This window comes from Humulus lupulus, chromosome 8 (genome assembly GCF_963169125.1).
Source record: "Humulus lupulus chromosome 8, drHumLupu1.1, whole genome shotgun sequence".
Taxonomy (NCBI): Eukaryota; Viridiplantae; Streptophyta; class Magnoliopsida; order Rosales; family Cannabaceae; genus Humulus; species Humulus lupulus.
Window position 1 is genome coordinate 162932092 of NC_084800.1, and position 72089 is coordinate 163004180.

Here is a 72089-nt window from a genome sequence, read left to right on the forward strand (position 1 = left end):
ATGAATTTGATGTCAATAACATTTTCAGTTCCAAAAGCCAACCCAATAGGGAACCATCATTCAATGTATAAGAAGGTATAGATTCCATATCTGTGAAGCTATGTCCCCAGCCATATACATCATTGAGTCCCTAAAACAATAGTTCTTACTCTAATCATTCTGACAAATCGTAACACATGAATCAAAGGATGAAATGACATATATAGGAGTTCGTAGTAACTTTAGGATTAAGATCAATTTGTATATGATCATTAGTTTTTGTGTTTTGTAATACTACGAAACGATATTCAAATAAGTATTATTAAATCACATATGGTCCAGCTCTACATACTCTCAGCATGAAAAGTACCTCCACTAAAATGTCCTACTACACTAGTAACTCGGATCTAGGTCACATATATTCATAATACTAGTGGACCGTTCTAGCAGTAATAAATCTAAAGATTCCATAACTTTATTTTACTACGAACTATTTAAGTCCATTATCTCAATCTCGATCCTCTCATACCAATATGAGCTTGAGACTACATAGATGAACTTGTGAAGTTTCTGATATTTACTTAATATTGTTAACAATAATATAGTACATAATATACATATATATAATAATTCAATTCATTCCTTTATTTCACTAAAACTATTGTCAACTACAATTGCTTTAAGGGCTCAATTCCCAACATAAGCCTTATTAGCAAATTTGGGACGTTACAGACGAATTCAAATATATTTCATTCCTTGGATTGTTAAGTAATAATGAACTACTTAAATATTATCACTACTATGTTTGGCTTTTAATCATATAATAATTAAAATTTATTATTATTTTAGCTGACATTGGATGTTGGTTCTCAGGATGATACGGGGGATGGCCATAATTTTTTACCCTTTGAAAAATCATGAATCTCCACCAATAATAAAGGACGCTATGTAAAAGTAAGTTTTTCAATTTTAATGTATGCAATGTTAATTTTTTAGAGTTGAGTGTATAATATGTAGTTAATTAATTTTAATTTTTGTAAAGCATACGCACAATGCTCAGAAAATGAATACATTGGAACATTTACAAAATTGTTGAGTCGTTCTTGTCCAAAACAACCCAAAAGTAATGAATGCGGTTTTTATGTACTAAGATACATTTATGATCTTGTAAATGTACCGAATCTGGCATAAGTTATCAAGAAGAAAGTATGTTATATTTTATACTTTTTGTAAATGTGGAATTTTTTCCTTGTGAATTCTATTCACGAGTGAAGCTCTATACTACGAGACATCCTGAAAGGGCATCACATGATGGTGAGGGAGTTGGGGTAAGAGAGTCACCCTCACTAGGCGAGGGACTTCGGCCACTTGCCAATCCAAACTTCACCCTCGCTATGCGAGGGTCCCCAGCTGGTCATCCGCGTGCGCCCCATTCCAGCAGGCATCAAGCCTCGTCTACACTCGGGAGAAGAAGGTCAGCCTCGCTACACGAGGCACCCTCGTTATGCGAGGGTGAGGCTTCGTGGTGGCATCCATGCCCCTAGCCTCGCGACGCTGCACCCGGGGGAAGGAAAGGCAGCCTCGCTATGCGAGGGTGCTGCCTTGTTACGACGCCCGTGTCCTGAGCCATGCCTACGCCTGAGGGAAGAGGGCCAGCCTCGCTACGCGAGGTACCCTCGCTATGCGAGGGTGTGGCCTTGCCACGACGTCCATACTGCGGGTCTCGTGTCCATGTGACCCGCATAAGCCGGCCCTGACCCCTGGCGCCTTGACTTCTCAGGACATGCATAGGTTGAAGCCTCCTTGGCATAGGCACGAGATCACTTGGGGGAACCTTGCTTATATGCCAAACGAACATGGAGCATTGAACGGGAATTGATGAGGACAACCGAGTACGGAACACGTGCACTGACACGGGGTGTACGGTTGTGGAGAGAACAGAGGCACGACCCTATGATCTGCATCTGAGGAGTAGTGGCGGTACGGACCTGTATGAAGAGTAGTGGTACCACTTGGGCACCCCCGACCATACGCCAGAGCCGACAGTACTTTGTCCTGGGCCACGACTCTGACACCATCAGGGTAGACACCACTACGCCCTGGGCCACTACACTATCAGAATACCTGTGTACGTCCCAGTGGTCTGGGACTTGTTTGTATCCTGGGCCAATAGAGCCCCCCCTATAAATAGGCTCCAACCCCTCAGGCTAAGGGGTTGGAAAACTGAATGTAAAAACGAGACTTAAGAAATATATGCTTCTGGTTCTCATGCTCGCCTGAGTTTTTCTCCTGTTGTTTAGAGTTCTTTCTATCTAATTCATAGCGTCCTAGAGTATAGAGATTGAAGTTTTCTAACCATCAATCGTTGACGAGTTCTTACCGTCAACAGTTTGGCGCCGTTTGTGGGAACGTAAGCACCAAGCTACTGTTCTTCCATTACTTCCGGCAAGGAGAAATGTCAAGACGTTCGAAGCGACTCAGGGAGCCTCGAGAGGTGGAGGTCCACCTTACCGGAGCCCAACTGAAGGCCTCCATGATGGATCCACCTCCACCCCGAGACGCAGAGCTCCCAAGGGACCCTGAGGTTCACAATAATGACAGGGAGGCCTCGTCACCGGCCTCCCCGCCTGGTGAGAATCCTCCAAGGAAAACTACTGTACCACTCGGGAAGGCCAACGAGTTCCCTCCTCCTAAACCGCTACAGATACCGAACTCCGGCCGGCAAGACCCGGGCCCCTCGACGGGTAGACATGATAAGCAACCCCGGGTCCATTCCGTGAGCTCGAGTTCTAAATCTCGTTTCTATGAAGAGGAGATTCATGAACTGCACCGTAAAAACCAAAGACTGGAGACTACCTTGGAGAACATGCGGGAGGTGCTAAATGGCCTGGTGCAAGGAAAGTCGAATGTGACCCTGCCCAAGAGGGAAGAGAAGGGTCGGGAAACCACTGTCCCAGTAGGCGACGGGAGGACTAGGCACTCCACCAGTAGAGAAAGGCCGAAGTCGGAGGATGAGCCAGTGATATCTAAGACGCAAAGAGATGCTCCAGAGACCCGGGGAGAAGTGGGAACTATTTTCAGAGGTCCGGGGTTTGGAGGGGACTCCCGCAGAGGACGAGATCGGTATGCTAGAGAAGCCAGGCGAAGTCCACCACCCTGTTTCATGAGTTTGGAACAACGACCCCCGAAAAGCTTCAAGGGAGAAAACGATTCGATCACCTTCACTGAGGAGGATGCACGGGGGTACACTTTCCCCACAATGATCCGCTGGTGTTGACAGTTCAATTGGCGAACATGCGTGTGCATCGAGTCCTAGTGGACAACGGGAGCTCAGTGGACATCCTATATCGCCCTGCTTTGGAAAAGATGGGACTGGGCATTCGTCATCTGAAGCCCTGCCAGTCGTCCCTATACGGATTCACAGGGGACTCAGTACAACCCCTTGGAATGATCGAACTGACACTTACCATGGGGGAGCAACCCCGACAAACTACAGTCATGTCTAACTTTGTTGTAGTAGATTGTGCATCAGCTTTCAACGCGGTATTGGGGAGACCCTCCCTGAAAGAGTTGAAAGCCATAACTTCAATATATCACTTGGTTGTAAAGTTCCCGACTCCAGGAGGGGTCGCAAGTATGAAGGGAGAACAGAAGGAGGCGAGGGAGTGTTACAACACCTCACTCCGCACGCCTGTAAAGCCGCGTGAGCCAATGGCCATGGTGGTACATGAGGCGCTATGTATGCCCACAGGGGGTCCACAGGAGCTGGACCCTCAGGTCGTGGATGAGTCAAGAGCAGCACCAGTGGAAGAAGTAGAGGAGGTTACAGTGACGGAAGAACCCTTAAGGAAATTGAAGATAGGGAGGAGCCTACAAGGTAACGTGAAGGAGGAATTGATGAAATTTTTGAAAGATAATCTAGACGTGTTTGCATGGAGTCATGAGGACATGGTGGGCATAGACCCCAGTGTGATGTGCCACCACCTGAACATCTCCCCAGAAGCAAGGCCCGTCAGGCAAAAGAGGCGGGCGCTAGACCCAACGAGATACGCAGCATTAAAGGAAGAGGTCGACAAGTTGAAGGCCAACGGGTTCATCCGTGAGTCTTTCTACCCTGTGTGGGGTATCAAACCCAGTACTCGTGCCGAAGCCAAATGGGAAGTGGAGAACTTGCGTCGATTTCACGAACTTGAATAAAGCTTGTCCTAAGGACAGCTTCCCACTTCCCAGGATAGATCAGCTAGTAGACGCGACAGCAGGACACGAGTTACTAAGTTTCATGGACGCCTACTCAGGATACAACCAAATCCCAATGAACCCGGTAGATGAAGAGCACACATCATTCATTACAGACAAAGGGCTCTACTGTTACAAGGTGATGCCCTTCGGGCTCAAAAACGCAGGGGCCACCTATCAGAGGCTGGTGAATAAAATGTTCGCCAATCAGATAGGAAGGAATATGGAGGTGTATGTGGATGACATGTTAGTGAAGACCAAAGAAGCAACGGAGCTCAACAAAGACCTTGGTGAGATGTTTGACACGCTAAGGAAATACCGGATGAAGTTGAACCCAGTCAAGTGCACCTTTGGGGTATCCTCAGGAAAATTCTTGGGCTTCATGGTCAATTCCAGGGGCATCGAAGCCAATCCTGACAAGATAAAGGCACTAATAGAGATGAGCTCGCCGAAGAATAAAAAGGAGGTGCAGTGCCTAACGGGAAGGGTAGCAGCCCTTAACAGGTTTATCTCCAGGTCCACTGACAAGTGCCTCCCATTCTTTGACATCCTCAAAGGGAGAAAAAAGTTCGCTTGGGATGAAAGATGCGAGGAAGCATTCGTCAAGCTGAAAGAGCATCTGGGGAAGCCACCCCTGTTGGCAAAGCCAGAGAAGGGCGAGAAGCTGTACCTGTACTTAGCAGTGTCTGAGCATGCCATCAGCGCAGCTTTGGTTAAGGGAGAGAAGAAGCAACAACAACCTGTATATTATATCAGCAAGCGTTTGGTGGACGCAGAGAGCCGGTATCCAGAGATCGAAAAATTGGCCTATGCGCTAGTGGTGGCTTCGAGAAAGTTGAGGCCTTACTTCCATGCACATACAATTGAAGTCCTAACAGAGAAACAATGTGGTTTATTTAACATAACCGCAGAGAAAAGGGTGCCTTTTCTGCACGGCTTTTTAACACTTTTCTCTGCGATAGAATACACTATGATTCTCAGTACTCCAAAAAACGGTTGTGTATTAAGAAAAAAACCACAGAGAAAAGCTTTTTTTGTAGTAGTAAGCAATAAATTTTTCTTTTTCTCACGCATGGTGATGTGGGGCGTTCCGTGGTCTAAGTAAGTTTGTCGTGGAGCTCTGATGAACGGAAAATGCTCTAGTAATGCCTAGGAACATTTTTATGAGTTTATCCTGTTTAATTATAATTTCAGTGGGACTTTAACATTTTATTTTAAATTGCATGAAAGACAATATGTTTTTATTTTAACAAATGGGCTCATATTGCAAGATTTTATAAGGCCCGTTGAGCTTTTAAAGAATTGTGATATTTTATAAATAAATATTACTTAGTTATCGTTTGCAAAAGATAGTAGAATATGGAGTTTTAAAAATGGTGTCAGAGATGGTCGTTCATGTTTCAAAGAACCCCTTCGCATAAATGCTAAAGACTGGGAAAACCATATCTCATCATGCCGTAAGTATATTCTCTATTTGATTTATTTTACTTTATTTTTTTAAGTTTTTAGTACTATGATTGAATAATAGAAAATATGCCTCCTATTATTAGAACAACTAGAAAACAACTTCGTAAGAAGATCCAAGAGATTCCAAGGATTCATGTTGACGAGGATGTTCACTGTAGGATTAGTAGGCTCCGAAAGACAAAGGTTGTATGCGAACACATGTAGGGCCTAATCAACCAAAAAGGAGCACTAGTATGGCCCATTGAACAGTATTGGATGCTAAGGGAGTCACTAGCTACATTTCAGAGGGTCTTCTCCAATTGACCGAAGTATGGCATGATATGAGCTGGGATATTTAGGATTCGACACCTTCTGGTACACTATATTTGAGTTCGTGGATGACTATAAGTTCTGCAAGATGGAAACAGTCCTTGCTTGTGATGAGGATGGGAATATGGAGGAGCACGAAGAGATGGTGATCCAACAAAAGGGAGAAGCAACGCATCGCGAGGCGCTATTCACTATACCAGAAGGGAACGACAGACTAAGGCCAAGGGCTATCGCCCCAGATTACTTCCATATCTCTAAGGACATCTTCGATTATGACTACGGGGACGAGTCCACTGTACATAATGGCTCTGGATGAACTAATAAAATTTAAGTTACAGTTACAAGAGTTACATGATTTTGGGTTCATTAGGCATAGATTCTCACCGTGGGGTTCACCGGTGTTATTTGTGAAGAAGAAAGATAGGTCATTAAGGATGTATATTGATTACAGAGAGTTGGATAAGTTGACCATTAAGAATAAGTATCCACTACCAAGGATTGATGATTTGTTTGACTAGCTACACGGTAGGACGGTGTTCTCAAATATTGATCTTCGATCTGGTTATCACCAGGTGAGGATCAAGGATGAGGACATCCCGAAGGCAGCCTTTCACACGAGGTATGTGCATTATGAGGTTTTGGTTATGTCTTTTGGACTAACAAATGCCCCATCAATATATATGGATTTAATTAACATGGTGTTCAACGACTATCTGGAAAAATTTGTGATTGTCTTCATCGATGACATTCTAATTTACTCATAGTCAGAGACAGAACATGAGCATAATCTTCATTTGGTATTGCAAAGATTGAGGGAATACATGTTATATGCTAAGTTCAAGAAGTGTGAGTTCTTGTTGCCTCAGATGACATTTCTTGGTCACATTATTAGTAAGGAGAGAATTACAATGGATCAAGGATGAGGACATCCCGAAGGCAGCCTTTCACACGAGGTATGTGCATTATGAGGTTTTGGTTATGTCTTTTGGACTAACAAATGCCCCATCAATATATATGGATTTAATTAACATGGTGTTCAACGACTATCTGGAAAAATTTGTGATTGTCTTCATCGATGACATTCTAATTTACTCATAGTCAGAGACAGAACATGAGCATAATCTTCATTTGGTATTGCAAAGATTGAGGGAATACATGTTATATGCTAAGTTCAAGAAGTGTGAGTTCTTGTTGCCTCAGATGACATTTCTTGGTCACATTATTAGTAAGGAGAGAATTACAATGGATTCAGCCATGATAGAAGCAGTAAGAGATTAGCCAAGGCCAAAGAATGTGTCAGTGTAACTGGTTAGCCAAAACTGTCACACTGTTATTTTAAATAGTGCTTAACCCGCTAAATGGGTATGTTTACCGAGTTTTTCGGAAACGAATACGAACGGAATAATAAAAAGACAAGAGCTATAGAAATGCAGAAATGTAAATAAACAAACAGTGTTTTTACGTGGTTCAGGCATTAACGAGCCCTAGTCCACGAGTCGATGTTATTATACTTGTAGAGAATAACAGTCAAACAGCTGGTGTATAAGGAACTCACAACCTCACAGTGTTTCTCTCGGGTTCTCTTGGAGAAGATGAAGCTAGAGAGATTTTAGTAGAGTTCTTGCTATGTGATTTGTTGGCCGTCCCCCCTATTGTAAAATGAGGGGGTCTTTATAGCTAGGGTTTTGGATTAGGGTTTTTCTCTACTCACATGAGTCTTAATTACACCAGCCATAAATAGGGGATACAATTACCGTCGTCACCTGGCTACCAGGCTCTATGTGGGTATATTTACGTGAAAGTATGGGGAATGCACAAAGGCAGCCGTCTTTTCCAAGTTGTCAGCGGAACAGTAGGCGAAATAGTACTTTTAGGCGTGCTGGGATGTGTGCGGCTTTGACCTGTCGGGCGTGTCAGGCGGGATTCTGTGTCAGGCGGATATCATTCCAACTATGCCTCCTCCATGACTCGACCGCCTGGTCTTGTTCCGTGCGAGGCACGGAACTGTTTCCGCGAAGACCACTTGAAGAGCTTCTCCTGGAAGGAGCCTCCCCGAAGGATATCCCTTCGGGAGTCCGGGAGAGTTGACGAGCTTCCGTGTCGCGTTTTCTTGAAAGAGTAATCTGGACACTAAACGGGAGAGGCGAAGCCTTTTTGTCCATCCGCGAGCTCTGGTCACCTACCGTGAAAGACATTGATAATTCTGCTTCCCCGAGGATATCCATCTAAACGCTATCCGGAAATCTGGATAACAGGGTATTTAGGCCATAAACGTGCATCAAATGTAATCAATGGACTAGGGTTAAAATCTTGGTCAAAAGGAATGGATATTTTATTAAAAGTGTTAAACTGTACATGGGATCCCATAACAATGTTTACAAAGTTGTTTACTGTCCAAAATGGTCATTACAACTTTAAAGTTACAATCTGCAGACGTAAGCAGCAAAATAGGGTCTAACCCTAGTTCCTCTGAGAAACCTTGGCCATGGTGGTCAAGCGGCCACATATGTACATGTCGCCACCTAGGCTCACCACTCATAGTTGGGTAAGTTTTTCTTTTCCTTTACATGCACCACATAGCACCTGTGAGCCAAGGCTTAGCAAGAAAACTTATTACTGCATGCATACAAGTACAAGTAAATGATTATAGAATCATTCTGGGGCCCGCAACCTAATTAGATGACCATGGAGTCAACCTGGGGTCCTTTGCCCTGAATAGATGACCATGGAGTCATTCTGGGGTCCTTTGCCCTGAATAGATGACCGTGGAGTCAACCTGGTGTCCTTTGCTCTAGCCATGTGACCATAAAGTCACCCTGGGGCTTTTGCCCTAGCCCTAACTAACTAGCCATAAAACTAGTCAAGCGTTTTAGTTTTCTTCGACCATGGAGTCGGACGAGTATGTAACGCTCTCTTGATTAGATTTAATCATATCGACCAGCACTCAACGCGCTATTATCGCTCTTGACTCATAAGTCAATGCTTTACGACCAGGGCTTAACGCTATTGCCATGTTTGATTGATAAGTCAATGCTTTTCTCAAGTAAGTAATGCAAACAAGCATCCATTATACAACAAATATCCATATATAAAGCACTCAACGTGCTTCATCAATAATCATGCATGTAACATAATGGGTGCAGTTTTATTACCTCAAATCTGAGTGCAATGAAAAATAAGAACGACCCTCGAGCACGATCTTGATCTTGAGCCCGTAGCGATAACCTAGTCACAACCAATTATAAAATCCCGTCAATAATGAGTAACTAAAGACTTCCGGACCAAGTCCTTGCCTCCAGGACATCAAATCCTACTAAAGCGAGTAGTAGGATTGATCTTGAGCCCTTAGGTTTCACTTCCCACACTCAAAACCCTCCCTAAAGCCAAATTCCCCTTAAGCGTCGTGACCCCACACCCCTGAGTCGCGACTCGCCTCAAGACAGACACCCCTACCTCTTTATGCCTGTGCCTCACATCGCAGCGTGCCAATCAGGCGTCGCGGCCCTAAATGCCTATCAGCCAGGTCCTCCTCTTCGTCAAGCTTGGGTCGCAGCGCCCAAGAACAAGGCCACAACCAGGCCTGGAACCAAGCCAAAAACCTTTGTTTTTCCCATTTCAAAACACTCCATAACCTATCCAAACATATCCAAATCCCAAAAACAATGTTCTCAATCATCTAAATGGCCCAAAACCATCAAAACCCAAGCCTTAAATAACTCAAAAACTCATCAAAACATAGAATCCAAATTCAAAATTTAAGAAACTTTAGGAAACAGAAACTCGGAAATTCAAAGCTTAAATTACCTTGACTATGTCGTTTCTCACTAAATCCTCTGGCTTATAAGCTTCCAATCTTTCCTAGAACTGTTATGACTCTATCCTTGCTTGAATCTATTTCCTAAAACTCGAGTTTCCTTCGAAAAGGTGAAGAACGGTAAAAAGGGATAACGGGAGAGAGAGAAACACTGTTTTGAACGTATATCTATTTCTGTTAGGTTACTTCCAGCTTAAGTAATCTTAAGTAAGACCCAAGGCTTGGGGTCCCAAAAACATCCCCGGGGGCAAAATAGTGAAAATTCCCAGAATTTTCTCCTGATATCACAAACTCCCAACATATCATCAAATAATCATTCCCATATAACCCAGTAATGTGCTAAATACCTAAAATACCCCTTGACTCACCCCGAGTCAAGTATCGATCCCGCTGTGGCATTCCCACTAGCCTGCTCCCTAGGATCGCCTCGTGCCGAGTAACCCAAATATATCCACATAATAATGTGGTCTCACAAATATATCACATATATGCCAAATATACCCATAATGGGCCAAATTACAAAAATCTCCCTTCTAATAAGAAACAGGCCCACATGCTTAATTAATACACATAAACATGCATATCAAGTCATATAATAATATAACTCACATAATTACACACATAAACATGTAATTTCCACAATTTGCCATCCTAGACCCCTAATCAATGCCCTAAGCCTTATTAGGTAATTTGGGACGTTACAACTATCCCCTCCTTACAGGAATTTCATCCTCATAATTTTACCTGAACAGCTCAGGATACTGACTCTGAACATCTGACTCTAGGTTCCAGGTCGCCTCCCCGTCCTTGTTGTTCCACCATAATACCTTAACTAAAGGTATAGTTTTATTTCTCAAGACCTTGTCTTTTCTGTCTAGTATTTGAACTGGCTGCTCATCATAGGAAAGATCTGCCTCTCCAAATCCTCATAACTCAACACATGAGTCACGTCTGACACATATTTCCGATGAGCCGAAATATGAATACATTGTGTACGACCGACAGTGCTGGTGGTAATGCCAACCATAGGTTTGATCCTGTAGAATCAGACTCATTTTCTCATTGAGCGAAAGGTATGAAATAAATCAGATTGATTTTTCAATAAAAAAAGGTACTATTTGAAATCTTCAGTTTTTCCTCTTTCTCTATCCCTATCTCGTAGGTACATCGTTTGAATCAATAGAGAACATTTTCATCTGTATTTGTATAAATCAATATTATTCCATTCCAATTCCTTCCCAATACCTCCCAAGGAAAATATCGAATCGGATCCCAAATTGACGGGTTAGTGTAAGCTTATCCATGCAGGCCACCTGACCAATCCTCTCTAGGATCTCAAATGGACCTACAAATCTTGGGCTCAACTTGCCCTCTTCCTAAATCTCCTTACCACTTTCCATGGTGAGACTCTAAGGAAGACATAGTCTTAAACTTGGAACTCCACGTTCCTACCTAGTCTCAATAGCCTCATTGGTCCTCTGAACTGCCTCAGGACCTAAGTATCTCCTTTCTCTTGTCTCATCCCAATGAATAGGAGACATGCATTTCCTACCATACAACATCTCATAAGGAGCCACCCTAATGGTCAACTGATAGTTGTTATTGTAGGAAAACTCTATCAAAGGTAGATACTTACTACAAGACCCACCAAAGTCCAGCACACATGCTCGCAACATGTCCTCTAATATTTGGGTCGTTCTCTCAGATTTTCCATCTATTTGAGGATGATAAGTAGTACTGAACTTCAATTGTGTACCCATGGCCCTCTACAAACTTCCCCAAAACTTGGAAGTAAATGTAGGGTCCCGATCTAACACGATCGACCTCAGTGCCCCATGAAGGCGCACAATCTCTCTCACATAGAGATCTGCGTACTGGTCAACTGTATAAGTTATCCTCACCGGTAAGAAGAGAGCTAGTTTGGTGTATCGATACAATAACCCACACCGAATCATGTTGACCCACTCTCCTGGGTAACCTCACCACCAAATCCATCGTGATGTCCTCCCATTTCCACTTTGGGATGTCCAGAGGCGCATATCTTACACTGTATAATCCCTAAAATCTCCAACAAGGATGTCCTCTTCTGTGATAAATTTAAATTTGATTTTAAATACGCAAGTGCACGTAATCACATAAGTAATATAATGATAAGTAGATCGTCTCCACATGGATTGCAAATTAGAAAAATAAGCAAAACAATTACTAAACAACTTAAAAGTACTAAAAATCAAATGGGTTGTTTTTAGGCGAAACAAAATATTAAAAGAGATGGAAATACTAAAATTAAAACTAAACTAAACAAGAAAATTGAAAGAAATATATGGATTGCAAAATGGACTTGAATTATTGATTCCCCCTATATCAATCATCCTGAACAGATTGTGACAGCAATATTCTAACAAAACTCCCAGGTTAACAAGAATTCATTAAACATTCATAAAACTTTCCCAAATTTTATGACATTAATTATTTTACCTGATTAAACATATTCTTATGCAAAATCAGATTTAAGAATGCAAATTCAAAGTTTAATTCTTAAAAGTTACACAAGGCAAATAACACATCCTTATGTTACTTACTAACATAATCTAACCTAGATTATGACTTGTGTCATCCAAGTTCTTCCAATTACATTTAACCTTTCTAGCATTAAACATAATTAAATATCTTACCATTGCTGGCCAAACAACAATAAGAAATTAATATAAGCATATTTTAATGAACAAGAGAGATTTTACTAAAATAAAGTGCAAGAAATTACTAGACTATAACATAGGGTTCATCAACAATTCAAGCCACCTAAAAATTAGTTCATGGCTGAGTTAATAAAAATTAATCCACAATCAAAACAGCCCATAATATTCAGATTTAGAAATCAACTCAGAAAATATAAAAATGAAGTTTAGAAATAGAAGAAGGAACAAATCCAATTGATGTTTGAGCTTCTCTTTTTTTGTCCTCCTTCCTTCTAGCTAATTTATGGTTTTTCTTTCTTCTTCTTGCTATTTTTTTTTCTTTCCAAAAATGGTTGCTTCCTTCAAATTTTGGCTGATGCTCTATATGTGTATTCTAGGTTTTCCAAATTGGTCTACAAAGTACCATATTACCCCTCTTCTTGGTAAAAAAAATGTGGGTCTCCTCTTTTCAGCATTTACTCTCAATTTTTTACTCATACTTTATGTACTTGCCACCTCAGCCACTATTCCAGCTCATCCCTTTGACTTTCCATGTGTTCTAGGTGCCCAAAAACTGTCTGATCAAAATGCTTCGGCAAAATCTGCTTTGCTGCTGCAAAACATACTAATTCAGCCATCAAAAATTCAATTTAGATAGTTTCACATGTTAGTTCATTCTTTGTGCAAATATTTATCCATGAAACTACTACCTTCAACCCATTAGCTATTAAAACTACAAAAAAATTATTAAACTTAATTAAGATCATAAAAACACCAAAGTTAGCTACAAAAGCTAAAAATAAACTAACATCACCCACGATTTTTCCACAATTATAAGTTCAAAAGCACATGAAATAACTCTTTATTCAAGAGTTATCACACCCCCAAACTTACGACATTACTCATCCTCGAGTGATGACTCTAAAAACAAAACACAAATAACAAAAAGACACAAAGGGCACAAACTAAACAACAAAAGACAAGGAAACAACAAAAACAAAACACAACCACAATGGACAAACTTTGCTATGCTAATGGTAAAAAGGGGAAGGCTCTCAGGAAATTTTATTTTGAATAAGAGAAGCTGAATTTCAATCTTTCACAAGTTTTAGACCAAAATTTTCAAGCATTAATGTTGTTGCCAAAATATAAATCAAGTGTTTCACCCTTTAGTGCATGCATATCTTTTCCTAAACATTTTCAATCACCAAAAATAAAGCTAGACCTTGGTCCTAAAGCTTAAATAATGTCTCCATAAGTTACTTAGTAATTTCTTCTCCACTAATGTAGACAAACACCACACCAAAGATCAATAGGACTTTATCAAGCTTGTAATGATAGGCTAGGGTGAATGTTGGATAAGAGAGATAAATTTTGGCTCAAATCACCCTAAGCACCTCAACCTTTCTAGGACCTAATTACATAAATGCACACATTAATTTCCCCAAAGAAAACCCCACAACACAATATAAATCTTGCCACTAGCCTTTATTACTAACATACAAAGACAAAAACTAAAACAGATTTTTCTTTTATTTGAAGAGTTACACCCCCAAACTTATTTACAAACATAATTATTTTTTTCTTTTTGTTTTCTGATTTTTTTTTTTTTTTTGAACTTTGCTTTGATGCAAGGGAGTGCACTCTTTAATTTTTACTTTTGAATTTTTTTTTGGATTTTCAATTTTTTTTTTAGAATGAAAATAAACAACTAGATGGAAAGAGAACAAGAAAAATGAGAATACACTCTCCCCCCAAACTTAAAATCAACATTGTCCCCAATGATGAAAATAAGGAAAAGAAGAAAATCAAAAACACTCACCCAATGCCTCTCGCACTCTTTACGACTCTCAACCCCCCAAAACACAACAACAAATAAATCCTATAAAGATCAATGTGCGAAAGGGTATGGTGAAAAGAGGTGATTATATATATATATATATATAAAGCCAGGCTAATAAGTGGCTAAACAAGAAAATGACACTTAAGCTCAACGGGGTGACTAGGGATAAAATGCATAAAAGGTAGGCTTCAAAGGCTCAAATGGTCCAAGGATGGCCTAAATCATGTCATCGTTGTGGTGTTGTCTAGGACTTCGCTTCAAGGAAAATCACTAAGTAATTCTAGAAACTTAAGCTCTCACAAGAAACTAGCTCTTTCTAGGATCTCAAAAATGTTTAATCAAGTTATGCACATACTAAAAAGAGAAACAATCTCATCATTCAATTGCTAGCAACATTCACACCCAAAGAATTTAGTTTAAAATTTAAGTAAGAAAGACATTCAGCTTCAACTTAGATTTATTATAATTTTGTAAAAAAAAATTAGAACGCCATCGAGCCCCCTAGTTAAACACTAACCAAGACAATGAATATCCTCAAAAGAACGACAATGCAACAAGACAAAGACAAACTAAAAACAAAAGAAAGATAGCTATACTAATAAAGTACCTTCCTAGCAACAAAACACAAGGCAAATGCCTCAAATTTCGGTGCTCACTACACAAAAATCACAAAAGAAACATAAATAAATAAGTACAACACAGAGCACATAGTACACAAAACACAAAATTCATTATCAACACTTGAGACCAAAGTATAACACAAGACAAAATTGCCAATAAGTAAGAACTACACCTAAAACAAAGAATACAAAGAAACAGACATAAACAAAATCAAATTGGGGAGTAGAGTTCAGAAATGCTCATTCAACGAATATGTAGGTTCTGCTCAAGGGATGCGTAGCTGGGTCACTCGGTGCTTGGGTGAGGCCCAGCTAGTTGCAGATGGAGATTTCTCTATGATGCGCATGGAGCTCCTGGGATTCTCGCTTTCTGAGCTGGATTCTCTCAGGGATTTCTGGGCATGACAGGATCGGTTTTCTTGCAGAAGGGCAAAGCTCACAGAAGACAAGGTGTGGATGTTGCGGGTTCGGTTGGCCTTTTGGATTTTTGTATGGTGGGTATTGTCTTAGTTGCTGGCTTGGTGATGGTAGGATTAGGGTCATTTACAGTGACTGAGGAAGGCAAAGGTAGTGGGGCAGAGGTAGGGACCTTGGTATTCTTTTTGGTTGGTGGTCGCATAGATGGTGGTTTGGATTTCCTTCTTTGAGCTCTTGTTTTGGTGGCCATAGTGGTAAAAAGGGGAGTAGATATATCACAAGTCAGCAATCACAACAACAGGGTAACAGAGCAGTATAACAAGCACCTGAACAATACTGCCAACAATTTTTCCAATAGCCTTCCCCAAAATCAAATGTTCACTAGCAAAGATCCCAATTCTCAAAAATATTCAAACTCAATAGATAGGGGCAAAGAAGATAATACCCAAAGTGGAACTAATAGACTGAGAGAGTGCTGGCTTTACTGACACACGACCCAATTCTAAAAAATATTCATACTCAATAGATAAGGGCAAAGAAGATAATACCCAAAGTGGAACTACTTGACTGAGAGAGTGCTGGCTTTACTGACACACGGCACTGACTGAGGTGCTCAGGGACTCAATCGGATTAGTTCTAGGCTCTTGCTTGGAGACGCTTGGCCACCGAGTGGGTTTAGGTGAGGGACTTGAGGGTGTGATGCTTGGGCTCGGATACTTGGGGTGGCGTCTGAGTGCTTCGGATCGTGCGAGATGAGCTTGTGGGTTGCGCCTAGGATGGGTGTTGAGCTCTCGGCTGACAGAAACATACACCTGGGGAGGCTGGGCGCAGTCGAAATCGCACCTCTGTGGGGTGGTGCACGAGTGATAGTCGCGCCTGGGAGTGGTGCGGGGTCGCGCCTGGGTACAGGGCGAATGGCACCTGGGTTCTCGGAGGACGGGGGTTGATGGTGATGGGCAGCAGGGGACTATAGATGGATTTGGATATGGTGGCTTCTGAGGGTCAGGGGTGAAGGGAGGAGATGATGGCGGCTATGGAGGAGGGCTTATGCGATGCAGGCTACTAAATGGGAATAGGGGACTCGGTTCATGGGTATTTTTTTTCTTATATATAGGGATTATTCTATGGATATATATACATGTAATATCTGTATTTAGTAATATATAAGTATTTATATTATATATATTTATATATATTACTATATATTTTTCATTTTATTTTTTGTATATATATGTAGTATTATATATATGTGTATTTTTTTTCTGAACGAACCTTACCCCTGACTTGTGCCTGCCCAAATTGCCACCATTTTGCCTAAGATTTGCTTCAACAACCAAAATTTGACGTAACTCCTCCGTTTTTTCGGAAAATTTTGCTCCCTATTTGCTGAAGCAAAAATTTCGCAAAACCATCAGACCCCAAAATTACTTCCAAAACACCAATTTCTTGCTTTCTTAACACCTGAAACACAAAACACACACATAAAACCACTCCAAAAACATCACAATCAAATGAAATTAAAATTACAAAAATTAAAAATAAAAATAATTAAAAACACTCATATATATATTTTCATTTTTTTTATTGAAATTTTTTTCATTTTTTTTCAATGCATTTTTATTCATTCTTTCTTTGAGTTGCTTTACAAATGAATCCTCCAAAAACCATAGCAACCCAAACTTCATGTTTTTTTTCTCTAAGGATCTTTCAAGGAAACTGAGGTTTGGTATTGCCCAACCTCGCTTCCCCTTAACTTTGCTCCTTTCCTTGTTACCTTAAATGCTCTTCCCAAATGCTCATCATATAATTCCACTACACCATTGGGAAACACCTTGCTCACTAAGAACCCACCATCACACCTAGATTTCACTAGAGAGTTCAAGAAAAACACTCTATTCCCAACTTCCAACATTTGTTATTGAGGCTTTCTACTATATTTCTTTTTCTTCGATAGCTTTGGAGGATGTGATGGTTCTTCTTCCTTACGTATCCATGGCTCCTCACCTTTCTCAATTTCTTCAAAAGGGACATTTTTCTTGACTCCATTGCTATACTTTCAATGCATCTTTTCAATCAACTTGAAGTTATAAGCACTTATGGCAAAACAAGCTTCAACTTCATTAGGAGAGCGTATAGGATTAAAAACCTTGAATGTGACTTGTATGTCTTGAGCTCGAATGATGAGCTCTCCTTTATTAACATCTATCAACGTCCTCCCGGTGGCAAGAAATGGTCTCCCCAAAATGATCGATACATCCCTATCTTCCTCATAGTCAAGAATAATGAAATCCCCCGGAAAAATGAACTTGTCAACTTGTACTAGGACGTCTTCAATCTTTCCCTCCGGATGCACCATAGAACGGTCAGCTAATTGCAAGGTGAGTGTAGTTGGCCTTGCTTCTCCAATTCCCAACTTCTTAAAAATGGACATGGGCATCAAATTAATACTAGCTCCCAAATCACAAAGAGCTTTACCAACTTTTCGTCCCCCAATATAAATTGGAATTGTGAAACTGCCTGGATCCTTCAACTTAGGAGGAATTTTATTCTTCAATATAGTACTACAACCTTCATTCAAAGCAACCATTTCAAATTCACCAAGCCTCCTCTTCTTTGTCAAAATATCCTTCAAGAACTTCACATAATTAGGAATTTGTTCCAAAGCTTCGACCAGAGGTATGTTGATGTGGAGTTGCTTCAAAACATCCAAAAATCTTTGGAATTGACCATCTTGTTGCTGCTTTTGAAAACATTGAGGAAATGGTGGAGGTGGCTTGCTCATAGGCTTCTCTGTTGCATTTTGCTAAGGAATTGCTGCAACAATTGCTTCAGGATCAGCATTTGACATTTTCAAACTCACAACTTTATCTTCCTTTTCCACACTACTTTGGATTCAAGTGGGCTTGCTGTTTCTCTTAGGATTATCCTCATTTAACTCTATATTTTTACCATTCCTTAAAGTGATCGCCTTGCGTTGCTCTTTACCGTCTCTCCTTGGATTTTCAGTATCACTAGGCAAGGTGCCTTGTGGTTTATTCCTTAGCTCATTAGCTAGTTTCCCCATTTGAATTTCTATGTTCCTCAAGGATGTCGCTTGGCTCTGAATCATAGCATCATTCTTAGCCATATATTCTTTCATTAAACTCTCCAAAGAGCTTGATTGAGACACTTGAGGAGGAGGTGGTTGACTTCTTGGTTGTAGTTGATAAAACCTCGGTGGATATGTAGGCTTGTTTTTCATTGGTGCTCCGCTTGAACTAGCTCCTTGAGCCTCCCATGAGAAGTTTGGATGCTGCCTCCACCCCAGATTATAAGAGTTCGAATATGGGTTATTACGGTTGGCATTTTGATTCCCCACATAACAAACCGAAGTGGGATTTGAAGGACAACTCTCAAATGGGTGCCCATCTCCACAATAAACACAAGATACATCAGCAACTTGTCCCATAGCAGATGGTTGTACCATTCCCCCCAAACTCATGTTCTTGAGAAGGTTAGTCATTGAAGAAACTTGAGCGGTCAAAGCTGTCAATGCATCCACTTCAAGTATACCAGCCACTTTTCGACTTGTTGAGGCTCTAGCATTGGACCATTGATAATTGTTGCTAGCTATCCTCTCCAAAATCTCATAGGCTTCATTGTAGGACTTAGAGAGAATAGCCTCATTAGCTGAAGCATCTAACACCATGCGAGTGGAAGAATTGAGCCCATTATTGAATGTTTCCATTCGGATACAATGTGGAATCCCATGGTGTGGGCATTTCCTCAATAACTCCTTGAATCTCTCCCAAGCTTCACAAAATGATTCATCTTCCAGCTGCTAAAATGACATGATTTCACTGCAAAACTTGGCATTTTTGGTGGGAGGAAAGTACTTCATCAAGAATTTTTCAGCCAACTCATTCCATGTAGTCACCAAGTCGGGAGGATGGGTGTTTAGCCAAGCTCTAGCTCGATCCCTCAAAGAGAAAGGGAACAATTTCAACCTTAGGGCTTCGTCACTCACTCCTTGTAGCTTGAAAGAATCGCTCACCTCCAAAAATGAATGAAGAAGAAGATGAGGATCCTCAGCAGGTAGCCCACTAAATTGACCCACTGTTTGCAACATTTGGAACATCACTGGCTTTAACTCAAATTGGGGTGCTTGAATTTCAGGCCTAACAATGCCCGGATTGAGCTCATTAAACATGGGGGCAGGATACTCCCTTATGTCTCTCTCTCTATCATCAGCCATAACAATCGCGTTAGTGACATTATTAGCACCCTCAACTCCTTCAACCTCTTAAGCCATATTAAGGAGATTTTGAGCCCATTGTTCCCTTAGCCTTCTTCTAATTGTTCTCTCAATCTTTGGGTCAATAGGAGCTAGTTCAATGTCTTCTTGCTCATTCATATAATAAATCACCTGAGAAAACACAAGAGCAAGCAAACAAAGTCAGCTCAACAAAGGAAAATAAATTGCAAGTAATTGATATTACAAAAATTTCTAATTCCAATCCCCGGCAATGGCGCCAAGAACTTGTTGTGATAAATTTAAATTTGATTTTAAATACGCAAGTGCACGTAATCACACAAGTAATATAATGATAAGTAGATCATCTCCACAAGGATTGCAAATTAGAAAAATAAGCAAAACAATTACTAAACAACTTAAAAGTACTAAAAATCAAATGGGTTGTTTTTAGGCTAAACAAACTATTAAAAGAGATGGAAATACTGAAATTAAAATTGAACTAAACAAGAAAATTGAATGAAATATATGGATTGCAAAATGGACTTGAATTATTGATTCCCCCTATATTAATCATCCTGAACAGATTGCGGCAGCAATATTCTAGCAAAACTCCCAGGTTAACAAGAATTCATTAAACATTCATAAAACTTTCCCAAATTTTATGACATTAATTATTTTACCTAATTAAACATATTCCTATGCAAAATCAGATTTATGAATGCAAATTCAAAGTTTAATTCTCATAAGTTACACAAGGAAAATAACACATCCCTATGTTACTTACTAACATAATCTAACCTAGATTATGACTTGTGTCATCCAAGTTTTTCCCATTACATTTAACCTTTCCAACATTACAAATAATTAAATATCTTGCCATTGCTGGGCAAACAACAACAAGAAATTAATATAAGCACACTTGAATGAACAATAGAGATTTTACTAAAATAAAGTGCAAGAAATTACTAAACTATAACATAGGGTTCATCAACAATTCAAGCCACCTAAAAATTAGTTCATGGCTAAGTTAATAAAAATTAATCCACAATCAAAACAGCCCATAATATTCAGATTTAGAAATCAACTCAGAAAATATAAAAATGAAGTTTAGAAATAGAAGAAGGAACAAATCCAATTGATGCTTGAGCTTCTCCTTTTTCGTCCTCCTTCCTTCTAGCTAATTTCTGGTTTTTCTTTCTTCTTCTTGCTAGTTTTTTTTTTTTTTCAAAAATGCCTGCTTCCTTCAAATTTCAGCTGATGCTCTATATGTGTATTCTAGGTTTTCCAAATTGGTCCACAAAGTACCATATTACCCCTCTTCTTGGTAAAAAAATGTGGGTCTCCTCTTTTTGGCATTTACTCTCAATTTTTGACTCATACTTTATGTACTTGCCACCTCAGCCACTATTCCAGCTCACCCCTTTGACTTTCCACGTGTTCTAGGTGCCCAAAAACTGCCTGATCAAAATGCTTCAGCAAAATCTGCTTTGCTGCTGCAAAACCTACTAATTCAGCCATCAAATATTTAATTTAGATAGTTTCATATGTTAGTTCATTCTTTGTGCAAATATTTATCCATAAAACTACTACCTTCCACCCATTAGCTATTAAAAACTACAAAAATAATTAAACTTAATTAAGATCATAAAAACACCAAAGTTAGCTACAAAAGCTAAAAATAAATTAACATCACCCATGATTTTTCCACCATTATAAGTTCAAAAGCACATGAAATAACTCTTTATTCAAGAGTTATCATCCTCTCTAATCTTTTTCAGTTGTGGATCACCCAACTATTTTCCTTTATTCTTTCTAACAGTGTAGATTGTTGCGTAATATTGGTCAACTGGACTACCAGCAACTCTGTACCACCTCTGGTGATATCCTCATCTAACTCTCCGAATATCAGTCTCGCACTACATATTTGTCTCAGACCCTTTCTGCTTAAGGCATATGCCACTACGTTGGCCTTCCCTGGGTGATACAGGATTTCACAATTAAAATCTTTTACCAACTCCAGCCAACACCTTTGTCTCATGTTCAGGTCTTTCTGTGTGAAAAAGTACTTCAGGCTTTTGTGGTCAGTGTATATCTCACACTTCTCCCCGTAAAGGTAATACCTCCATACCTTTAATGCAAAGACCACTGCTATCAAATTTAAATCATGAGTGGGGTATCTTTGCTCATACTCTTTCAACTAGTGTGAGGCATAAGCAATCACCTTCCCCGATTGCATAAGAACACAACGCAAACCCTGATGTGAGGCATCGCAGTATATCACAAACTTCTCCTGATTTGTCGGAAGACTCAGAACTGGAGCTATAATCAACCTCTGCTCCAATTCCTGGAAGTTGTTCTTATACTTATCTGACCACACAAACTTCTGATTCTTGTGTGTCAGTTCAGTCAATGAAGTGGTAATCTTTGAGAACCCTTCCACAAAATGCCTATAATAACTTGCTAATCCAAGGATGCTCCTAATCTCTGAGGTATTCCTTGGCCTTGGCCAATCTCTGTCCGCTTCAATCTTGGTTGGGTCCACCTTGATCCCCTCCTTACTGACAATATGACAAAGGAAAGTTACCTGAGATAACCAGAACTCACATTTCTTGAACTTTTCAAACAACCTATGCTCCCTCAATCTCTGTAGAACGAACCTCAGATGTTGCTCATGTTATGACTCTGACTGAGAATAAACTAGAATATCATCGATGAAGACAATCACAAACCGGTCCAAGTAATCCTTGAACACTATGTTCATCAAATCCATAAAAGCAGCTGGGGCATTAGTCAACCCAAAGGACATGACTGAGAACTCATAATGCTCATATCTTGTATGAAAGGAAGTCTTCGGTATATCTCCCTCCATGACCCTCAGCTGATGATAACTAAATCGAATGTCAATCTTTGAGAATACCATTTTACCCTGCAACTGATCAAACAGATCATCTATCCTTAGCAGAGGATACTTGTTCTTGATTGTTAACTTATTCAATTCCTGTAATCAATACACATTCTCAAAGAACCATCCTTTTTCTTTACAAACAGGACTGGTGCACCCTATGGTGAGAAACTAGGTCTATTAAAACCCAAGTCTAACAACTCCTGCAGCTGTATCTTTAGTTCTTTTAATTCAGCTGGGGCCATTCTGTAAGGTTCCCTAGACACTGGCTCCGTTCCTGGTGCCAGTTCAATCACAAATCCAATCTCTCTATGTGGTGGAAACCTTGGTAAATCCTCTAGAAACACATCCAGAAACTCACATCCTAATCTTGTCTCCTCTAGTCCCACTGGCACGACCTAAGTGGTATCTACCACACTGGCTAAGAATCCTATGCAATCACCTTGCAATAGATCTCTAACCCTCAACACATAAATCATTGGTACACGGGGTCCATGCACACTGCCAAAAAATACAAAAGGAACCTCATCTTCAGGCTCAAAGGTTACCATTTTCCTTCTGCAATCTATGGTTTCCCCATACTTCACTAACCAGTCCATACGCAGAATCATGTCAAAGTCGGTCATAACCAACTCTATCAAATCAACTGATAACTCCATGCCCTCCACTGTCACTGGAAATGATCTGACCCATCTTTTGGATACTCCTAACTCTCTAGTGGGTAATAAGGTCCTGAACCCCACAGCATAATAATCACACGGTCTACATAATCTATCAATAACTCTACTAGCAACAAAAGAATGTGTAGCACCAAAATCAATCAAAATAGTATAAGGGGTTCCAGCACTAAAAAACTGACCTATGACTACTAAGGGACAACCCTAAGCTTCTACCTGTGTCAATGTGAACACTCGAGCTAGGGTCGAGCTGTTCTCCTTCCTTGGCTCCTACTTTCTTGCCCTCGGGCAATATTTCTTCAAGTGTCCCACTATCCCACATAAAAAGTAGGCCATTGCCCGACACTTTTCCATATGGCGCCTCTTGCACCTAGCGCACTCAGGAAAAGTCCTCCAGCTTTCATTGCCGCCCTGGCAGCCTGTTGAAATACCACAAGGCCTGGAGCTGGAAAGGCATCAGGAGCCTTCCTTTTCTGATCACTAGGGCCTCCGCCCCTACCTAAACTCACAAATGGAGGTCCCACCCTCCTAGTGTCTCTCCTGGCCAAGTTATCATGCCAAATTTTGTTCTCTACGCTCTCAACTGTAAGCGCCTTCTCAACAACCTGTGCATAAGTAGTCACCCCCGGCACAATGGTAATGCAAACATCCTGGGATATCCTAGGTTCTAGCCCCTGGAGAAACCTCTCATTTATGGTCCCACCAGTGGGAACCAATTCCCCAACAAACATTGCCAGTCTATTAAATTTCAAAGCATATTCAGTTATTGTCATACTCCCTAGGAGCAGTTTACTGAACTCTTCAGCTTTTGCAGCCCTGGTGGCATCATTGTAGTAATTTTCATTAAACAAAGTCTGAAACTCTTCCCAACTCAGAGCATTAACATTTCTTGTCTGGGATATCACTTCCCACCAAATTCGAGCATCCTCCCGAAACATATATGTGGCACAAGCCACCCTCTCATTACCAGAAACCCTCATAAAGTCTAGGATGGTGGTAACTGTGCTCATCCACTGTTCGACCTTGGTCAGATCTGTACAACCCTCAAAGAATGGAGGGTGTTATTTCCTGAACCTTTCATAAAGTGGTTCTCATTTAATCCCAGCCTCTGGCGGCTGCTCAACTGTTGGCACTGTCATAGGTGGTGCCTCTGGTAAAATGTTCCCTGCAGGAACTTATTGTTTTCTCAGGAGGCGGATTTCTTCTTCCTACCTCAATACCCTGGCTTGCAAATCAGCAAGCACTTGCTGCCAGTTCTCAGGAGTTGGCTGAGGGGTCTGACCCTAGTCATTATCCTAACCCTGCTTGTCATTCTGGCCCTGATCTTCCTGGCCAGCTGATGATTCAATATGCCTTGGAAGCATACTTCCAACGTTATACCTTGTTGTAATAATCAATGCGGCCAGTTAGGTAGTGATAACTATACCTCTTGCCGCCTCACGGTCCAAGATCAAGCACATACTCATGCACATTCAATAGTCATGCTAATAAGCATGTCAGTTTATATTCATAACAATTAACAATGCTAATAAGCCTTTTCTTGCACACATGTATCTATGACAGCGCTAATAAGCAGTTCTTTGGCATTCCAAAGAAATATTAGTGCTAATAAGCATGTTCTTGTTCATCATGTAATAGTCAAGGGCCAAGCCCTATCAGTATATATATATATATCAAGCTACCTAATAAGGCATGCAGGTAAAACATTTATATCATATTTAAGCAGTTAAACACATAATCATATAAATAGTTACTAAACCTTGAGTCGAGCTTGTCTTTAGTGGCAAGTGTACATGCCCAGCCTGTCTACAGGAACCCTTAACCTTGGCTAGCCAAGACCATCACATTATGTATTTTAAATAGTGCTTAACTCGCTAAGCGGATTTTTAGGCCATAAACGTGCATCTAAATGTAATTAATGGGCTAGGGTTAAAATCTTGGTCAAAAGAAATGGATATTTTATTAAAAATGTTAAACTATACATCAGATCCCATAATAATGTTTACAAAGTTGTTTACAGTCCAAAATGGTCATTACAACTCAAAATGTACAATTTGTCGACCTAAGAGACAAAATAGGGTTTAACCCTAGTTCCTCTAAGAAACCTTGGTTGTGGTGGTCAAGTGGCTGCATATGTACACGTCGCCACATAGGCTCTCCACTCATGGCTGGGTAAGCTTTTCCTTTCCTTTACCTGCACCACATAGCACCCGTGATCTAAGGCTCAGCAAGAAAACTTATTACTGCATGCATCCAAGTACAAGTAAATGATTATAGAATCATTATGGACCATGCAGCCCTAATCAGATGACCATGGAGTCAACCTGGGGTCCTTTGCTCTGAATAGATAACCATGGAGTCATCCTTGAGTCCTTTGCCCTGGATAGATGACCATGGAGTCAACCTGGGTGCTTTACTCTAGCCATGTGACCATAAAGTCACCCTGGGCCTTTTCCCTAGCCAAAAAGATTAGATATAATCGACATAAGCATTATCATCATAAGCATGAAATGCTTGACCGACCTTAAGTTTGATGAAAACTAAAAGCGCTTGTCTAGTCTAAAGGCTAGTTACATAGAGCTAGGGCTATAAGCTCAGGTGATTGATATATCACATGGTTAGGAGGGCATGGGACCTGAGAGATAGACTTATCAGTCATCTACATAAGGATAGACTTATTAGTCATCTATACAGAGAGACTTATTAGTCATATACCTCAGAGATAGACTTATCACTCATCTAACAGAGACAGACTTATCAGTCATCTACATAAGGATAGACTTATTAGTCATCTATACAGAGAGACTTATTAGTCATCTACCTCAGAGATAGACTTATCAGTCATCTGCATAAGGATAGACTTATTAGTCATCTATACAGAGAGACTTCTTAGTCATCTACCTCAGAGATAGACTTATCATTCATCTACATAAGGATAGACTTATTAGTCATCTATATAGAGAGACTTATTAGTCATCTACCTCAGAGATAAACTTATCAGTCATCTAACAGAGATAGACTTATCAGTCATCTACATGAGGATAGACTTATTAGTCATCTATACAGAGTATGACTTATTAGTCATCTAATTAGAGAAAGACTTATTAGTTGTTTACCTCAGAGAGACTTATTAGTCATCTACCTCAGAGCGAGAGACTTATTAGTCATATACTCAGAGCACGGGACTCCACAAACATTTTTTTGGAGTTTTTTGCATGCATGAATAGGGTTATTAGTGCTAGGCATGCCTATTATGATTTAGTAACATGTTATTACATGTTCATGAGCATATTGAGTTTTCTTGCTGAGCTTCGGTTCACGGGTGTTGTAGTGCAGGTAAAGCAAAAGAAATTTGGACCATCCTTGAGTGGGAGAGCTTAGGTGACGATGTGTACATATGCAGCTGCTCGACCGCCATGGTCGAGGGTTTAAAGAGGAACTAGGGTTAAACTCTATTTTTTCGCTTAGGTCAGATGGTTGTATATATTTTATTGTCATTAACCTTTAAAATATATTTTCGGGATCCCAATGTATATAGTAAACATTTTAGTGAAACGTTGTATCCTTAACTAAAAATTTTAAACCCTAAACTATTAATCATACTTAGTTACACGATTATGGCCAAATGGCTCGGATAGCGAGTTTAGCACTATTTAAAATGCACATCGTAACGGTCCATGGGAAGTAGGGCGTTACAACTTGGTATCTGAGCGAGTCAAGGTTAAGGGTTCTTGAAGACAAGCTAGGCATGTACACTGGTCACTAAAGATAGATTCACTCAGGGTATGGTAACTATTTATGTGGTTATGTGCTTAACTGCTTAAATAGAATATAAATGCTTTACCTGCATATTGTACTAGGGAGCATGAGATTCTGATAGAGCCTGGCTCTTGACTATTAATATGTTCATATGATTACATGCTCCGTGAATATATATATATATTTATGAATGTGATAATTGCATGCTGGAGTTGGAAGCATAGTGTGTATGTTGGAAGAGCAGGGGTTATGAATTGATTAACAAATGTTATGGGCATGTTTTTAGCACTATAATGGTTTGTGATTGTAGTGTGGTATGATTATTCCCGTGGGGAAGGCTTTTGAATATGCTCATCATGTTTAATTTTTCAAGTTACTAATTGTAGATTCGATCAGTAGGTATGTATCCAAGGCAAATAATGAGACCTGGTGGTGGTTATACCGGGGCTGGGAATTACAGCCAGGGTTTGAGTTCTTCACCTGCTCCTCATAATTTCCAACAGGTGTTTACAGATATGAAATTAAGATTTCAGAGGCAAGAGGAAGAGATTAGGTGTTTGAAGCAACATCATAATCTATTAGGGAACACCTCTTCCTTTGATATGCCAGGAGTGGCACCAGTTTTGGCTCAGCCTAGGGTTGAGAACAGGTGGGAATTTCTTTGTGGAAGATTCCAGGAGTATTACCCTCCAGTCTTTGAGGGAGGCCTAGATCCATTCAAAGCTGAGCAATGGATGGGCATGATCAGATCCATTTTCGATAGTATGAGGGTGGTAGGTCAAAATAGGGTAATTTGTGCTACATATGTATTGCGGGATGATGCCTGGACATGGTGGGAGGTAGTATCCCAGACACGAGATACAGCTGTGATGGACTGGAAAGAATTTAGGCAGTTGTTTAATGAAAGATATTACTGTGATGCATCCAAGAATGCTAAGATGAATGAGTTTCTGAACCTGATTCAGGGAAATGCAACAGTAATCGAGTATGTTAACAGATTTGATGGGTTGTCCAAGTTTTCTTTTGATATAGTACCCACAGATGTAGCTCGGAAGGAAAGGTTTATTCAGGGATTGAATCCCAGAGTAACTTAGGGCATTAGAGTTGCCCCAGTGCATGAAATCTCTACCTACGCTCAGATGGTAGGGAAGGCTCTTGCTGTTGAGAGCACAGGAAATGAGATTATAAAGGAGGGTGCTGGAGAGTGTAGCACTTAAGTAGTGACACCTCCGTTTATTGGAGCGAGCTAGAATAAGAACCTGAGGACTTATCCAAAATGCGCTCAGTGTAAGAGACGTCATCTGGGAAAATGCCGAGCAAAGGCATGTTTCTTATGTGGAATGGTTGGGCATTTCATGAGGGATTTCCCAAGGCAAGGGATAGATGAGAAAAAGGGGGTGGACAGCTCGACTCCAGCTCGAGTGTTCGCTCCGATGCAGTCAAAGTCAGCGACTGAGACTGAGGCTGGTTCCTCAATGGTGGCAGGTCATCTTTCTAGTTCTGATTTTTATATTGTGCTGACTAGCTTTGGTGCCATGTTGTTCTTTGCTTGTTGCATCTAGAGAAGCATAGACTTGTTATGCAGATTGCATGATTATGCTGTGATGAGTTAGATTATGGTGGAAATGACTCATCAGTTGTTTTGAAAGTTGGTTATGACTGACTTCAGTATGATCCTGGATATGGATTGGTTAACCAAGTGTGGGGAAATGTTAGATTGCAAGGAAAGGATAGTAACTCTTGAGTTTGAGAATGGGAAATCCTTGTGGTAGTTGGCACTATGCTGATGACATTTGTATTTAGAGCTAGAGATCTATTGCAAGTGGGTGCATAGAACTTGTAGCTAGTGTGGTGGATACCACTTAGGTCATGCCAGTGGGACTAAGACAGCCTGGATAGTCTGTGAGTTCTGGATTTATTTCCAGGGGAATAGTCCGGGTTACTTTCATATAAAGAGACAAAATAGTGATTTGATTGGTGCCAGGGATTGAATCAGGTCTAGGGCATTGTATTGAATGGCTTCAGCAAAGATGTAAGAACTAAAGGCTTAATTATTGAGTAAGATGGTATTCTCCAAGGTGGATCTTTGATCTGGTTATTACTAGCTAGAGATCATGGAAAAGGATATGCAGAAGACTGATTGTTGTATTAGATAAGGGCACTGGGAGTGCTGAGTTATGTTTTGAGGATTTTGTTAATGCCAAGTTGTTTTGATGGATTAGATGAATAGAGTATCCAAGGATTATCTGAATTGGATTTTTGATCGTCTTGATCGACGATATTGTGGTATACTCTCAGTTGGAAATTTTCCAAGGTCAAGGAATGCCTCAGAGGGTAGGAGTTTCCTTGGATGGGCAGGATATTATATGTGCTTTGGGAATGAGTTCTGAGTCTTATTACATATCAAAACCATTTAGTAGGTTGTTATGACACCTCAGTGATAGAGAAAAATGGATTGCCTATGCATCAGGTTATTTGAAGGATATGACCAGAACTAGAGTAGAGTTACTGGTGGGCCAGGTGGCCAACATTATGTTTGAGTTACTCTGGTAGAAAAGATCAAAGGAAAAATAGTTAAGTGACCCAGATATGGGAAAATTGAGGGGAATGTCTTAGCTAGATTAGCTAAGGATTATACAGTTCCAGGTATGTGTTTATTGAGGTATAAGGATCAGATTTGGAATCCAATGGACACTGTAATTAAATTAGGGATTCTGGATGAATCTCATACTACTCTCTTATTCTCTTCATCCAGGCATCATGAAAGATGTATTAGGATCTGAAAGCTTTATATTGGTGGTTTGGGATGGAGAAGGACGTAATGGAATACGTGGTAAAGCTCTTAACCTATTAGCAGGTCAAATCAGAGTAATAGAAACCAGTAAGGTCATTACAGCCTTTGTGTATTTCATAGTAGAAGTAAAGGACATCGCGATGGGTTTCGCGGTGGGACTGCCCAGGATGGTGGGCCAATGTGATTTGGATTGGGTCATTATGGACCAGTATTTAAAGTGAGTTCACTCTATCAGTAAGGACAAGTAACACAGCTGATCAATATTCAAATCTTTGTGTGAGAGAGGTAGTATGCCTTCATAGAATTCAAAGTCTATCTTATCAGATGAAGACTCTATTATTACTTCCAAGTTTTGGGAAAGGTTTCAGAAGGCGATGAATATACAGTTGGAATTTAGTACAGTTCATTATCCTCAAACTGATGGTAAATCATAGAGAGAGTTATCCAGTATGGGTGGGGCACCTTATGAGATGCTTTATGGTAGAGAATGTATACTACCATTCATTGGAATGAGATGAGTAAGAGGTTATGTTTGGATCCTGTGGTAGTTCAGAGGACCATTGAAGTTATTGAAAAATGTTAGAGCTTGGATTCTCACTTCTCAGAGTAAATGGAAAAAACTATATTGATTTGAGATGCAGGAACATGGAGTTCCAAGTGGAAGACTGTATCTTCCTTAAAGTATCACCATGGAAAGAGGAGAGGAAATAAGGGCAAGTTGAGCTCTAGATTAGTAAGGACCGTTTGAATTCTGGATAGGACAAGTCAGTTTTCCTATGAATTGGCCTTGTCTTTGGCACAGTCAGCAGTGTACAATGTATTTTGTATTTTCATGTTGAGGAAACATGTGTTAGATGAGACTCATTTGTTGAGTTATGAGAATCTAGAGATTGAGGCTAAGTGATCCTATGAGGAATAGCCAGTTCAAATTTTAACAGAAAGAACAAGGTTCTGAGGAACAAAGTTGTACCTTGGGTTAAGGTATGAAATAGAAATAGTGAGGTCAAGGGAGCGACTTGGGAACTGGAACCAGATACGCGGAATTTATATTCCGGGCTGTTCACATAAATTTTGAGGACAAAATTTCTGTAAGGAGGGGATAGTTGTAATGACCCAATTTCCTAATAAGGCTTAAGACCTTGATTAGGAGGCCGAGCAGGCCATAATTGATTTATTATGCCATTAAATGATTATATGCATGATTGTGTGAGTTATATGATCATATGATGATAAATTCATGCATATGGGTCCACTTTTCATTATAAGGGCATTTTGGTAATTTGGCCCGTTGAGGACATGTTTGTATATTTTCATGCATGTTGGTGAATTATGAATGAGGCCACATTATAATGTGGAATTGTTCGAGCTATTCGGCATGAGACGATATTTGAATGTAAGTTAGCGGTTTGTTCATAACGGGGTTAATTTACCGGGCTCGGGGTGAGTCTCAGGGTAATATGATGATTAGTACATTACCGAGAATTAAAGGGTAATGAGATATGATTTATTAGTATTTGAGAATATTGGGGATAACGAGAGTTGGAGGACGTTAATTATAATTAACGAGAAAGACAGAAAAGGACGATTTTGCCCTTGTTGGCTTAAAAAGGAAATAAATAGCCCTAGGGGCATTTTGGTCATTTTGACCAATGGATATGTTTAAGTGATGAAGGTTGTGGAATTTGGCAAAGGCAGCAGCAAAGCAGAGGTTCCTCGTATCTTTCTCCCAATTCATCTTCCTCTCTCATTTCCCATTGGATTTTTGAAGCCAAGCTAGGGAACTCAAGCTTGAGGATTGAAGCTTGAGAGTTCAGGCTTGTCATCAGCAGTTGTAAGGGGTTTTAATTCGTGATTGAGGTAAGGTTTCAGTTCAAGTTTCTGGTTCTTGCTCTATTTTTGAGTTAGTTCTTAGCTTGAGCTTTTGGTCTTGGATTTGGGTTTGTGTTGGTGTTTTGATTGTGTTTGGACTTGGGCTTTGATGAGGTTGAGGTGTTGTTGAGGTTTTGGGGTTAAATCATAGGTTTGGATGATGTTTAGGTTAGTTTTGAAGCTTGGGGATCAAAGGAAAACGCAAGGGAGAAAGACCAGAATTTTTCTGGTCTGTCCGTGGCGCCCCAGCACCATTTCTGGTGTCGCACCCCAACACTAGGCAGAGGAGAGCGAGGGTGGTCTCTGACTTCGGGCAACGCCCCAACGCTACCCAGCAGCGCCCCAGCACTAGGTCACTTTCAGCAAGGCCCATTTTTAGGGTTTGGGAGGACTTTGGGGGCTCGGGGGATGGTTCCACTACCCTGTTTGGGTGGATTGGAAGTCCCGAGAGCACAGAAATGGTCCCAGGAGAGAGGTTTAGATTATAAACCTTTTATTGATTTATTTTATTAATGGGATTTCATATTTGTTCATGACTAGATGACCACTAAGGGATCAAAGGATCGATCGTTCTCAAAGGGTCGTTCTTTTATTATTTCACGCTCAAACCATAGGTAAGAAAACTGCACCCAGTATGTGACATGCATGGTTATTAATGAGGCATGTTGAATGCTCTGTATGTGGACATTGATTTCATATTAAATTCTTAGCAATCTTGCTTGCTTGTGAGTGGTGCTGACTTATTAGTCCAAATCGGCAATGGTGCCAGTATTGACTGTGAAGTTGTGGCTCATTAGTCAAGTTCGATAGTAGTACTGAGCATTGGTCGTATGGTATTGACTTATGAGTCAAGAACAGTATTAGCGTGTTTAACGCAAGTCGAAAAGATTAGATCCAATCGACATAAGTATTATCATCATAAGCATGAAATGCTTGACCGACCTTAAGTTCGATGAAAACTAAAAGCGCTTGTCTAGTCTAAAGGCTAGTTACATAGAGTCAGCGCTATAAGCTCAGGTGATTGATACGTCACATGGCTAGGAGGGCATGCGACCTCAGAGATAGACTTATCAGTCATCTACATAAGGATAGACTTATTAGTCATCTATACAAAGAGACTTATTAGTCATCTACCTCAGAGATAGACTTATCAGTCATCTAACATAGATAGACTTATTAGCCATCTACATAAGGATAGACTTATTAATCATCTATATAGAGAGACTTATTATTCATCTACTTCAGAGATAGACTTATCAGTCATCTACATAAGGATAGACTTATTGTTATATTATTTTAAATAATGTGATTTTTCACACCTTGTAACATATTGTTGAGAGTCACAAAATTGGACACATGTATGTGCCCAAATGTGACATATTTTGGAGTTACCAAAACAGTTCAAATTTGTAACTCCCAAATATTACACAATAATATGTAGATTTGATATTACACATTTTGATTTGAATTTCTCAAAGCCATAAGAGATATGGCTGTTAGAGATGTGATTTTAACTCCCATAATGTGTATGGAAGTTACAAAATCAAGTGGGAATGAATTTGGAACATTTTGGCAAATTTGGAAAATTGGTTGCTGAAAAAATGTCTTGGGCCGCGGCCAGTGTTTTTTAGGCCACGGCTCAAGAGGAAGAAAACATCGTGGGTCGTGGCCAGTGTTTTTCAGGCCGTGGCCCAAGTGGGTGACAACATTTTCCAAACCCCGGTTTTATCCAATTTTGAACATTTCCAACAGCCAAGTAACTCCCAAATCTCTATTTTAATTCCATAAACATCCAATTAATCATTGGTAACAACCATGGGGGTTGGTGGAATTTGAAATTCAAAGGGTGTCTCAAAAACTCTATAAATAGGAGCCTAATGCTCACTTGTAAGACACACCATTTTCCATCCACAAAGCACTTGGCTGGAAAATACACCATAGAGACTTGATAATTCCAGAGAGTTATTTCCTTGAGAGATCCCTTAGTGCTTAGAGAATAGGGGGAAATAAGCTTTTGGACAAAAGTTTTGAACCTTGTTAAAGTTGGTGATGCCCACTACTCTACACTTTGGTTGTGTGAGAGTTTGTTCTTTTTATTGGTTTTATTTTCATTCGTTTGATCTTATTTACTTGTATTATTATTGTTTTGAGTTTATAATCTTCTTCTTCTACACCTTTCTATTTACTTGTATTTTGAGCAATTGAGTTGTAATATTTCTTTAATCAATATTATCTTGTCTATTGTATTTTTGCATAGAGTTGTATTTTGGTTTTTCCATATTTCCATTGAGTATAAAAATATATTCTCTAACAATCAAAATCTTAATTTCCTTTTCAATGGAAGGAGAATCTATAGAGATCTTGTGAGGATCCAACTTTGAAAAGATGGTAAGATAAGGTAATGTTCTTCTTTAGATTTCTTAGAAGATCTAATGGTTTTCATATAGTGATAGAAATGAGAAGAAGAAAATTTTATAAATGAGGTTCATTGTTTTCTAATCTCCTTTGTTTTTTCAAATATGGTGGTTAGATTAGAAGATAATTTAATATCTTGAGTTTTTGTTATATGTGATTAATGTGTAAATAATCTAGTAGATTATTGGGTAATATACTAGCATGTTATATAATTTTCTTATTTTGTGATAATGGGAAATTATTAGAATGACAATTTTATGAGTTTTATATGACATGCATAACTATATTTATTTTGTGAATCAATAAAAATGTGAAATCGTATGTGTATGATATTTGTAATTCATGTTTTCATATTAATAAAGAGCCATATTAGTTATGTATGTTGACAACTGTGTGAAATTACATTGAAATATAATCATGCAAACATTTATGCGATGTTAATATGTTTTATCCTATATTGATGTGAATTATCATGATTTTATGGTTTGCCATATAATATGATTATTAATGTGATTAGTAACCATTTATTAATGTGATTATTTGAGAATTTAATTTTCTTATTTAAAAGATGAGCATCTCATTTTATGAGATAAGAAAAGATGAACCTAAGGGAGTTTAATGGTTGTGTCTTGCCATTGCAAGTAAAATTGATCAAGGTGAATTCAAAAATTGTGGGATGACATATTGACTCAATAAACTTGAAGTCTAGAGTATGGTCAAATGAAATATATTTGAGAATTATTTAGTGACAATAATTCCTAAATATTCAATGTATCAATGAGGAGACATTGTAAAATTGGAGAAACAATTTTGAATCTTTACACCAATAGTGAATAGATTAAAGTGAACTTTATTCATTTTGGTTAAAAATGGTAATATGTTTAAATTAATCTCAAAGAGGAGATAATTTTAAACTAAAACATAAGTAATTAAAGTGTTTAAATAAATCAATGAGGGTTTATTTTCTTTGATTTAAAGTGTTTAAAAAAAATTGACATCTTCAAATTGATTTTGATGAGAAAATCAATGGATGTAAAATTTGTGTTTTCAAAAGAATCTCAAAGAGACACTTAAGAAATACACAAAATGTGTTTAAGTGATTTTGAGATTATTTAGACAACTAAAAGTGAAAATTAGTGATTATTTGTTTGAGAAATTTTCACATGACATTTGTGTTCACATATTTTATTTTGTGAAATGTATAAAAGAAAGCAACAAAATGAAAGTTATTTTCAAAGAAGTGTGTCTTGTTTTTGCAAGTATATAAATCAAGATAAACATTGAGGTTTTTTATCTTGATCTATTGACAGTTTATCATGTGGCTTAGAGGACTCATGATGAACTTTGAGAATTACAAGTCTAGATTTATCTTGGAGGATAAATAACTTAATAAAAATGAAGAAAATTCTTCTTAAAAGTGATTATCACTATGAATGAAATGTGGGGGAGATGATCCAAAAGTTAATCAATTTATTTTGTTGATAATAATTGATTAATTCGGTCATCCTATCAAATAGGTGATTTGGAATTCCACATTCTAAATCACATTGGCTATATGTGTATAGAATGAACAAATCTAGACATGCTTTGTGTCTAAAGTTATTGTTTGTAGTATTTTGATTCAAGAAGGAATCAATTTAAAATATAAAGGAGAATTATAGAAACAAAGAGGTTTCTAGAATTAATATTCAAACGTTTATCTTGGATATTGAACTATAAAATAGTGGGGGTTGACTATGGTCAAAATCACTTTTTTAAAGAGGTAACTATTTTAATCAAACTATAGCTAGCAACAAAGTTTGAATAAAAATAATGAGAGTGTCAAAGTATGCATACATGAGAAAATAAATGATTCAAATGGAATCATTTCTGCATCTCAAGGGATGGGACTTAGACTCTCTAAAGAGATTCACGGTTGATGGTAACCTATCTTAATACTAGTAACCAAACTAGTATTTGGTTCAATAGGTAATAACAAATCAATCAAGTGAATAGTAGCAGTACTCAAATTTTGTCTCATCTGAGATATGAGTACTAGTGTGTTACCAAAATGAGGGTTAAAACCGAAAGGTTTTTTAATAGAACTCAGTCTTGAAAAGACAAGTATTTTAGGGTAACAAAATACTGTAAAAGTTCTACCTATATAGACCTAGGGATGGTGCCGCCCCTCATGCGAATTGGGAGTCACTCTCAAGAAAATTCTATGAATGGAATGTGCACATGGCCATTAACGGTGCAAAAGTGAGACATTGAGGTCTCAAGTGAACATAGCAAAGGTGTGTGTGTTATCACCGGTTTGTTATCAAAGGATAGTGGTTCAATGCTTCGGCAACCAAAATTTCAATAATTTTTGTGATAATTACACTAAGGTAAAATTCAAGTCGGAAGACATTTTACTTTATGCACCAATGCAAATGTTTCTATAGAGAGTGATTATTTAATCAAGTGGGGGAATATTATATTTTAATATAATGTTTGATTAAATAAGTGTTACAAAAGATGATTATTTAATCTAGGGGGGAATGTTATATTATTTTAAATAATATAATGTTAGATTAAATAATGTGACATAATGTGATTTGTCACACAAATGTGATTTGTCACACAAATGTGATTTGTCACATCTTGTAACATATTATTGAGAGTCACAAAATTTGACACATATATGTGCCCAAATGTGACATATTTTGGAGTTACAAATTTGTAACTCCCAAATATTACACAATAATGTGTAAATTTGATATTACACATTTTGATTTGAATTTCTCAAAGCCATAAGAGATATGGCTGTTAGAGATGTGATTTTAACTCTCATAATGTGTATGGAAGTTACAAAATCAAGTGGGGATGAATTTGGAACGTTTTGGAAAATTTGGAAAATTGGCTATTGAAAAAACATCTTGGGTCGCGGCCAGTGTTTTTCAGGCCGCGACCCAAGAGGAAGAAAACATCATGGGTCGTGGCCAATGTTTTTCAGGTCGTGGCCTAAGTGGCTGACAGAATTTTCCAACCTTAGTTTTATCCAATTTTGTTCGTTTCCAACAGCCAAGTAACTCCCAAATCTCTATTTTAATTCCATAAACATCCAATTAATCATTGGTAATAGCCATGGGGTTAGTGGAATTTGAAATTCAAATGGTGTCTCAAAAACTCTATAAATAGGAGCCTAATGCTCACTTGTAAGACACACCATTTTCCATCCACAAAGCACTTGGCTTGAAAATACACCATAGAGACTTGATAATTCCAGAGAGTTATTTCCTTGAGAGATCCATTAGTGCTTAGAGAATAGGGGGAAATAAGCTTTTGAACAAAAGTTTTGAACCTTGTTAAAGTTGGTGATCCCCACTACTCTACACTTTGGTTGTGTGAGAGTTTGTTCTTTTTATTGGTTTCATTTTCATTATTTTGATCTTGTTGATCTTATTTACTTGTATTATTATTGTTTTGAGTTTGTAATCTTCTTATTCTACATCTTTCTATTTACTTGTATTTTGAGCAATTGAGTTGTAATATTTCTTTAATCAATATTATCTTGTCTATTGTATTTTTTTTCATAGAATTGTATTTTGGTTTTTCCATATTTTCATTGAGTATAAAAATATATTCTCTAACACTTATTAGTCATCTATACAGAGAGACTTATTAGTCATCTACCTCAGAGATAGACTTATCTGTCATCTACATAAGGATAGACTTATTAGTCATCTATACAGAGAGACTTATTAGTCATCGACCTCAGAGATAGACTTATCGGTCATCTAACAGAGACAGATTTATAAGTGATCTGCATAAGGATAGACTTATTAGTCATCTATACAGAGTATGACTTATTAGTTGTCTAATTAGAGAAAGACTTAGTAGTCGTCTACCTCATAAAGACTTATTAGCCATCTACCTCAGAGCGAGAGACTTATTAGACATCTACTTAGAGCACGGGACTCCATAAACATTTATTTGGAGTTGTTTGCATGCATGAATAGGGTTATTACTGCTAGGCATGCCTATTATGATTTAGTAACATGTTATTACCTGTTCATGAGCATATTGAGTTTTCTTGTTGAGCTTCGGCTCACGGGTGCTATGCAGTGCAGGTAAAGGCAAAAAAAAGCTAGACCATCCTTAAGTTGGAGAGCTTAGGTAACGATGTGTACATATGCGACTGCTCGACCACCATGGTCGAGGGTTTAAAGAGGAACTAGGGTTAGGCTCTATTTTTCCGCTTAGGTCGGCTGGTTGTAAATATTTTATTGTAATTAACCTTTAAAATATATTTTCGAGATCTCACTGTATACAGTAAACGTTTTAGTGAAGCGTTGTATCCTTAACAAAAAATTTAAACCCTAAACTATTAATCATACTTAGTTGCATGATTATGGCCAAATGGCTCGGATAGCGAGTTTAGCACTGTTTAAAATGCACATCGTAATGGTCCCTGGGTAGTAGGGCATTACAGTATTTCTATTTACTAAACTAAAAGTATGCGCAAACAACCTTTTCAGAGGTTTTTTTTTATATGGGAATTTGGTACAATTATTTAAAGTAAAAGTTTAGATTTACGCATGTTTTGTTCTTGTACGTTTTGAGGGTTGTTACACAATACACATTCTCATGGAGCCATTGTAAGCCCTACTGATTCTAGACTATTACAATGTGTGTTTAAAATAGTGCTTAGCTTGTTAAACGAGTCATTTGGACCCAAAAGTATAATTAAAATTAATTAAAGGTTTAAGTATTAAAAACTTTGGTCACAAAGTATAAACTTTTATATTAAAACTACAAATGATTACAAGGGATCCCAAAAGAGGTTAAATCAAAACATAATTACAACCAAGGTTACAAGATAGTCGGCCTAAGAGACAAAATGGAATTATGCTCTAAGTCTCTCAAAATATCCCGACTATGGCGACCAAGCAGGCCGAACATGTACACGTCGCTACAAATCCCTCTAACTCATGGCTGCTCGACTTTCCCCTTGCCCTTATCTGCACCATAGAGCACCTGTGAGCCAAGACCCAGAAAGAAAACTCAACAAGACATAAATACTAATCACAATATTCATGTATAATAATTCACATGATTAATAAACCATAAACACATATGTATCAGCCAAATAAATAACAACCCGTATGATCCATAAATTATAAACATGTTTCACAGATTATAAATATGATCATTTCAAACACATAAACCATTTACACGACCCAGCCAAGCAGCATTTCTGAATGACCCAACCGAGCGAGGTATGACTCCCGACACCAAGCTTATGGACCAAGATGGGCGAGTGGGTACCACACCCTCATCTTGACCCCGCGTTCACGGCCCACGTTTCTCACAATTGCCGAATATAGATCATACCGATAATCCATAGACAAGTCAATGCTAATAAGCATAGCAAGTAACATTATGCATGAAGGAAAACTCAATTATAAAAAATCTAACCGTCATTTGATTCTGAGTCAAGTTGGTAAACTCATCAACCTTCGCAGCTCGGACTGTGACACTATAATATTTCTCATTAAAAATGTTTATGAACTCTTCCCAGGTCATAACTGCAACATTCCTTCTCTGTGACACAACATCCCACCAGATGCGGACGTCTTCTCTCAACATGTAGCTGACACAAGATACTCCATCATTCTCTTCCACCCTCATGAAATCTAGGATGGAAGAAATCATGTTCATCAACTGCTCTACCCGCAGTGGGTCTGGTCCACCCTCGAAGGTGGGAGGATGCTGCTTCATAAACCTCTCATACAAAGGTTCCCATCTATTCTCCACAGCAGGCTGGGCTGGCACTGGTGCCACAGCCTGTGGAACCTGCAACCCAATGCCTTGAGGAAGGGTCTGTTGCCTCAACTGTCGAAGCTCTTCTTATGTTCGGTGAATTCTAGCTTCCATCTCGGCAAATAACTGTTGCCAATTCGATGGGGCAGGTGGAGGATCCTGACCCTGGTTGTCATCCTCGGCCCTATTGCCGCGGAGTCTGATTGATCGCTGAGGCATTATAACAATATGCCTGCAAAGAATGATGTCATTCATCAAGCATGATAACAACATCCAAAACCACCTCCCAAACTCATCAACCAATCATAACCAACAAATTTAGATATCACAAATAGCATACAACACAATCAAGGGGGTCATGCCCTAGCATCACGCATATATCAACTCATTCATCATGTTCTATATAAAATATTCAGACAAACAGGGCACTTTAACAAACAATCAAGCATATAATTCAATAATTACCAACCAACCCTAAGTCTTAGCCAATAGGATAACATATGCATATCTATCAACAACATATAACAAAGCAGCCAATAGGATAAGCACATAGCGGCCATGCCGTCCCAGGTGCTTTACCAGGCCCTAGATTCGCAGTCTTCACCTAGAGGATGTCTCCAGCATCCTAGGAGGGTCTTGCCCTAATGGCCTGCACTCAGCATGCTCAACACCGATCCTGGCCCCTTGCCGTACTCGGCTTCCTGCCATTCTCAGTCTTTTCTATTCCCGGCCTTCACCATTTCTGACCTTCGTCATTCACTCACAAATATGCATTACATAGCATAATATAAACAGATATTTAAGCATATACTAAACATAAACAATAGGGCTATGCCCTGCAATTCAATTAATAGGGCCATGCCCTGCTCTACGGGTACAACAGTTTTCTTACTTGTGTCCCAAGCTTCCTAAGCACCGCAATCCCGAGCACAGTCCTCTAACCCGAGCCTCGTTGAAAACCTAGTCACAACATATTCATAATAAACACCCATCAAGTTCTAATCCAATAAATAACTTCATAATATAATTCTAGCCTCTGGGACCTTGGATTCTACCAAACCAGGTGGTAAAATCCTTCCCGAGCCTTAACATTTGGGGTCCCAAGCTAAACACCTTCAAACAACCAACATCTTGCATTTGAGTCGTGGCCCAGCCCCTTAAGGGCCGCGGCACGCTCAAGTCAAAGGACAAATGCCTCTCTACTGAGGGACACGAACCGCGGTGCGCTATATCTTATGTCGCGGTGCGCCTAGGTAGACAGAGGCTTCCAGCCTCTTCGACACACACGGGTCGCACGTGCCTAAAGAACAGGGTCGCGACTCGAGCCTCCAAACCCAGATTTCCCTTGAATTTTCACAAGATAACCTCCCTGAAAATCATTCTAAATATATCCCAAAGTCAGAGTTGAGTCCCATAATCATTCTACTACACCTTAAGTAGTGCTAGTACCTCAGAAACTAACTCACCCCAATTCAGACCAAATTCAAACTCAAGTTCAAAGTTGAACTAAGTTCATTCTTAACAGAATTGATCCTCAAAACATGCAAGTAATCTTACCTCAATGAAGATTTCGAGCTTAGTCCAACTCTCCAGCACCCTAAGCTTATTTTCCCCAAGTTCCAAGCTTTAGTTTATGAGTTTCTCCTCCAAAATTCCAAAGATCATCTATGTCCTCAAGAGGTTGAGAGAGAGAGCCGAGAGAGAGAGAGTGCAAGAGCTGAAATTCCTTATGTTTTGTTTTCCTTATAACCCCCTCTAGAGTCCTAACAGCCAAAAGATTCTAAGCCTATCCCTTGCAAAAAGTCACCCCTTAAGCTTATCTAAACCTTCAAGTGCCACCAAGGGCCATTCCGTCATTCTCCAAATCTCGCTAATTCCTCAAGTATTCCTATAAATCCCCGTTTAATCCCGACATGTCCAAATAATTAATAAATTTCTACCCGTTACTCGATAAATCCCAAACACATATTACGTTCCCAAAATACCCCTAGGCTCCTCCTGAGCTGGGTATTTGACCCCGTTGTGACTTTCTAGCTAAACTACTCCCTAGGACCATCTCAGATCGTGCATCACAAATATATCACCACTCACTCATGGTATCAATCACAATATAAGAAAATATTACATCTATGCCCTCAATGGGCTAAAATTACAAATATGCCCCTAATAGCCAAATGGGGCCCACATGCATATTTAATTCATCTAAACATGCATTTCTAATCACATAATCATCAAATTCATTTATTAAAATAATTAAATCAATTATTGCCCTCCAAGCACACTAATCAAGGACCTAAGCCTTATTAGCAAATTCGGGACGCTACAACCTCTCGCCCGGAGGATCTCTCGCCCGGAGGACTTCTTGCTTGGAGGACCTTGGCCCCGGAGGACCTCTTGCCTGAAGGATCTCTCAGTCAGAGGACCTCTCACCTGGACGACCTCAACCCCACCTATCGCCCGGAGGACTTCTCGCCCGGACTACCTCTCCCCCAGAGGACTTCTCGCCAGGAGGACCTCGGCCGCAGAGGACCTCTCGCCCAAACAACCTCAGGCCTGGAGGACAACCTCAGGCTTGGAGGATGACCTCGGGCCTGGAGGACCTCAGACAGCTCGGCTCTAGAGAACCTCGAAACCTTTGAGCATTCCTCTTGCTCGGTTCCTTTAGATCCTTGGAACCTTGAGCATTCTTGTTGCTTGGTTCCTAGAGGTCCTCAGAAGCTTGAGCATTCATTTTTCTTGGTTCCTAAAGATTCTCGAAACCTTATCCATTTTTCTTGCTTGGTTCCTAGAGGTCCTCGGAACCTAGAGCATTCATCTTGCTCGGTTCCTAGGGAACCTCAGTTACTGGAGCATTCATTTTTCTTGGTTCCTAGAGGTCCTCAGAACCTGGAGCATTCATCTTGCTCGGTTCCTAGAGAACCTCGAAACCTTGATCAATTATTTTGTTTGGTTCCTAAAGATCCTCGGAACCATTTCGCATTCTTCTCGCTTGGTTCCTAGAGGTCCTCGGAACCTGGAGCATTCATCTTGCTTGGTTCCTAGAGAACCTTGGAACCTGGAACATTTATTTTTCTTGGTTCCTAGAGGTCCTCAAAACCTAGAGCATTCTTCTGGCTTGGTTCCTAGATGTCCATAGAACCTTGAGCATTCATTTTTCTTGGTTCTTAGAGATCCTAGGAACCTTGAGAATTTTTCTTGCTGAGTTCCTAGAGGTCCTCAGAACCTGGAGCATTCATCTTGCTCAATTCCTAGGGAACCTCGGAACCTGGAGCATTCATTTTTCTTGGTTCATAGGGAACCTCGGAACCTGGAGCATTCATTTTTCTTGGTTCCTATAGGTCCTCGAAACCTAGAGCATTCTTCTTGCTAGGTTCCTAGATGTCCTCAGAACCTTGAGTATTCGTTTTCCTTGGTTCCTAGAGGTCCTTGGAACATTTGAGCATTCATCTTGCTTAGTTCCTGGAGAACCTCAGAACCTGGAGCATTCATCTTGCTCGGTTCCTAGAGAACCTCAAAACCTTTGAGCATTCATCTTGCTCGATTCCTTGAGGTCATCAGAAACTTGAGCATTCTTCTTGTTTGGTTCCTAGAGGCCCTCAAAACCTGGAGCATTCTTCTTGCTTCCTAGAAATCCTCAAAACTTAGAACATTCTTCTTGCTTGGTTCCTAGAGGTCCTCAGAACCTTGAACATTCATTTTTCTTAGTTCCTAGAGATCCTCAGAACCTTAAGAATTTTTCTTGCTTAGTTCCTAGAGGTCTTTAGAACCTGGAGCATTCATCTTGCTCGGTTCCTAGGGAACCTCAGAACCTGGAGCATTCATTTTGCTTGGTTCCTAGAGTTCCTCGAAACCTGGAGAATTCTTCATGCTTGGTTCCTGGACATCCTCAGAACCTTGAGTATTCATTTTTCTTGGTTTCTAGAGGTCCTTGGAACATTTGAGCATTCATCTTGCTCATTTCCTGGAGAACCTCGGAACCTGGAGCATTCATCCTGCTCGGTTCCTAGAGAACCTCAGAACCTTTGAGCATTCATCTCGCTCGGTTCCTTGAGGTCATCATATGCTTGAGCATTTTTCTTGTTTGGTTCCTAGAGGCCCTCAGAACCTGGAGCATTCTTCTTGCTTGGTTCCTAGAGGTCCTCGGAACCTGGAGAATTCTTCTTGCTTGGTTCCTAGAAGTCCTCAAAACTTAGAACATTCTTCTTGCTTGGTTCCTAGAGGTCCTCAGATGCTTGAGCATTCATTTTGTTTGGTTCTTGGAGGTCCTAGGAACCACGCAAGATGAATTTTTCTCCTTGAGTCACTTGGATCTTCAAGCATAAGAATTGGCTAAGGCCTGCAAGTAGCTCGAATCTTTTTACTGTCACTATTTGCCATGCTCAGGTCCGAAGCATCTTGAATGGCTTACAAGACAACTCGTGAGGCTATGCGCACTAGAATCACTATTAAAAGAATGACGAAGTCAAGTAATGATACGTCCAAGGCCTAAAGGTCTGGTCCTCGTGAAGATAAACCTCAATAGAGTTCACACGATAAGTCAGCCTTATGCAAACATGAAGATTACCCATCAGCCCAGATCATGCCTAGAGCCTAGTCAATTGTAAATTTTTATAATTCTTGGGCTAAGCCCAATAATTTAAGCCCAAACTCAAATGTAACCCTAACTCTCTAATATAAATGAGAGGAGAAGGGAGAGGAGAGGGGGGCGGGGGCGACAACTTTTCATAGAGAGAGTTTTTTTCATCTTCAATGGAATCAAATAGCTAAAAGTTAAATACAAATGTAATCCATGGCTTGCAAGATCAACGACAGTTACTAAGTGGATGTAGGCCATCTTTTTGGGGTTGAACCACTATAAAACTCTCTCTATCCATTATTTATGGGCACTAAACACATTTCTTATATTTTATTTAGCCCTCAAAAACCTTCTCAATATTATTATTTGGGTGTTAGACGAGTTAACAAAAAAATGAGTCAACAATGCTATTTTTTAAAATGATATTAGAATTTGTTAAGTGTCATTTTAAGTTTTGTTATGCGCTTTATGAAAAAAATTTAAACTTAATTTTATAGTATATATATTTCGTGTAATATATTTATATATTCCTATGTATATATATACACATTTATTTATTTACTAGATACAAACAACGTGCAATGTACGTTTGCTTAATTTTATTTATAGAATTTATTAATTATTTTTTGTAAATTTGTATCATTGTTATATAAATTTCAAATAAATAAATAATATTATATATAAAATAATGACATAAACATATTAAAAGAAAAATTAAACCAGAACATTGTTTATAATTTTTTAAATAAATATATAATATGATAACATTTTTAAATTTAAATGATAATTTTTTAATAAAAATTAAGATTATGTATTATTATGATGATATTTTATAATATTTAAATTTATATTAATATAAGTATTAAATATCTAGTCTTATATTATATATTATTATTATATTTTATAATATTTGACCTCATATTAATATCATTTTTAAAAATTTAGTCTTGTATTATATATTATTATAATAATAATAATATTTTATAACATTAGAATTTGAATTTATATTAATATAATTATTATATTTGTAGTCTTATATTAAATATTATAATAATAATGATATTTTATAACATTTGAATTTAAATTTAAATTTATATTAATATTAATATAATTATAAATATATATTTTTAATGAGTTTTAAAAGTATATTCCACTAAATATTTAGAATATTTCGTTAAATATTTAGAATATTTTATTAAAGTTAACAAAATAAACTGTTAAAACCAAAAATCTCCTTTTAACTAGAAACTTTTTATATAAAAGAGATTTATAATATGTAATATATATACTTATTATTATAAATAATGTGACTACTATATATCCACCTAACTCAATATATTTTAAGAATTATTATAATGCTTATATTATACTTTGGTAATATATATATATAATTTAACTTGTTTATCATATTTATTTTTACTGTTATCATATTTGCCAAAACTAAATCTTAATTATTATAGTCTCTTAAAAATGTATATTTATATAATTTATCTATTATTTTTTTCATCTTATTTTTTAAATTTATAATGAAATGTGTATTTAATTTCTTATAGGTTTAGTACGGGATCCTAAAAATAAGTGAAGACCACAATATTTTTATTTTAGAATGTATTTTAAAATTTGAATCTAGCCTTAATAATATAGACTATTATTTTTATAAATTAAAACTATTAAAATGGATTAGAAAATAAATACATCCTCAAACTAATATTTCATAAAAATCTCTCAATATGTAAAATTTTAGTTGAAAGTTGAAAGATAACAAATACTAATTAGCCATACATTTTTTTTAAAGAACATAATGTTGATGCAACAATATTATCTTTCTAAATTGGGAGGTACTTGCTGCTAAACTCTGGTTCTCTGATCTCTCTCCGGCGATGAAAATGGCTCCAATGATCGTCGAACCGTCTGGGAGTACTAGCAAGAAAGACATATCGATGCTTAAGTCAGATTCTAATGCTTTCTCTAAATGAGGTCATGATATTTATAGGGTCAAAAATGAATACTAAGTAGTTAGTCGGTTAAGTCTACTCCCTGATTGGTTGAAGGAATAGCTGAATTTCCTGCCAAAATACTTTCGGATCTTTCAGGTATGAAGAGGACAGAGGCCAGGCCCGCCTCTGATCCGCGGCCTCTGATTCTGGCTCCTCTGCCTGAGCGTAAATGCTCCGTTTTACTTTACCCAAAATAGTAAAATGTTTGGGCCGAATATTTTGAGCCCAACAGCTGCCCCTCGGCTCGAGTTTTGAATGTGGTATGCGCGTTAGATCGTTCGAATCTTGGGCCGACTCTTCGTCTTCAAATTTTTTGCCCAACGTCGTCACTTCCCTTCAATCGAGGATCAATGCATGCACACAATCATAGTGAATCTTGACAAATGTCATGTTGAATTTAATGAGAAAACAATTACTAAGCATTACACTCAATTGTGGCATTTCCTTTTTCATTTTGCTGTTCCAAATCACTTCATTCCATTCTCAAACCAACTACCTCTCTTTTCGATTTCTTCAGAGAAAAGACCCTAAGTTAATTCGCCCCTTTCTCTTCTACATAAAATCAATCACTCGAATTTCTACAACCATGGCTTCACGTTCATCTCCCGAACATGTAGACTGCGAAGGTTACAAAGCTGCACTCGACCACATATTCAAGTCGTTCGATATCCCAGACAATGTCACAGTCCGAATGCTCACGAACCACGAACTAAAAGAATGGCAGTTTAAGGATGTGGTCAAGCCTGGTGAGATCATCATGAGTCTGAGGCACATTGGGTGGCTTCGGTTTCCACTTCCTGCTCTGCTGGTTCAAATAATTTCGAACTCCAGGGCTCACATTTCACAGTTCCTTCCAAACGCCATTCAATCCATAGTTGGGGCTCAGATGATTGGAGCTCTTTGGAACGTCGACATCTAATCAGATGACATTTATGCATGCTTCACCAAGTCAACTAACAAGGCAATCAAAGGAAAGCCTTGGAAGACCTTCTATCTTTCCCTCAAGAAGGACCGAACAATTTTCACCGACTTCGACAGCTCCCACAAGAACCAGGACAAGTACTTCTTCACAGTCAGAGGCGCATGGTACCCCAAACTTTTGTCCCAAGAAATCTTCCCCCTTGCTAGGGTTTTCATAAGAGGTGAGCCTCGCCTTTGCTTCGTTCTTATTCTTCTTATGTGTATATTTTTTGTTTTAAATGATTGACTATTCACACGATCCTCTGTGCCTTAATTTTGCCTTATGCCCTAGATTTTTCTTGGCCTCAAGTCAACATGAACCCTGAGAGGCAGAGTCTGCTGGCAGAGAAGGGACTCCTGGACGAGTCTAAAGAGAATGCCATTAGCATCAGGGGGGTCATGAATCCCTACTGTATGCAAATTATGACTCTCCTCTGCTTCCTGGACTGAACTGAACTAGGGGCCATGCGAGTCAGAACGCAGAAGGGCGACATGTCCCTTGCCAAAGTTACAGCTACATGTGTGAAGCAGTTGGGAGCGTTCTTAAAAAGGTCTCCCCCTGCCTCCTCGATTCTAACATTATCAAAGACTGAGTACGAAAGGGCGTGTTCTGAGACTTTTGCAGCATGTGCCAAGTGTCAAGAGGCCCATGAAAGCAAAAAGAGAGATGGTTCTGAGCCACCCCACACTGCACAAAAATCCCTAGACAAATCTTCTTTTGCTTGCAGATCCTCACGTATTGTTAAGAAGAAAGACGGCTCGATGAGAATATGCATTGACTATCGGGAATTGAACAAAGTGACGATCAAGAACCGATATCCATTACCGAGGATCGACAATCTTTTCAATCAACTACAAGGAGCGTCAATATTTTCCAAAATAGACTTGCGATCAGGCTATCATCAGCTCAAGGTTAAGGAGACAGATATACCAAAGACGCCCTTCAGAACGCGCTACAGTCACAAAGAGTTCTTAGTGATGTCCTTTGGACTAACCAATGCACCTGCAGCATTCATGGATCTCATGAATCGCATATTTTGCGAGTATTTGGACAAGTTTGTAATCGTGTTCATTGACGATATTCTAATATCATCAAAAAGCCAGGAAGAGCATGCAACACACTTGGAACTGGTCCTCCAGTGTCTGCGAGGCGAAAATCTTTACACTAAGTTTTCGAAGTGCGAATTCTGGCTAGAGAAAGTAAGTTTTATGGGGCACATAGTGTCAGGAGAAAAAAATTAGTAGATCCCGCCAAAATAGAAGCTGCTAAGCAGTGGAAACCTCTGAAAAATGCTCATGAGGTTAGAAGTTTTCTTGGGTTAGCAAGATATTACCGGCGATTTGTGGAAGGATTTTCCAAAATAGTCGCACCAATGACTGCCCTCACCCGCAAAAGCATCAAATATGAATGGACTGACCAGTGTGAGAAGAGTTTTCAAGAGCTGAAAACAAGATTGACGACTGCCCCAGTTCTGACAATCCCTAATGGCACAGAGGGATATACTATTTATAGTGATGCCTCAGGCCGAGGGTTGGGAGCAGTGCTGATGCAACACGGAAAAGTAATTTCTTATGCTTCTCGATAGCTAAAGAACTACAAGAAGAACTATCCCACTCATGACCTGGAGCTTGCAGGAGTGGTTTTTGCACTAAAAATATGGAGGCACTACCTGTACGGGATACACTATGACATCTACACTGATCACAAAAGCCTGAAGTATTTCTTCACTAAGAAGGAATTGAATATGAGACAGCGTCGATGGTTGGAGCTGTTTAACGACTATGATTGCGACATTCTGTACCACCCGGGAAAAGCAAACAAGGTGGCAGATGCATTGAGTCAACAACCAAGTGCTTACGTGATGACAGTGAAAGAGATTTCACCGCAGTTACAAGCCGACCTTTCTGCCTTGGATTAGATAGTAGTTGGTTAATTGGCCAACCTCTCTATCGAGCCTACCATTATGGAAGCTATAAAAGTCGAGCAGTTAGTTGATTCTTGGGTTCAAGGATTGATGTACGAAGTGAGGAACGAGGGGCGACCAGGATTCCATATCATCGAAGATGGAGTATTGGGGTTTAAGGGCAGAATATGTGTTCTAGACGATGACAAGATCAAGAAGCAGATCTTTTTTTAGGGACATAATGCTCCTTATGCCATGCATCCGGGTACCACGAAAATGTACCAGGACTTGAAGAAGTACTTTTGGTGGCCTGGGATGAAAATGGAGACGGCAGAATATGTGGCACACTGCTTGACTTGTCAACAGACAAAGGCCGAGCATCAACGGCCAGCTGGATTGTTACAACCCTTATAAATTCCAGAATGGAAGTGGGAGATGGTCACTATGGACTTTGTTACAGGTCTGCCAACCACTCCCAAGGGGCACAATGTCATTTGGGTTATCGTAGAAAGGCTGACTAAGTCTACTCATTTCTTGACGATCAAGGTAACTTATGGGGCACATAAGTTATCAGATATTTACATTGCAGAAATAATGAGACTGCATGGTTTACCCAACTCCATCGTATCAGATCGCGACGGATGTTTTACCTCAACATTCTGGAATAGAATCCAAATGAGATTGGGTACTAAACTGAAGTATAGCACTTCTTTCCACCCATAAACAGACGGTCAAAGTGAACGAACAATTCAGATCCTGGAAGATATGCTAAGAGCCTGTGTGCTCGACTTTCAAGGTTCATGGAATGAGAAGCTTCCACTGATAGAGTTCGCTTACAATAATAGCTATCATGATTCAATCAAGATGGCTTCGTATGAGGCTTTGTACGGAAGGAAATGCCGATCACTAATTCATTGGCACGAGACCGGTGAAAGAAAGTTTCTCAGATCGGATGAGGTTGATCAGATTACTGAGGACATCCGACAGATAAGGCAACGTTTGCAAACTTCGGTTGATCGACAACGCAAATATGTCGATCGACGCAGGAGACCCCTATTGTTTGAGGTTGGCAATAATGTGCTGCTGAAGGTAGCTTCGTTACGAGGGGCTATGCGCTTCGGGAAGAAAGGAAAGCTTAGCCCAAGGTTCCTTGGACCTTTCGAAATCATAGAGAGGATTGGGGAAGTAGCTTATCGTTTAGCTCCTCCGCCCGCCCTGTCTAAGGTGCATGATGTGTTTCATGTATCTTTGTTGAGAAAATACATGCGCGATCCCTCGCATGTAATCAACTATGAGCAGCTGAGCGTGGATCCTCAACTAGTCTATGAGGAGAAGCCGATGATGATTCTAGACTGAAAGGAAAAGTGTTGAGGAACAAGACGGTGTCGTTGGTAAAGGTGCAGTGGTGTAACCATGGCATTGAAGAGGCAACCTGGGAAACAGAAGACAAGATGAGGGAGTTGTATCCTCATTTGTTTTAAGTTTCGAGGACGAAACCTTTATAAAATGTAGGTATTGTAACGTCCTTCGTTTTCGGGTACCTTTAAACGACTCAGGTCGGGATTATTTCCCCGAGTTAAGAATATTATTTTAAATAATATTATATTTGTTTGGAAATTATTCCATGAGTTATTTCTATTCAAATTATGAATTTTGTGATTTAAAAGTCAAGATAAGACTTTCTGTCCTGGACCGACACAAAAACTCTGATTGGGTAAAAATCTGAGAAAATAAAATGAAAAACTATGGAAAATATATTTTGGGCATAAAATACATTCATACAAATTAAATTTTGGTCAAAAAATAATAAACCTAAGAGAAAATAGAAATTTTAGGTCATTTTGTGTTAAATGCTTAATTTTACCGAAATAGGGAATTTTGTTCCATAAATGGACCTTAGGTTAAATTTTATAGTGTGATTAATTAAATTAAATGTGAGAGAGTGAGAGATATTTAATTTAATTAATTAATTTTGAGTTTTGTGATTAAAACTTAATAAGAGTGAAAAAGGTGTAGAAAGTCAAATTGAGTTTTTCTTCTTTTGAAATAATTGTTCAACATTATAAAAATATATATATAACATAGATAAAATGAAAAGGGTGGCCGGCCATGTGACTTTTTTAAAGGTGTGAACAAAAAGTTAATTAAGTTTAAATCTCATTTATTTAAATGTTAGGGATAAAGGCAAGTGGGTAAAACACTTGGGTGTTTTTAGGATAGTTTAGAGTTATATAAACTCTTCCAACCCCTCCCCAAAACCGACCCCCAGTCTCCCTCATTCACTCTCATATTTTTTTTTTAAAACTCTCGCTAGTTTTCTCTCAATATTCAACCTTAAGAACACTAAGGAGACTTGGAAGCTAAGCTTGATCTAGGAAGGGTTTTCCCTAAGGTAATGTTTCAATAATCTAGACCTTTGTAAAGTTTTATTCATAGAGTTTCAAATAGCTAATTATCTATGTTGTTGGGGGGGGGGGAGTTGGTTAGGTCTTTTGAAAGGTTTTGAAGGAGCCAAAGCTAGTAGGAAGATCCACACCTTAAGCAAGAACACCAAAGAGGTAAAAAGTTTACTTTTATGGTTGTTATTGTATGGTTTTTAGTTTTAAGCATTCTTTAGTATAGTTAATGCTTAAAGTTCCTTATTGGTAATGTAATAAGGTTATGGTAATATTTTTATAATTTTAATGATGCTTGTGTATTGATTTTTGAAAATAGGAACCAAAACCCCCAAGGGTTTTGTAGGAAACCTTAAAACAAAATACACGTTTTGAGCTGTGAATTCCAAGGGGTCTAGCATCCACTGTATATTGATTTTGTAAAATTTAATTGTACTGTGATATTGTTGAGATTGAGTACATAAGATTGAGCTTTTGAAAAACTAAAAAAAATCTTTAGAAATGAGTAAGTTATGCTATTTCAAAGTTTAGGTAAAAAAACTGTTTTTTCGTATTCTTCATTTCGGGACCAAGTTTGGACAGCCACTGTATAGGGAAAATGAACCCATTTTTTCTAAAATTTGGTGGACATATTATTGACATAACCTAGTACTCTACTATAAAATTTGGTAAGAAAATAGTGAACGGTTTGAAAGTTATTAACTGTCAAAGTTTGGAAAAAATAAGGACTTGAAAATAAGGTCATTTTTACCTCATTGTTGGAAAATGATTTCACCAATCAAAAATGCTCATTTTGACCTAAGATTTTACAAAGACCTAAATGGCATACCAAAAATGGAATTGGGAAATTTTGGTAATAATTGAGTAAGTAAATTTCAAGTTATGAACTAACAAAGTATGTAGTTAAAAATGTGAAAAATGGGGTTTTCACACTTAGTGCAAAAAAAAAAAGAGATTTTGGAACTTAAGGTAAAAAGTAAAATTTTGCTTATTTCAATATATAAACTTGGTAAGTCTTGAAAACATATTTTCACTAAAATTTACCACTTTGAGTTGAGTGTGAATTATTTTTATTAGAGAATTTTTATTCTTTTTAAATATAAGAGATTTAATTTATCAATAGTTATTAAAGTAAAAGAGGGTTTAAAACCCTATATTTTCATAAAATAATTATGTGAATTATTTTTCTAGTAAGTAAAATTGATTAATTGATTTTGGAAGGTTAACTAGTCAAGAAGGGATCTTTAACGGTTTTCCTAATTAAGACAAATTAGGCAATTTTCTTAAAATGGTTTTTAGAGATTAAAACCTTAAGAAAAATAAAAGGAAAATTAAGAGTTTATTTTTCTTTAAAAATAATTAAGGAATTTATTAGTATTTTCTGGATATAATACTGGCTAAAATCTTACATATTTTAACCGACTTGTTGAAAGTTCGGGTTAATAGTGATACTTTTAAAGAATAAGATTTTTTGCGGATCGTGGGAAAATACTATTGTGATACCCGAGGCTAGATATCGAGATCATAGGATAGGTCTCCCCGAGACTTAGGGTTTAATCTCAAATATTTTGTATGAAAATCCTTAATGGGTTTAAAAATCAAATAAGGATCATTAATCCTTACAAATGATTTTGAAAATGACCAAACTGCCCAAAATAATAATAATGAATTATGAGTGCCATAATTAATCCGAGTATACTGTATGGATAACTACATAATTGGCTAAGCGTAACTAGATTGAACGTTGGAGGGTGAAATCCTGCTGAGTGCTAAGGACTCCAAGTAAGTCAACTTATATTATATGGCTGCAACATGAAATGATTATTGTATTGTATGTTAGTATAGGGATACATGCACATATATATACTGTCGTAGAAAGTTGCTTAGAGACGTTAGTCTAGTGAGTGCTGATTTAGAAAATATGAATGGTAGAGATCCTTCATATCCTAGACGAATGATCCTCGTCGCACTGCTTTATTTTATTATGTCTGCGTCATTACCGCGACGAGTGGCCAAGTGGTGAGGATCGCTGGTTAAACCTAGGGGCGCCAAATTGAATGGAACCTAGGGGCCCTCATGCTTACTTAATCAGTGAACGGTTAGAACCCAAGCAAGTGCTTTGATAATTATTCCCGAATAACATACATGAATATTGGTCGTTCAGTGAGATTGCCTAGAGATACTAGGGGTTGCCGTGTTTGAGTGAGGTTGAACACCCTAGGGGCAACTGCTCACTAGCAGCACTGATTAACATAGAAGTCTCTGTAAACCCATGTTAATTTGATTACACTCTTGGATAAGTAGTGATGCCCAAGGTAACACGATAGTTACCCTTGATTGGGATATTTATTGGCTAGATCTTAGTGTTGAGACTCGGTTCTCTCTTACAAATTAGCATTATGTTGGAGGGCGTGTTACGCTCGAATTGTTGGAAATTGTCGAGCGTTGGTCTCAAATTATATTGTGATATGATATATCTGCTTGCTCTTGGATTTTCTGAGTGCAGGGATATATTTGTTTGTTGACCCTTGATTTAGCCAACGACACGGAGTCAAACAAACGACAAAGAACAAAAGGAAATCAAGAAGAGAATCAAATGGAAAGAAAATGACACAAGAAATTTATAGTGGTTCGTCCCCAACTAGATGGTAATGGCCTACGTCCACTTAGTGTTCTTATTGATATTGAATCCCAATAATGTGATCAAAGAACTAGGGTTCTTGAGTTTCACAAGCATTGGAAGGATTACAATTTCGATGGATAATCACACTATGCTTTTCTCTCTGAATACAAAGATCAAAAATTCAAAAGTCCATTCCTTGAGCCATCTTCTTCTTATTTATAGGCTCAAGGGGGTTACATGGGCCGATGGGCCTTAATTACAATTAAGATTAGCATATCAAGGTAATAAAAGATAACATTATAAATGTAATTATTACAAGATTGCGTATTATAAAGGAAGTAAATGAAAGTATGCGACCAGACTGGTTGCATCAAATCGCGAGACTTGACGAATCAATAATTATCTAGTCTATTGTCGAACAGGATCCCTTCACTCAAAACTGCCACGTGCTAGTCACGTGTAAGAAATTCCTACCACATCATCAGGAGCCATTTTTGGGTAAACATTATTGATAAGATATAGTTGTGATATGATATATCTGCTTGCTCTAGGATTTTCTGAGTGCAGGGATATATTTGTTGATAAGATATAGTTGTGATATAATATATCTGCTTGTTCTGGGATTTTCTGAGTGCATGATTTATCTGTGTATAGGAAATAATTTATCATTGGTTATCAGGCATGACCATAAGTTTGCTAGGACGCTTTAGCGTTCTTGAAATTGATTGTGTAGGTTCCGGATGGATCCGGAACCCTAATTCTCTACATGCTTTTGTTTGAAAGTTGAACTTACTAAGCGTTTTCACTTACCTAGTTGTTTCATGTTATAGGTAAGAGCAAGGGCAAGGCAGAGCATTGAGCGCTGGAGTCTACCTTGCAAATGTACATGCGGACCGACCTTTTGGGAAGCCATTTTATTTTTGGAAATGTTGTGTAATTTTTCTAAACTAGGCTGTAACGCCCTACTTCCTTAAAGCCGTTACTAAGTGAGTTTATAAAAGAAACTTTGTGCAATTAACTCGCTAACCGAGGTTTTTTTTTAAAACAAAAGTGTGGCTAAGCTAAAGATAGACCGGCACTCGCTGTAAGTACTATCTCTTCCTTTAGTGTGTTGTTTCCATTTTCTTACCTAAAGTTTATAAATTTTTGGTTAGTAAGAAAATGGCTGGCGAACAAGAGGCAATGGATCCCATCGTAATCGACCCCCTATGGTGTATGACCAGTGGCAGAGAGTCCAAATCTATTGTGCCTTCACTAGCATAGTGCCTGCCATGTTCAATGGAGAGGTCCATTCCAACGAAGTCTGGGCATGGACTTACTCGTTGGACACCATTTTTGAAGACATCGGTACCCCCTATAGGTTCAGGGTAGGATTGGCAAGTTTATACCTGAGAGGGTCAGCTTTTCTGTGGAACCAAGAAAGGCACATGAGGCCAGCCACCCCATACTGGAATAGCTTTAGGGCATTCATAGAGATGACCTTTGGACCTCGAGGTAGGATGTCAAGGTTGAATATAGACTTGCACGAGCTCTTTGCTGCGCAGAACGCACGTGCACATGCGATAGAGGCAGCACAACGACAAGTGACAGCAAATCCAGTGGTAGTTGAGAACCTTCCAATGGAGGAAATGGCTAATGATGAACTCGGCGATGGGGAAATTCCTTATGAAGAGCCGATGGACCAAAATGAGGAAGATTCTGAGGAGGATCCTAAGGAAGATCCCGAGGAGGACCCTGAGGAAGATTCTGAGGAGGATCCTAAGGAAGATCCCGAGGAGGACCCTGAGGAAGATTCTGAGGAGGATCCTGAGGAAGATCCCGAGGAGGATCCTGAGGAAGGTCCTGATATGGCTGCTGACAACGACACCGACAAGGTGTTAGGAGCTGCGTAGGTGTTAGAAACCCACCTACTTTTGAAATATGTACCTACCTTGTATATGATTAAGGAAATTAGTAACTGGTCTAGCAGGGATATAAGTCCATTTTTTTAGGGCTAATTTTGTAAATCCCTTAGACTGTCGACCCAAACTTAAAATGTTGTTGTATATGGTATAGGTTATGAAATGAAGTTGCTAACTTTTATTAAAAAGTGTTGATTGCTTGTTGTGCTTGATAAGTTTGGCGTGCTTGATTAGGTTGATTAACTATCTGTGTCAATATTAACTTCTCATCCTTATGCGCTTAGGAGCTTTTGATTTGAAATCAAACAAATGGCAAGGACAAGAGCTCAAAGAGGAAGGGGTGTTGCTGGCCGAGGCTAAGCTACACCTGCTGATAGAGCTCAGAACGAGCCTGCCGCTAGAGCTCCAAACCAAGCTGCTAGAGTTTGAGAGATAGCCGAGCAAAAGAATAATCTGCAAAGGCTAGTGGAGACGCAAGGAGCCCAAATAGAAAGAGGGCAAAAGAGACAGGAGGATGTTGATGCCCTCCAAGCAGAAAGGTTTGACACCCTTTTGGGATGACTCCCCATGCCACCCAACAATACTCAAAACAACGAAGTACCACCCAAAAACAATGTAGGATAGAACCCTGGTTTGCAGGTTATCATTGAGCAACATGTACAGCCAGTAGAAGCACCAAGAATTTCCCGAGCAAAACCTATATCAGAAAGTTTCGGCAACCAGAATCCACCTATATTCGAGGGGAGCAATGACCCTTCAATGGCAGAGGAATGGATTAGTATTTTGGAAAGAATCTTCGACTTCATTGGAACTATCAAGAGAGAGAAGGTAGTCTGTGCGACCTATATGCTGAGAATAGATGCCCGCATCTGGTGGGACGCAGCCAAGAAAAGCATAACATTGTCGAGATGGAATGGCTAAAGTTCTTGACCTTGTTCAATGGCAAGTACTTTAGTAAGGTAGTGATTGAGCATAAAGTGAATGAGTTCACTAATCTGAAGCAAGGAACGTCAAGTGTGCAGGACTACGTTCGAAAATTTGACCAACTGTCTAGGTTCGCGAAGAACCAGGTGAGCATTGAAGAGAATAAGACCTAGAGTTTTATGAAGGGCCTACGTAGATACATTGCCAGGTGTGTAGACACTGGTAGAACTGGCCCGGAGACGTATGCCGAAGCTGTGGAACGGGCTCTTCGCCAAGAGTCTTGGGCCGTGTCAAACAAGCCAGAACCACAGAAGAACGAAGACTGGAGGTACACTCCTAACAACCCTGGACAATTTTAGGCCAATCAGAATGGCCCAAGGGGAAAGTTCAACCCGAGGTTTGGCCAGAACTCAGGGCGAACAAACAATCCAAGAGGCACAAGTCTAATTTTTGGGGGAAATAACAAAAGAAAAGGGGGACATCCCAATCAGGCAATGGCTAGTCACAACAAACATCCAAGACGTGAGTTTGAACAATGGCCATTGTGCAACAAGTGTAACCGACGCAATCAGGGCGAGTGTGGGGTATGTTTTAACTGTGGAAAGCCAGGGCACTTTGCTAAGAATTGCCGAATGCCAGCCAAGGGCAATGGAAATGACCAACAAAAACAAATTGGAGCTCCGCCTAGAGTTTATGCACTTACACAAAGCGACAAAGGAGCTGGACCATCTGATATGGTGTCAGGTTAGATTTCTATCACCCAAACCTCGGCATATGTATTAATGGATATTGGTGCATCGCATTCTTTTGTATCTACATCCTTTGTGGAAAAACTAAATAGAATTCCTGAGCCTATGCCTATTATTTGTAGGGTATCCTTGCCTTCGAGAGAGGATATGTTGGTGCAGACATGGGTTAGAGCCGTACCAGTTTGGGTTGAAGGTCATGAGCTAACGATGGATCTGTTAGTCTTGGACCTACATGAATATGATGTCATATTTGGAATGGATTGGCTAACCAAATATGGAGTCGTTATCAATTGCAAGCGGAGAAAAGTGGTCTTCCCCCCAGCAGGAGAAGAACCATTCGAGTTCAAGGGTACATCAAGAGAAAAGAAGTGTCCCATGATTTATGCGATGAAGGCGAGAAAAATGTTGACTGACGAATGCATCGTTTTTCTGGCAAACATAGTGGATAAGGATAAAGAGACGAGCCAACAACCATTGGATGTACCGATTGTGTGCAAGTTTCCCAACGAATTTCCTGAAGATCTCCTAGGGATTCCACTAGACCGAGAGATTGTGTTTAAGATAGAGTTGACTTCGAGAACAGTGCTGATCTCAAAGACTCCTTATAGAATGGCACCAAATGAACTCAAGGAGTTGCAGTCACAATGGCAAGAGTTACTGGACAAGAAGTTCATAAGGCCAAGCCATTCTCCATGGGGAGCCCCAATCTTATTCGTTAAGAAGAAAGATGGTTCGATGAGAATGTGCATTGACTATCGAGAGTTGAACAAAGTGACGATCAAGAACCGATATCCATTACTGAGGATTGACGATCTTTTTAATCAACTACAAGGAGCATCAGTATTTTCCAAAATAGACCTGCGATCAGGCAATCATCAGCTCAATGTTAAGGAGACATATATATCAAAGATGGCCTTCAAAACGCGCTACGGTCACTACGAGTTCTTAGTATGTCCTTTGGACTAACCAATGCACCTGCAGCATTCACGGGTCTCATCAATCGCGTATTTCATGAGTATTTGGATAATTTTGTTGTCGTGTTCATTGACGATATTCTAATATACTCAAAAAGCCAGGAAGAGCATGAAACACACCTAGAATTGGTCCTCCAGTGTCTGTGAGACGAAAAGATTTACGCAAAGTTTTAGAAGTACGAATTCTAGCTAGAGAAAGTAAGCTTTATGGGGCACATAGTGTCGGGAGACGAAATTTCAATAAATCCCACCAAAATAAAAGTTGTTAAACAGTGGAAACCTCCGAAAAATGCTCATGAGGTTAGAAGTTTTCTTGGGTTAGCGAGATATTACCGGTGATTTGTGGAAGGATTTTCCAAAATAGTCGCACCAATGGCTACCCTCACCTTTAAAAACATCAAATATGAATGGATTAACAAGTGCGAGAAGAGTTTTCAAGAGCTGAAAACAAGATTGACGACTACCCCAGTTCTGACATTCCCTAATGGCACAGAGGGATATACTATTTATAGTGACGCCTCAGGCCGAGGATTGGGAGCAGTGCTGATACAGCACGAAAAAGTAATTTCTTATGCTTCTCGATAGCTAAAGAATTACGAGAAGAACTATCCCACTCGTGACCTGGAGCTTGCAGCAGTGGTTTTTGCACTAAAAATATGGAAGCACTACCTGTACGGGATACACTGTGACATCTACATTGATCACAAAAGCCTGAAGTATTTCTTCACTCTAAAGGAATTGCATATGAGACAGCGTCGATGGTTGGAATTGTTTAACGACTATGACTACGACATTCTATACCACCCAAGAAAAGCAAACAAGGTGTCAGATGCATTGAGTCGACAACCAAATGCTTATGTGATGACAGTGAAAAAGATTTCGCCGCAGTTACAAGCTGACCTTGCTACCTTGGATTCAGAGATAGTAGTTGGTCAATTGGCTAACCTCTCTATCGAGCATACCATTATGGAAGCTATAAAAGGCGAGCAGTTAGTTGATCCTTGGGTTCAAGGATTGATGTAAGAAGTGAGGAACAAGGGGCAACCAGGATTCCATATCTCTGAAGATGGAGTATTGGGGTTTAAGGGCAGAATATGTGTTCCGAATGATGATGAGATCAAGAAGCTGATCTTTTTCGAGGGACATAATGCTCCTTATGCCATGCATCCGGGTACCACGAAAATGTACCAGGACTTGAAGAAGTACTTTTGGTGGCCTGGGATGAAAAAGGAGATGGCAGAATATGTAGCACACTGCTTGACTTGTCAGCAGACAAAGGTCGAGCATCAACGGCCAGCCGGATTGTTACAACCCTTAGAAATTCCAAAATGGAAGTGGGAGATGGTCACTATGGACTTTGTTACAGGTCTACCAACCACTCCCAAGGGGGACGATGCTATTTGGGTTATCGTGGATAGGCTGACTAAGTCTGCTCATTTCTTGTCGATCAAAGCAACTTATGGGGCACATAAGTTAGCAGATATTTACATTGCAGAAATAATGAGACTGCATGGTGTACCCAACTCCATCGTATTATATTGCAACAGACGTTTTACCTCAACATTCTGGAATAGAATCCAAACTAGGTTGGGTATTAAACTAAATTTTAGCACTTCTTTCCACCTGCAAACAAACGGTCAAAGTGAACAAACAATTGAGACCCTGGAAGATATGCTAAGAGCCTGTGTGCTCGACTTTCAAGGCTCATGGAATGAGAAGATTCCACTAATAGAGTTCGCTTACAATAATAGCTATCATGATTCCATCAAAATGGCTCCGTATGAGGCTTTGTACGGAAGGAAATGTCGATCACCGATTCATTGGCACGAGACCGGTGAAAGAAAGTTTCTCGGATCGGATGAGTTTGATTAGATTACTAAGGACATCCGACAAAAAAGGCAACATTTGCAAACTTTGGTTGATCAATAACGCAAATATGCCGACTGACGCAGGAGACCCGTGTTGTTTGAGGTTGGCAATAATGTGTTGCTGAAGGTTGCTCTGTTACGAGTGGTTATGCGATTTGGGAAGAAAGGGAAGCTTTGCCCAAGGTTCGTTGGACCTTTAGAAATCATAGAGAGGATCGGGAAGTAGCTTATCGTTTAGCTCTTTCACCCGCCTTGTCTAAGGTGCATGATGTGTTTCATGTATCCTTGTTGAGAAAAAACATACGCGATCCCTCGCATGTAATCAGCTATGAGCAGCTAAGTGTGGATCCTCAACTAGTCTATGAGGAGAAGCCGGTGATGATTCTAGACCGAAAGGAAAAAGCGTTGAGGAACAAGATGGTGTCGTTGGTAAAGGTGCAGTGGTGTAACCATGGCATTGAAGAGGCAACTTGGGAAACAGAAGACAAGATGAGCGAGCTATATCCTCATTTGTTTTAAGTTTCGAGGACGAAACCTTTATAAATTGTAGGTATTGTAACGTCCTTCGTTTTCGGGTACCTTTAAACGAATCAAGTCGGGATTGTTTCCCCGAGTTAAGAATATTATTTTAAATAATATTATATTTGTTTGTAAATTATTCCATGAGTTATTGCTATCCAAATTATGAATTTTGTGATTTAAAAGTCAATATAAGACTTTCGATCCTAGACCGACACAAAAACCCTGATCGGGTAAAATTCTCAGAAAATAAAATGAAAATCTATGGAAAATATATTTTGGGCATAAAATACATTCATAAAAATTAAAGTTTGGTAAAAAATAATAAACCTAAGAGAAAATATAAATTTTAGGTCATTTTGTGCTAATTGCTTAATTTTACCGAAATATGGAATTTTATTCCATGAATGGACCTTAGGTTAAATTTTATAGTGTGATTAATTAAATTAAATGTGCGAGACATTTAATTTAATTAATTAATGTTAAGTTTTGTGATTAAAACTTAATAAGAGTAAAAAAGGTGTAGAAAGTCAAATTGGGTTTTTCTTCTTATGAAATAATTGTTCACCATTACAATATATATATATATATCTAAAACATAAATAAAATGAAAAGGGTGGCCGACCATGTGACTTTTTTAAAGGTGTGAACAAAAAATTAATTAAGTTTAAATCCCATCTATTTAAATGTTAGGGATAAAGGTAAGTGGGTAAAACACTTGAGTGTTTTTAGGATAGTTTAGAGTTGTATGAACTCTTCCAAAACCGACCCCCACTCTCCCTCATTCACTCTCATATTTTTTTAAAAAAACTCTCTCTATTTTTCTCTCAATATTCAATCTCAAGAACACTAAGGAGACTTGGAAGCTAAGCTTGATCTAGGAAGGGTTTTCCCTATGGTAAAGTTTCAATAATCTAGACATTTGTAAAGTTTTATTCATAGAGTTTCAAATAGCTAATTATCTATGTTGTTGGGGGGAGTTGGTTAGGGCTTTTGAAAGGTTTTGAAAGAGCCAAAGCTAGTAGGAAGATCCTCACCTTAAGCAAGAACACCAAAGAGGTAAAAAGTTTACTTTTATGGTTGTTATTGTATGATTTTTAGTTTTAAGCATTATTTAGTATAGTTAATGCTTAAAGTTTCTTATTGATGATGTAATAAGGTTATGGGAGTTGTTTTATAATTTTTATGATGCTTGTGTATTGATTTTGGAAAATAAGAACCAAAACCCCCAAGGGTTTTGTAGGAAACCTTAAAACAAAATACATGTTTTGAGCTGTTGATTCCAAGGGGTCTAGCATCCACTGTATATTGATTTTGCAAAATTTAATTATACTATAATGTTTTTGAGATTTAGAACATAATATTGAGGTTTTGAAACACTCAAAAATGTTTAGAAATGAGTAAGTTATGCTATTTCAAAGTTTAGGTAAAAAAACTATTTTTTTTCGTATTCTTCATTTCGGGACCAAGTTTGGACAGCCACTGTATAGGGCAAATGAACCCATTTTTTTTTTTAAATTTGGTGGGCATATTATTGAAATATCCTAGTATTCTACTGTAAAATTTGGTAAGAAAATAGTGAACGGTTTGAAAGTTATTAACTGTCAAAGTTTGGAAAAAATAAGAACTTGAAAATAAGGTCATTTTTACCTCATTGTTGGAAAATGATTTCACCAATAAAAAATGCTCATTTTGACCTAAGATTTTACAAAGACCTAAATGGCATACCAAAAATAGAATTGGGAAATTTTAATAACAATTGGATACGTAAATTTCAAGTTATGAACTAACAAAGTATGTAGTTAAAAATGTGAAAAATAAGGGTTTCACACTTAGTGCAAAAAAATGAGATTTTGGAACTTAAGGTTAAAAGTAAAATTTTGCTTATTTCAAGATATAAACTTGGTAAGTCTTGAAAACATATTTTCACTAAAATTTACCACTTTGAGTTGAATGTGAATTATTTTTATTAAAGAATTTGTATTCTTTTTAAAAATAAGAGATTTAATTTATTAATAGTTAATAAATTAAAAGAGGATTTAAAACCCTATATTTTGATAAAATAATTAAGTGAATTAAATTTCTAGTAAGTAAAATTGATTAATTGCTTTTGAAAAATTAACTAGTCAAGAAGGGAAATTTTTTATCGGTTTTCCTAATTAAGACAAAATAGGCAATTTTCTTAAAACGGTTTTTAGAGATTAAAACCTTAAAAAAATAAAAGGAAAATTAAGAGTTTATTTTTCTTTAAAAATAATTAAGGAATTTATTAGTATTTTCTTAATATAATACCGGTTAAAATCTTACATATTTTAACTGACTTGTTGAAAGTGCGGGTTAATAGCGATACCTTTAAAGAATAAGATTTTTAGCGGATCGTTGGAAAATACTATTGTGATACCCGAGCCTAGGTCTTGAGATCATAGGATAGGTCTGCTCGAGACTTAGGGTTTAGTCTCAAATATTTTGTATGAAATTCCTTAATGGATTTAAAAACCAAATAAGGATCATTAATCCTTATAAATGATTTTGAAAATGACCAAACTGTCCAAAATAATAATAATGCATTATGAGTGCCATAATTAATCCGAGTATACTGTATGGATAACTACAGTATTGGCTAAGCGTAACTGGACTGAACGTTGGAGATTGAAAACCTGTTGAGTGCTAAGGACTCCAAGTAAGTCAACTTATATTGTATGGCTGCAACATGAAATGATTATTGTATTGTATGTTAGTATAAGGATACATGCACAAATATACATCATCGTAGAAAGTTGCTTAGAGACGTTAGTCTAGTGAGTGCTGATTTAGAAAATGTGAACGGTAGAAATCCTTCATATCCTAGACAGCTGATCCCCGTCGCACTGCTTTATTTTATTATGTCCGGCTCATTACCATGACTAGTGGCCAGGAGGTGAGGATTGCTGGTTAAACCTAGGGGCGCCAAAATGAATGGGACCTAGGGGCCCTCGTGCTTACTTAATTAGTGAACAGTTAGAACTCGTGCAAGTGCTCTGTTAAGTTATTCCCGGATAGCAGCCGTGAGTATTGGCCATTCAGTGAGAGTGCCTAGAGATACTAGGGGTTGCCATGTTTGAGTGAGGCTGAACACCATAGGAACTGCTCACCAGCACCACTGATTAACATAGAAGTCTCTGTAAACCCATGTAAATTCGATTACACTCTTGGATAAGTAGTGATTCCATAGGTAACACGATAGTTACCCTTGATGGGGATATTTATTGGCTAGATCTTAGTGTTGAGACTCGATTCTCTCTTACAGATTAGCATTATGTTGGAGGGCGTGTGACGCCCGAATTATTGGAAATTGTCGAGCGTTGGTCTCGAATTATATTGTGATATGATAAATCGGCTTGCTCTGGGATTTTCTAAGTGTGGGGATATATTTGTTGATAAGTTATAGTTGTGATATGATATATCTGCCTGCTCTGGGATTTTCTGAGTGCAGGGATATATTTGTTGATAAGATATAGTTGTGATATAATATATATGCTTGTTCTGGGATTTTCTGAGTGCAGGATTTATCTGTGTATAGGAAATAATTTATCATTGGTTATCAGGCATGACCATAGGTTTGCCAGGACGCTTTAGCGTTCTTGAAATTGATTGTGTAGGGTCTGGATGGATCTGGAACCCTAATGCTCTACATGCTTTTGTTTGAAAGTTGAACTTACTAAGCGTTTTCACTTACCTAGTTGTTTCATGTTATAGGTAAGAGCAAGGGCAAGGCAGAGCATTGAGCGCTGGAGTCTACCTTGCAAATGTACATGTGGACCGACCTTTTGGGAAGCCATTTTATTTTTGGAAATGTTGTGTAATTTTTCTAAACTAGGCTGTAACGCCCTACTTCCTTAGAGTCGTTACTAAGTGAGTTTTTAAAAGAAACTTTGTGCAATTAACTCACTAACCGAGGTTTTTTTTAAAAAACAAAAGTGTGGCTAAGCAAAAGTTAAGGCTGTAATCTTTAAAAAAAAATGCATTGTTTCTTTGAAAACTTCTAGTATTTAACATTTGGGATCCCAAAATAAGGTTTGAAAACTATTTACAACTTAAAATAAATTTACAGTCGAATAATTATTAAAATCACAAATTATTACAGCCATTTCTCAAATAAACCCCCAACCAAAGTAGTCGGGCAGGCCAAACATGTAATGCAATATAGGGTCGTGCCCTGATATCAATTCAATTAAGTCTGCACCCTAACATGTAATGCAATATAGGGCCGTGCCCTGATATCAATTCAATTAAGTCTGCACCCTAACATGTAATGCAATATAGGGTCGTGCCCTGCAATCACACTATGGGCCCATGCCCTGTCCTACGGGTGCTATAGTTTTCTTACCTGTCAATTTGATAGCTTTCAACACTTGACTCCTTGAGCACGATCCCACACGAGCCCTAGCGCACACCTAAACACAGCCATAGGTCAAAGTCATCACCGAACCTCAAGTCCGAAAACCTAGCCTTGGGACCAATCCCGAGCCCCCTGGGAAGTCCTAGATCCACAAAACAAGATGGTGGAATCGAACCCCGAACCCTAGGTCAAAATCCCTTAAAAATAACCCAAAAACCTCTTTCTGGGAACAGGGTAGCGCTACAGGGCTCTAAAGGGGGCGCTATAGCGCTACAAGCAGAACCGCACCACCCCAGAAACAGGGCCTAGCGCTACAGCGCCCAAAGACTAGCGCTGTAGCGCTAGTTGCAGGCAGGCAACACCAGTTTTTCTTTTTCTGCGATTTCTTTGAGCCAATCTCAACCCAAACTTCCCCAAATCTTTACCAAACTCAAAATCAAGCTTATAAACACTCTCCACTCATCCCAAGCATCCCAAATCTTCAAAACCCAAGCACATTCATCCCAAATCTCAAAATTTACCATGATTAACCCTAAACCCAGAAATTCAGTCAAACAACAAAGTTAAAGGCTTAGAATTCATACCGTTGATGCAATTTCGACCTTGATTCATTTCCTAGACCTCCTTAGCTTGCTCTTCCTCAAAGCTTGCCTAGAAATTCCCTAAAGTTCCCATCAACTCAGCTCAAAACACAGCTCAAACCAGCCAAACCCTTAAAACTGAAATTTCTAAAAACTTACCTCAAAAGTTGATGTGTTCTTGCTAATCCTTGCCAAATCTTCAAGTCTAACTTTAAGATCCTTGATGCTCAGCCTATCCTAGCTCTCCACCGAGCTTTGCCCCAAGAAAAAATGAAGAGAAATGGTGGGAGAACCACAAACCGATCCTTTGAAACAAAACCCCTCTGTTTTTCTCTCTTTTCTTTTTCTTCCTTTTTCTTTCTTTTCCACAGCCATCTAACTCTCTCTATCAATCCCACTAAGTATATAAAGCCTCAATTAATCTATCTCTAAAAATCCAATCGACCAAAATGCCCTCCCTATTAATTCTAAACCCTTTTTGTCCAAGTAGGGCCATTTTAGTCATTTTACCCAATTCCCGCTAATCCTCAAGTGTCTCTAATATTTTCCCGCTTGCTTCCCAATACCTGATAAATAACCAAATAATATTCCTCGGTATCAAAATAGACCCCAATATACTCATCAGATTCTTATTTATACCCCAGGCTCGCCCCGAGCCGGGTATAAATTCTCGCCTGGACCTTTCCGCTAAACTGCTCTCTGGGATCGTCTCGAGTCACAAATCACAGATACATCCACATCACAATGTGGTCTCGACAATCATCACATATCAATACAGTTATGCCCAAAATGGCCAAAATTACAATTATGCCCTTCTAACACAATCAGGGCCTACGTGCATACTAATACACATAGTCATGCATCTCAAATAGTCAAATAGTCATATAACATGCTTTAAATCATAACCATGCATTTAACTCATTAAAGTCACACATAAATCCCATCATGCCATCCTGGCACGCTAATCAAGGCCCTTAAGCCTTATTAGCGAATTTGGGTCGTTACATAGGCTCACTCTTCTCTTTATAAAATATGTTTGTAACTAAATGTTAAGTATGGCCATACGACTTTTTAAAAAGTTTTTTTATATGGGTTTTTGAGACATTTTGTTAAATGAAAACTTTTATATTTCCACATTATGGAGTCTTAAACATCCGAGTCGTTACATGCGCGTCTGCTGCTAGAAGGGAATATGCAGCGGCTGTTCAGAACAGCTCTAAGATGGCTAAACAGGCAGCCATGCTTGAGGAGGAACGTCCGAGGTGAAGGGTGGCCAAAGCTAACCACGACGTGCTGACAAAGGCCGTAAAAGAGCTAGAAGTAGAACTGGCAGAGGTGAAGGAGAAAGTTGCATCCACTGAGGCAAAGTTGGTTAGGTCTGTCGAACTGGAGATGGAGCGTGACAATCTGAAGGCAGAGTTAGTGACGATGACCAACAATTGGATGGAGAAGAGCCAGTTCTGTGTGCAGCATGAGAAGTGGATGGAGATGCTGAATAGCATGATCATTGATTTGCAGGAAGATGTGGTGTCTTTGCAAACAGATAAGGAGTTGTGGGAGAAGGAGAGGAAGGAGTTGTAATGAAAGGTGGAGGGGTCGGAGATGAATGTTGCAAATGTACGTAAGCAGAAGCTGGAGGCAGAGCTGCAGCTAAATGCTAAGTTGAAGGAGAAAGAGGAGGCCATAGCCAAAAGCGAGCGACAGTTGGAAGAAATGGCCGAGGTATGTAATGTAGAGACTATTATGGTGATGGTATGGTTGATATTCGTGTATTATTTATTAAGTGCTTGACGTGTTTATTTTGCAGAAGATGGAAGAGGCAGCAATGGAAGCCACAAGGCAGCGCATTAGAGATTGCGAGATTACCGAACGTAAGTTCATAAGAATTGCCAAAGTGGATACTGCAAAAATATCAGGATCTTGTGTTGCGCATTAAGAAGAAAATCCCAGAGGAGAAATGGGCTAAGCTGGAGATGTACTATAAAAGTATAGACGTGAAGGTCAAAGAATATGACATCGATCAGTACCTTAGTGAGCTTGGGGATCTGTAAATCAACTATCCAGTGCAGCATCTGGAGAAATTGAGGCAAAGGGGTGATGCCCTGGGTTTGATTTATACTGCAAGTGGGGAACCTATCAAAGAAGGCAATATTGCAGGGCAAGTGGCTTTTGTCTCGGGTATTGTTGCCATTGCAGAGGTTGCTGGAGAGATTTCTGCACAAAATGTAGCAGAAAAGGAAGCGGATAGAGAATCGATAGCAGCGACAAAAGCAATGTCAATGAGTGAAAGAGGTGTCGTAGAATGGTCGACATAGTTTTTATGTTAGACATATGTGTCTATCCTCATATTTTTGTCATTTTTTTTGGACAGTGTTAGTTGTAATGATGTGCATAGTATAGAGACAATGTACACTGTATATGTAGAACTGTATCGTATATAAAAGTTCGTTGTATTTTGTGTTATTTGTTTTTGAATATGTCTGGGTGATATGATGAAAATGATAATATTGCAGCTTGTGAAGTTCAATTGACGTGTGTTGATGAGAGGCTTCACAGACCCTTTAGGCCTCTGCGTGAGAGATATAGAAGAAACCCATACATATGGTGGGAGAGAATGCCCAGTTAAGTGTGGAGTTAGTCATGGGTGCATAAATTTAAGGTGGTTAAATGGTTCTGATGATATTTCCATTTCAGGTGAACACCGTGACTGGGTGAACATGCTGTTTCTAAGTCGGATCTTTGATAAGCCACAGTGGCTGTACTCAACGTGGGCGTTAAATGAACTAGTGAGAAGTGGAATCCCTTACTACATATCGTGTGAGCAATATGGGTTAGGTCATCCGAAGCTAGAGAGTGCGATGGAGGAGTATATGCATCGTATTGAGTGGGATTAGTTAGTAGCAGAACTTGTATGCAACAAGTAACGTTATGTGTGTCTCAAACAAAAATGATGATGAGTTATGTAAATAACTGTAAAGTGATATTTAATAGAACATATTTTATAAATAAAATTGATCTTTTGATAAGTTATTGATTTACAAAACTTGTGTTCATTATGCGTGCGATCGCTGAGTGAGATGAGTGTGTTTCTCTTGCGTTCATTGAGAGAGTTGAGTGTGTTGTTCTCTCCTTAGAACTAAGTCGTCCCCTTGGGTGCGTGAAAGAGCAAGTTAGATGCTCTACCATTTGTGAGAGGAGGCAATGTGGCTGAGCTCGGACGCAGAACACAGCATGCGGAGATGGGCACCGAGGCAGAGCCAAGAGAGGTAGAGCCTGAGATCGATCATCTTTCCATTGCACTCATACCTTGGTTTATTAGGTGCCTTTTGGTGAGATAGGCTCCCTGAAGGTGGGGGTGGGCCATCAAACTCAACAGAGGTAGCTAGCGAGTAAGACGTGGGTATGAGTGCTGGAAAAGTTCCTCCCACTCTTGGATTGCCAAACTGGTTACTTCGTAACTGAGGCAGAGCTGAAGTGGGGTGTCCGATGGTTCTGCTGTAGTAGTCAGGGAAAATTAGACCTCATGGGCGGGGCTCCTTTGTTTGCTTGGCCTGATGGGGCTCCTCTGATTGCTCAACAAAGTAAGAGGACAGGATAGATGGTGAAAATGACCTTGGCCGAACAGCCAAACTCGCATAGTCAGATCATATTAAACTATGAAATGGCTAGCCCTAGCTCCCCGTTGATTTAGTCAGGTCAGATTAGAACGCATTTGGTTGTGTAATGCGATCCTTGATGTGGAACACATTGTGTAGATGCCACGAGTGAAGTAGAATGACTCGTTGGTTAAAGGTTAGCTAGGCGAAATGGTAAGCCTTTACTTATGAGAGAATTAGTAGAGTGATGAAAACATCACTCCTCTATGTGTGTTTCGTGTGTTGAATTGATCATCACAGGGCCATATTTATATTGGGCGTGGTAGGTGGGGTGTTGTGCACGTGAATAATGTTTTAACCCATATAGGTAGGTAAGAACATATTAAAGTATGCATGTAATAGTAGCTCCTAGTACATAGTAAGTAGTGTGGCAGTGTTCACATGTGTCTTTTTAATGGTGCATCGGGAAAGATTCCTTATGTAGATTTGCATCAGCAAATTTTGACTAAGTAAAGTATCATAGAGTAATGCAAGAAAGGAAAATTGCTTTATTACTTTTGAATTTTGGAGTACATACAGCTGTTAACAATAGTAATGTTTTAAAGACATTGAATTCCAAGTACGTGGTACATTTTTTCCACTATGTATGTTCTTGAGAGTGTAAGATCCTCGCCCCAACGCTTCTGTGACTTCAAAAGGACCTTCCTAGTTAGGCTCTAGCTTATTTTGATTGTCAGTGGCTTTACGCAGAACTCGATCTCCCTTCTTAAATGAGCGTGAGTGGACCTTCTTGTTGTAATAGCACTCTGTTGCCTTTTGGTATTTTTCGTGTCTAATATGTGCTATCATATGTAATTTGTCCAAGAGGTTGAGGTTGTGGGTTAGTTGCTCGTTGTTCGTGGTCAGATCAGAAGTGATTTTTGTACGAAGTGTTAGTAGGCCCACCTCTGTAAGGATAATGGCTTCTGTTCCGTATACCATAGCGTAGGGCGACTCGCCTGTGGAGGTCCTTTTTGTTGTCCTATATGACCATAGTACCTTTCGTAATTCGTCTACCCACGCGCCTTTTTTATCTTCTAAGTTTTTTTTAATGTTGACAAAAATTACCTTGTTAGAAGCCTCTGCTTGGCCATTGCCTTAGGGATAGGTAATAGAGGCAAAGCTTAACTTTATTTTGTATGTGTCACACAGTTCTTGTACTTTGACATTTTGGAATGGGGTTTCGTTATTAACAACTATTTCCCATGGGATCCCCAACTGGTAGATGATATACTTCCATATAAAACTCATGGTGTCTGTGTTTGTTGACTGTAACGTAAGCCTCTGTTACAACCCATTTTGTGAAGTAATCAATGGCCAATAAGGCGTATCGTTTTCCTCCAGCGGCTCTGGGTAGTTCTCCAACTACATCCATCCCCCACTTCGCAAATGGCCATAGGGCGACAGTAGAATGCAGGATTTGTGCAGGTTAATAGATGGTAGGTGCAAATCACTGGCATCTGTCACATATTTTGCAGTCACGTGCCTCTGTCATCATGTATGGCCAGTAGTACCCAGCTGTGAGTGCTTTGTGTGCTAAGCTTCGTCCCCCCCGTGTGGTTCCCACATGCTCCTTCAGGGACTTCTTTTAATAATCTTTTCGCTTCTTTGGGGTGCAAGCACCGAAGGTAGGGGCCACTAAAGGATTTGTGATACAACGTCCCATTGATAATGGAGTAGCCTTGAGCTTTAAGGTGCAGAAGCTTTGCATCTTTCGCATTGGCAGGCTGTTCGAATTTGGTCAGGTATCTGATAATTGGGTCCATCCAGCATTCTGGTTCTGTCGAGATGGAACAAACTGTCGTAGCTTCATGCGTAAGGGCTTTGGAAATTGATGAGTGTCGTGAACATTCCCCCACAGAGGCTTTCTTTGCGAGGGCATCTGCCTTCTGATTTAGCTCCCTGGGTATTTGTATGAGCTTGAACTGTTGGAATGGTGACTTTAATGTAGATACTTTTTCCAATAGGTTGGTCAGATGGGGTGCCTTAGTGTCGAAATTTTTGGCCACTTGTTCTATCATTAGTTTTGAATCTCCTATGACTCGTAGTCGCTTGATGCCCATGCTTCGTGCCAATTCTAGTCCATAGACCAGGGCTTCATATTCGGCTTCGTTATTCGTGGTGTGTTGTTCCAACCGTATGGCTTCCTCAATCTGTACCCCAGAGGGTGCCTCCAATACGACGCCAATCCCAGCTCCTTGCAAATTGGAGACCCCATCTGTATGCATCGTCCACATCCATTCTTCTTCAGAATTCAGCAGTTCAAGGGCGGTCTCGGGTGTGAATGATTGTATCTCAACCAAG

The 72089-nt window shown here is 39.0% G+C and overlaps 2 protein-coding genes and 1 non-coding gene across 3 annotated transcripts; 2 read left to right on the forward strand and 1 right to left on the reverse strand.

The window, feature by feature from the left end:
- Window positions 1–17419: 17419 nt before the first annotated feature.
- On the reverse strand, window positions 17420–18490 carry LOC133796216 (uncharacterized). The gene is made up of 3 exons (XM_062233693.1): window positions 18313–18490; window positions 17843–18153; window positions 17420–17776 (listed from the first exon to the last, which is right to left on the reverse strand). The coding sequence occupies exons 1-3, from the start codon at window positions 18488–18490 to the stop codon at window positions 17420–17422; spliced, it is 846 nt and encodes a 281-aa protein (XP_062089677.1).
- A 616-nt stretch (window positions 18491–19106) lies between these two features.
- Window positions 19107–19213, forward strand: LOC133799024 (small nucleolar RNA R71). Its single transcript, XR_009876233.1, has one exon. It is a non-coding gene; the product is annotated as a small nucleolar RNA R71 (small nucleolar RNA).
- A 36518-nt stretch (window positions 19214–55731) lies between these two features.
- Window positions 55732–67731, forward strand: LOC133796217 (protein SHORT ROOT IN SALT MEDIUM 1-like). Its single transcript, XM_062233694.1, has 2 exons — window positions 55732–56130; window positions 67453–67731. The coding sequence occupies exons 1-2, from the start codon at window positions 55732–55734 to the stop codon at window positions 67729–67731; spliced, it is 678 nt and encodes a 225-aa protein (XP_062089678.1).
- The last annotated feature ends 4358 nt before the right edge of the window (window positions 67732–72089 follow it).

Bases quoted from the DNA above. Each gene is read 5' to 3' on its own strand.
- LOC133796216 (XM_062233693.1), bottom strand. From the start codon at position 18,490: ATGGCTAAGAATGATGCTATGATTCAGAGCCAAGCGACATCCTTGAGG. The intron at 18,154-18,312 runs GTAAAAATATAG...AAAATGCAACAG, and splicing joins GGCGATCACTTTAAGGAATG to AGAAGCCTATGAGCAAGCCA. The intron at 17,777-17,842 runs GTTGGTAAAGCT...ATTTTTAAGAAG, and splicing joins TTTATATTGGGGGACGAAAA to TTGGGAATTGGAGAAGCAAG.
- LOC133796217 (XM_062233694.1), top strand. From the start codon at position 55,732: ATGACCTTTGGACCTCGAGGTAGGATGTCAAGGTTGAATATAGACTTG. The intron at 56,131-67,452 runs GTGTTAGGAGCT...GTGCTGACAAAG, and splicing joins CTGACAACGACACCGACAAG to GCCGTAAAAGAGCTAGAAGT.